General features: G+C 37.1%; 2 protein-coding genes across 5 annotated transcripts in view; both read left to right on the top strand.

Moving 5' to 3' along the window:
* Positions 1 to 33,197, top strand: part of GRK4 (G protein-coupled receptor kinase 4) — a 39,071-nt gene extending 5,874 nt beyond the window's left edge. The window contains exons 2-16 of one of the 4 annotated variants that reach the window (XR_003539134.2): positions 5,488 to 5,574; positions 6,248 to 6,360; positions 10,470 to 10,547; positions 11,593 to 11,693; positions 12,866 to 12,958; positions 14,346 to 14,409; positions 15,179 to 15,319; positions 17,666 to 17,856; positions 22,713 to 22,750; positions 25,241 to 25,330; positions 25,868 to 26,076; positions 26,756 to 26,901; positions 27,492 to 27,629; positions 29,557 to 29,679; positions 31,145 to 33,197. Coding sequence is in view for 3 of the 4 variants with exons in the window: in XM_027712777.2 (XP_027568578.1) it covers positions 5,488 to 5,574; positions 6,248 to 6,360; positions 10,470 to 10,547; positions 11,593 to 11,693; positions 12,866 to 12,958; positions 14,346 to 14,409; positions 15,179 to 15,319; positions 17,666 to 17,856; positions 22,713 to 22,750; positions 25,241 to 25,330; positions 25,868 to 26,076; positions 26,756 to 26,893; positions 27,492 to 27,629; positions 29,557 to 29,679; positions 31,145 to 31,198 (1,658 nt within the window). In the remaining variant the exon portion in view is untranslated. The other 3 variants (XM_027712777.2, XM_039382995.1, XM_039382994.1) reach the window with 3 other exon arrangements.
* A 4,627-nt stretch (positions 33,198 to 37,824) lies between these two features.
* Positions 37,825 to 72,086, top strand: LOC113983557 (huntingtin-like; the record flags this gene model as incomplete). Its single annotated transcript, XM_027712762.2, has 26 exons — positions 37,825 to 38,135; positions 43,966 to 44,049; positions 44,491 to 44,611; positions 48,199 to 48,258; positions 50,300 to 50,379; positions 50,795 to 50,933; positions 51,184 to 51,325; positions 52,744 to 52,922; positions 53,403 to 53,607; positions 54,464 to 54,511; positions 57,753 to 57,833; positions 58,222 to 58,586; positions 60,383 to 60,506; positions 60,785 to 60,903; positions 61,828 to 61,939; positions 62,478 to 62,618; positions 63,263 to 63,421; positions 63,515 to 63,612; positions 64,554 to 64,693; positions 65,522 to 65,585; positions 65,989 to 66,089; positions 67,615 to 67,761; positions 68,792 to 68,912; positions 69,162 to 69,238; positions 71,393 to 71,544; positions 71,937 to 72,086. Coding segments are annotated over exons 1-26 (3,310 nt in total), but the record flags the coding sequence as incomplete, so codon positions are not given.
* Positions 72,087 to 72,089: the final 3 nt, after the last annotated feature.

The raw sequence follows: 72,089 nt of genomic DNA, 5'->3' as shown, positions 1-72,089 counted from the left end.
TGGTTCATATGAGTTACATTTACTTAAGTTGCTACAAGACTTCCATTCCGTACCTAATTGCTGGAAGTGCAGGAGCTGTGCAATGTGTATGCACCAGCATTCCTCCATATGCACATGATCCCTGGAGTTGTGTGGAGAGCCGATGTGAAGAACCAGTTGTTCGAGTGGTTATAGCTGTGGGAACAATAAGGGATTGTGCACATAAACAAGCTGCACAAATATCACGTCGAGAGCTGGGCTTGAGCTGCTCCCAGTGTCACTGCGCTGAGAGGCAGATAAGCGGAAGGACTCCAGCATTACCTTGCTGAAGTCCAACTCTGTGCACTTGAATCCAGGAGTGTGAGCGATATTATCTTATAAAGGCCATAACAGTCTGTAACCTGTAGGTGTCTTTGATGTGTTTATTTATTGTACTGCTTGCATTTTTGCTTCTGTTTGCGTTCAAAAGTGCCTTGGCCTTTGAAATGCTGACGAGTTCGGTGCCTACCTTGTGCTGAAACCTGGATTTTCAGCCAGGTGGTCTTGTGAATTTACTGAGAACCAGCCAGATTGTGTCTCGTATGTCTGGGGGAAAAAAAAAATCTTTCTCCATAGAAAAGAGTTGCCACTCTATTTAACCTAGTTCTTAAGTTTGTGACCAGGCTTGTTTTTGAAGGAACAGAGATGTTGGAAAACACACGTGACCTGCAAAATGGAGAAGGTTGAGAAGGTTGCAGTGATCCCTCAAAGCAGTACCATATGAATTGTCTCTAGAACTGGAAGCACAACAACCTTTCAAGTGGTGGTGTGTGTGAACTTGTCTTCCAGCCTGAGCTCAGTGCTGCTCCAGTGTTATGGTCTGATCTGAGGACCTGAGGTAATAGTTCCCCGGTATTTTGTGTCTTGGAGGTGGATCTTTCCCAGTACGGTTTTACCATCAAAATTTATTACTTAATGGACAGTGTTTATAAATGTCTGTATAGCATAAGGCCACAGTTTAACAGGAATGTTTTGAATTTTTTTTTTTAGTGAAAGGTTTTAATCCTTATTGTGAGTCGTTCAAAGGAAAATGTGTAAGTAGGAGAAGATTTGAATTCATGTGAGTTTTAAACTTGTTAGGAAACGTGTCTAAAACTGTGTCTGCTGTGGGAAAGACGTATTTTAAGGCACTGTATGTGCCTGTGTTATTTTCATGCCTCTCAGTGTAGGTGATGTAGAGCTTCTGTATCAATTGTTTTGCGTTTTTTCATTGAAGCCATTGATTTGATTTATACAGCTGAAGGCATGCTGTAGGGTTTCATCTTGTTGCAGCTTTATGCTTTCAGAGCTTATCTGGGTGTGGTCTAGTATGAATTTCTCAGCTGGTATCTGACAGTCTGGTTTGCGGATTCAGTTTTGCAAGAATGAAGTTGTAGCAATCGTGCGCCCCAGTGCTGTGGAGCTCTGTGCTTCTCAGCCACACACACGGGGCTTGCCCTGCACAGGCAGGAGAGCTGAGGCAGGGAGGTCCCCAAAGAGCCACTGAATGTGACCACATATGGTCTGTGTACATTTATTAGCCAAAGACAGTACTATGCTTCTCACCATTTTCATTCTGTTTGACAGAATCCAAATTTTCTGTCTCAAGGAAGAATGACTTAGTAATGTTCAGTGAACAATGTGCTCAGTGAAATGAGAGTCAGTCTGCAAATCCTGTCTGTAAGAAAGATCACTGTGGCTGTCGGAAGTCCATCTGATGACTTGAAATATATTCTTATTTCTCTACATAGATTGCTTTGTTTTACCACAGCAGTTTCTTTTTTTTTTTTGCAACTAGTTGTGGTTTTACTGATGAATAAGCCAATCACTTTGCCTTACATACATTTTTCAAGTATTTCTCTGAAGTTTAAAAAAAAAGTTGAGAAATTAAAACATCTAAACATCTTTCCCATACCATATTATAGTGCAATGACCTAACTGAATTTAGTATGTATCATTTTAAGAAGAGAAAACCTGTAAAGAGGCAGATGTTGAAATTGTAACTCTAAGAATTTGGAGAGGAGAAGAAGGTAAGGTTCTCATGTTCCTGCAAATGTAATTGTGGTCTCTCCTCACTCTAATGGTGTGTTGCTGCATCCACCCTTCTCTTTGTACAAGATGAGTCGCTTCAAGTTGGACATTGTTCTTAGCCAGCAATTACATCTGAAAGAGGCAAAGTGGTAATTCATCTAAGCCACAGAGGTCAACCATAAAGCAGATTAACCTAATGGCTTTGCTGCTCTGTTGGAAAGTAAGCTGTTGGTCTTTCTGGAAGAATTTTATCTTAAGTATTTTAGAATGAGATCCAGAATAGAAGCTCTGAAATCAATATTAAGACACTTTCAAACCACAACTGTTATAATTTGATTTGATTCTTCTTTTAAACTGCTTCAGAAATGGAAAAGGATTTTGCAATTAGGGAGCAATATGACAAACAAATTGGCCTCCTGCCATAACTTTTACCAGAAATGGCTCTTTACATTACTGAGACTTACAGACTTTTACAGTGCATTTGCTGTAAATACAAGAACATTCAGTTCAGAGAAAAGAGAGCATGTTGATGTGGTTGATATTCCTAAGCACTCATTTCTTTTGTGTCATTAATAAATTATATGTAGTCTTTATCAACTTCTATAGGATGATGAATTCAGTTGCATTCTAGCATGTAGTCTCTTTTTGTAAAATAAAGTTCATAATGGTCACATCATAAGTAACTGGCCAAATATTTGGGGCAAAAAGAAAACAAGTCCAGCACTTTCTTGTGTTGTACTTGAAGTATAATGCACCAGTGATCCTCTCTTTTTTGGGGGGTTGGGGTAGTTTTGGTGTTTTTCTTTGACTGTGCTTCAGAAGATGGTGTCTTGGTGTATATAACAGTTCAGTTTTACTTCTTCCAAACAGCACTGTGGTATGAATTTGGGTCAATTTGTCATTCTTGGTCAGTACTGATTGTACAGTGTCATGCACAAATTAGTCTTTCTGGGCACTTTCTAACAGAAAAAATATAACTTCTGTGGACCTTCTGTGTATTTTTTGGTTACATGGCTAAAATTAACACTTCTGACCATTGCTTTTCATAATCACATAATAATCTACACTCAGACCTTGTTATTCAGTGTCTGTGTACAGGCTGTCTATGTTAATATTCCTTGATTTTGTTTGTATTCAGTTCTCTTGGAAAGGCTCTTTGCTTTGTGTGATTTGATTTTCTTCACGCGTACATTGAACTTCTTAAAATCAAAAGTATTTTGTTCAGGTAGTTGGAGTTTGTTTTAATGATGCTGGTAATTACAACTTCATTATTCATTCTGGTACTGCATGAAGCATGGGATGGGAAGTAGATTCCATATGTTTGTATTCTAAAGCATTTTGGAAGGTGAATGACCTGCAAAGTGATATCAGGAAATGAAGTGCAGAAGTTTTTTTTTTTAGAGAGTAAGTTTTAGTTATCTGACACTTACTGCAGTAAGTCTGCAATAATGTCTGCAAGGCAATGTTTACAGGTGTTTTATTCCCTGTTTGTTTACTCTTCTAGGGATACTACAGTTGAGAATGTTTTGTTGCAGCAGCACAGTGAGATGTCAGTGTTTCTGTTAGCTAGGATCATGTAAATTTGGTATGAGCTGAGGTCCACTAAGCTGTGACTGCTCTAACTGAAATGGTGAAACTGTTCAAGAAGCTGGATGTTTGAGTGAAGGGGGGCTTTTTTAAAATACTTATTTTATTATTCTGAAAGAGTTAGTTCCTTTCTCCCTAATGATTTAATTCTGAAAGAGTTGAGTCCTCTTTGCAGTTTGGTTTCTATTCGGGTTACATGGGGTAACTCCCTTCCTTTCTCTCCCATTGTGGTTAACAGTATGTACTGCTTTGGTGCTCTTAGAAAGTTTCTGTGCAGATTTGCTACTGTTCTGTCACGTGGAACTGCATCTGGCCATATCACTTAGCAAAATCTTCTTTCAAAATATTTTGCAGCAAAAAATTACTCTTCTGCTGAAATGTATATATATATATATATGTATATATATAAATGTATATATATATGTTCCTGTGTCTAGCTCTGCTTTTTTGATAAGTATCTTCTGTAAATGAGATTACCTTGACTTGAAGAAGCCAATGTGCTAAAAGTCCAATGTAACAGAGAAGTAGCACAGCTATATTTTTTGAGAAACAACAGGAAAAATATTGTAATAGTTTTTTAAAATCCATTCAATACTAATGCTGTGGAATCTGAAGCATTGAAAATATCTGAATTCCACAGCAGCTAAATTCTTCCTGATATCCTGTATTCTACTATTGTCTAGAATAAATGGTGTGTATTTGAGCTGTGCCCTCTCATTTATTAGAGGGGTCTTCTCTTACTGCCCTTAGAAAAAGAAAGAGAATATTTATGTACAACTTGATTATCCAAGAACTTTGTTCTTGGTATTTTGTTACGCAACTTCAACATCTTCCGTTCTTTACCATGGTTGGCAGATAATTCTCAAAATATTTTTTTGTTTCATAGAATCATAGAATCGATTGGGTTGGAAAAGACCTCCGAGATCATCGAGTCCAACCCTTGGTCCAAATCCAGTCCATTTACTAGATCATGGCACTCAGTGCCACGTCCAATCTGCGTTTAAAAATCTCCCGGGATGGTGAATCCACCACCTCTCTGGGCAGCCCATTCCAATGCCTGATTACTCTCTCTGTAAAGAATTTTCTCCTGATATCCAACTTAAATTTCCCCTGGCGGAGCTTAAGCCCGTGCCCCCTTGTCCTATTGCTGAGTGCCTGAGATAAGAGACCAACCCCCACCTGGCTAGAACTTCCCTTCAGGTAGTTATAGACGGTGATGAGGTCACCTCTGAGCCTCCTCTTCTCCAGGCTAAACAACCCCAGCTCCCTCAGCCTCTCCCCATAGGACTTATGCTCCAGTCCCTTCACCAGCCTTGTTGCTCTTCTCTGGACCCGCTCCAGCACCTCAATGTCCTTTCTGAACTGAGGGGCCCAGAACTGAACACAATACTCAAGGTGTGGCCTCACCAATGCAGAGTACAGGGGAAGGATCACTTCCCTGCTCCTGCTGGCCACGCTATTTTTGATACAGGACAAGATCCCATTGGCCTTCTTGGCCACCTGGGCACACTGTTGGCTCATGTTGAGCTTCCTGTCAATTAGTACCCCCAGGTCCCTTTCTGTCTTTGATGTTTCAGTTTTGTTTGTAACTTTCAGAATACCTAGGTATCTGCCTTGTCTCTGCAGAGATATTCCGTATACACAGCCAAAATGGGAAATATTTGTCCTGCATTTTTTAGTGTTTCATGTAGAAGTTCTTCCATATTAAGTTTGTTGTTGGTTTGGATATCCTTGCAGATGGATTTTTTTCTAGGCATGAAAGGTAGTCTGACACATCTGTGCAAAATGGAACTAATTTTATGCTGTTAATGTTACGTTTAATTTTATTCTGACATAGTATCATTTTTTACATTACTCATCTTTTTCTTCTAGGCAAACGGAGTGGGCGTAGTAAAAAATGGAAAGAGATGCTGAAGTTGCCACCTGTTAGTCACTGTGAAGGTATTAGATCCTCAATTGGTAAGTGTCCTGTAGAATTAAATGGTCTGGCTGATTGTTTTTGAGAGGGAAGGGTAACAGTTTGGTGGTGTCAATGGAAAGGATTCTGTCTTGCTTCCCAGTGCTAATTGGCAAAAACAGCTATTGAACTTTTAATATGATGGAGAATTTATGAGACAATAAATTTACGAGAAGATAAAAGCTGTATCACAGCTCCTTGTTTGTTAAAGGAAACTGTTCCTAAAGGATAGATTTACAAAACCATGAATTAGAAAAAGGCTTCATGTTATAAATTGAATGATGTGGTTATATATTTCACTCTTTCCCTAATGTCTTGTAATAATTTTTTAACCTTTTCTGTTATTATCTTGTATTCCCTCTTTCCAAAAATCTCATTTGCTTTGGTATTGCTATTTCACGGTATTGTTGCTTTCTGCACCCTAACCTAAATGAAACTCAAACATATAATTCAGTGTGTTTTTAGTAAATGTGATAGTCTGTAAGAGACAGATGTGACTGAAGAGTGTTTCCCTATTCTTTGGGATCATTGCATATTTATGGTATCTTTGCTAAATATGTTAATGTAAAATCTTCACGTTTCAGTGATGTTGTTCTGACCTCAAATAGGAATAAGGACGGTGATATTACAAAAATAAAAATAAATAAAGATATTTACTTATTGTTTCTTTCCCAGAAAGAGACTATAGCCAGCTTTGTGACAAACAGCCTATAGGAAGACTTCTCTTCAGACAGTTCTGTGATTCCAGACCAGATTTGAAAAGATGCATCGAATTTCTGGATGCAGTGGTAAGCACTGAGAAACTGAAGATGGTTACCAATAGGCAATTGCTTATACATTGTATATAAACATTTGATTCTTGTGCTGTCTGTGGCTGGAATAGATTAATTGTCTTCAATGTAGCTCATGCTGTGCTGTGTTTTGGATTTTTGACCGAAACAGTGTTGATAACTATAATGTTTTAGTTCTTGCTGAACAATAATTACACAACATCAAAGCCTTCAGTGTTTCTCATGCTGCCCTAGAAGTGAGTGGGCTGGGGTGCACAAGAAGTTGGGAGTGGACACAGCCAGGACAGCTGACCCCAAGGGATATCCCATACCATATGGTGCTGTGCTCAGCAATAAAAGCTGGGGAAAGAAAGAGAAAGGGGGGAAGTTAAAATTTGGTGTTTGTCATGCCAGCTAGCTGTTAGCATGATGATGAAGCCCTGCTTTCCTGGAAATGGCTAAATGTCTCCCTGCCAGTGGGAAGAAATTAGTTTATGTCTTACTTTGCTTTGCTTGTACACGTGGCTTTGCTCTATCAAATTGTCTTTGATTTAAGCCACAGGATTTCTCACTTCTGCCTTTCTGATTATCAGTGGGGGGAAGTGAGTGAGAGGCTGTGTGGGGCTTAACTGCCTCCTAGGGTTAGCTCACAACAATTTATTAGTTTTCTCTACACGTGTCTGTTCCCGAATGCCGCGTCCATGAGAATATAGTGTGATCTACCCTGTGCCAACTGTAAAGCTGTAACTTCTGATGTATGTCAAAAAACTCTCTATCACTTTAAGGAGAATGTTGAATATTTACTATAAAATCTCTGCCATCTTGGTATGGTCAGAGCTACAAACATGGGCATGATGGGAAAGAGAGAAGGAATTTCAGGAAGACATGCTGTCTAACTTCTTAAGCCTGAAAGAGTGTCTGTAGGATGATTATGACTATACTCAGACTTGAAAATCTTATAAACAGAGGCTTGGAAATGTTGCAACTTGCATGGAAGCCCTAGGCTACACAGCATGTGCTAATTAAAAACAATACAATGGAGATGGAAATTCAGGGAACCATCTATGGAAGGAGAAAAACTAGATTTTCAGAGACCAAGGGAAAAAGTCTTGATACATTTGCATCTTGGTATCTAATGCTGAAGAAGCAGGGGAGGAAGGAAGTGTACCCACAGCCATTTTTGTAAAAATCCTCAGAAAAAACCCTCTTTGGGAGGGGAAAAGTAATGAGAACATTAGGCAGGCGCACAACAGCCCTTAAGAGGAGAGAATAATAGCTCAGGGCTTTTTATTCTTTGTCCCTTATAGTTAATCCAAGAGCAATGAGATATAGGCTTAAACTGAGATTGCTGCCAAAAGAAAAGCTTTTTTTCTATTCCACCCATTTTTGTTCTTAATTCAGGGTAACAAATGGCTAAAGGATATAGAAATGGGGTAGTGCTGCTGCTTACATGCATCCCCAAAACACAGTATCCGAATGCACAATGCTCTGAAAGAGGCAAGGTGTAAGGAAGTCCACGGGATTATTGCTGTGCTTCCCACTTCACTGTATCTTCCCCTCGTGGGAGTATAAACTGAGTCACTAGATCAGCTAAAAAGGAATTTGAGTGTCAAATCAGTACGATTGCTTTATATTTGTCAATGAATCTTTATGGAATTAAGCTTCCTCCCCAGATGCGTTTCACCATATTTTTGTGACTCCTGGGAACTGTTCTTGCACCAAATTCCAGAGATCAGTTTGGCAGCTGGAGACATAGAATGGGTCGAATGGAAATCCAGAACAGTGGAGCTCATATCCTAAAGTGAATGTAAGCCAGAGCACAGTGGGGAGACCACAGACAACTGTGGATGTACTCAAATGGTTACGACTTCCGTGCGCATTTTTAGTCCTTAAAAGCTTAGCTAAGGAGTAGCAGAATCTTTGGCAGCACAAAAGAGAAAAAACCTTAGGCATGACTGTAAGGCAGGTGTGTCTTTGCTCTGCAGATGTCAGTTTTCAGGTGGAATTGTCTCTAAGAAATAACTGTTTTACACTGACTGAAAAAACTGAATTATTTTGAAATATACAACCTGTAATGTTATGTAGATTACAGCACTTCTTCTGTGAATTAATGAAGACTGTCATAACTAAAATAATTTGATGTAAGGGATGGTTTCACAATTTACTTTTCTTTTTTTAAAATATATTGTTTAACTTCCATTTGAAAAATCACAGTGAAGAACTATGCTTGGCAATCACTGGATACACGTGCATCCCAAAATACAATATCTGCCTCGCATCTTAATTAATAGGACTTTCTGACTCTTACATGAAGCAACGTGATTTCAGCAGTGTGATTATTTCAGGAGTCCAAAATCAAGGTAGTAAAATACTATGTTGTCTACCTGTACTGATTACTAAGACTGGTAAGCTCCAACTCTGGAGAAGGTGTGACTTTAAAATCTGGAGTCAGCTTGGTTTTACAGAAAGAAGAGTTGTGAAATAATTGAATATAAGTGAAAGAAATTAAAGTGAGGAATTACAGTTATCCAGTCTAGTGACTCATTTCACTAGCTGGGGATAGGGTTACTTAAGTATGAAAAGGAATGGGTGACAGCTCAAACTTCCCTCTTAAGCTCTGTGAGTAACAGGATTAATTGGAAAGGCCATCTCTCAAACTTCCTTTTAAATTACAGTATCCTCTTAAAACATTATGCCTGACTATTTGTATTGAATTAGTGACCTCTTTCGCATAATTGAAAGTGTTAAAGGTGCTAAGTGCACTGCTGAACTTCTGGTTGATGAACTTTTCTGGCCTGCTCAGGTTGTTTGGTAGTTCTGGAATTCCTTACCATTAGACTTTTTGTAGTGGAATGGAAGTAGCAAAAACAATGGCTTGCAACTGTTAGTGGATTTGAGTACTGGGCTGAAGTGGGTGATACCATAATGTCTCAGCAGAAAAAGAAGTTGATGACTTAGTAGTGAGTCAGTGTGGGTTAGCTGTGATTAATTGCAGAACTGGAGATCAGGGATTCTGTTATTCCCAGTATTGTGTGTGTGTGTGTGTATGTTTGGTTCTTGAAGTGTCATTTTTCAGTGTTCTAGTTTTCTTAATAAAGGTAAATAACTTCTGATTAGATCAATCACTTGGAACTTCCTGTGAGGTTCCTGATGGTTGTTGTCCTAATATGCCCAACTGTTTTGTATAATACAGTCCTCCATTCTGGAAGTCTACCATATATTCTTTGTTCCTAGGTATGTGCATTTACATTCTGAAATGTGAAATAAGCTTTGATTGAGTTGGCGCAGGTTATGAACCTAATACAGGTTGCTGTTTGAGATTGCTCTGTTCTAACTCATCTTTCCCCAGATTTTGTGTTGTCTTTGAAAGTTTTAACTTCTGATGTTTGCTTCTAGATTATTCCTTAAAATTATGAGTAGTAAGTGGTCCTTGGAGTTTTTCAGTTTTAGTAACTGTGTGATGGTTTGTTGGTTGCTTTTTTTTTCCCATAAGTAGCTACCTCTGTTCAGCTGCCAGTTGTTTATCTGCAAAATGCACTGTATTGCACAAGGCTGTTTTTCTGCATCTCAGTATCGGATATTACTGAGTCAAAAACTGACAAATTTTGTATCTACTCAGTTTTTCAAAGAATGAAGTAGGGTTTGGTTTAGATCTCACTTATTTCCAGTTAACATAACCTTGTAGAAAGGTGTTTTTTACCAAGGCTATAGCTAAGAATACGCAAAGGAAAACAAGCACAGTGAAAAAAAAGCTGATAATTGTACTCTTATTGTTTTCCGTCTGGATCATTGTGTCCTACAATACTACATAAATACTGTTTCATTATAATTGATCTAATTTAACCTCTAGGATGCAGTTTCTATAATTGCATTTAGACTAATTGTTAGGTCTTGTATGTTTTCCAAAGGTTAAATTCCATGTGCTTTTCTTTTTCCTTAAGACTGTTCTTCATACGTTTCACTATATAGCCTAAAAATCTAAATAGATTTTAAACAATGAGAGCCTTCAGTTCCTTTTATATTAAGAGTATTGTGTTATTGATGATAAAATTTACCTAGCATCATGTAAAAGATTTAAGTGCCAAATAGCTCTGAACATAATTTAATTTTCAATTCCATTCCCCTAGGCAGAATATGAGGTATCTTCAGATGAAAAGCGTATAGACTGTGGCCTCAAAGTTTTAGAGACGTACTTCACTAATGGGGTAAATATGTTATATTACAAAATATTTTCTCAAGCGTTTTGAAAAATGTCAGATAAATAGATTGAAATGTTTGCCTTGTTTTTTAGTCAATTGACTTTCAAACTTCATTAGTCCTATTTTTATCTTTCTGAGAGGTGTGCTCTAAAATTCTGCTCAATCAACTTGAGCAGAAAACTTGACTGATCTCTGCTTTTAAGACTACTATGACTGCCATTTATTCTCCATTTAACACCTAAAGAAAAATTAATAACAAATTAACTCAGAATTTTGTGATCTGAAGATGAGAAATTCTTGAGTTTTTTTCAGACTTTGGTTGCTTTGCTGTATATTTGCAGAATTGCTGCAGGTTTTTGTAAAGTGAAATGCTCTGGAGCATTCTGTTTTTTTATTTTCCATGGTGATCATTAATAGCTTATTTTTTGAGTTTATTAAGAGTCTCTTTTTTGGTATCCAGCTGAAGCTTTTCTGTGGGTATATAATTAGACATTTGCTTTCTATGAATAGGTGCTCCTTCTGCTTCTCTGGTCATCTTATACAAAAGAAGATCTTGAAGATGCCTCAAAAGCAGATAAAATCTAAATTTGCTACATCTCTGCCGAGAATTTCTTTGGTAGTACCATAAGTCACGTGCAGTTTTTTGCAAATCACCCCTCCCCCCCACATTTGTTTGGTCTGGTTTGAAATAGTTTCCCAACTTGTGTTTATGTTTCTTTCTCCTTTTTTTCATCTTGCCAAGGGAAATAGATAACTTGTTTTTGTGGTGGTAGACTTATGGAAAGAAAAAGAAATTTGACTTATTGCCAAGTTTGTTTCCCCAGATACTGAAGTAGTAAATAGCTGGAATAGCTTTCAATACATTTTTCTGTAATAGGGAATAAATAAAAACTTTGCTCAAATATGACTTTCTTGATTTTTCTCGTTAGCCACATCATTCCTTGTCTTTTCCTGTGTTAAAGATTTAATTTCATGTTGAATACAAAACTTTTTCTATTGATTTAGAAAATTGCTGTAATTGTTGCTTTTCTTTCTTTTTTATTATGTCAAGTCTGCAGCACACTTGCCAGAAATACCTCAGGAAACAGTAAATGAATGTAAAGCAAGACTAGAAAAGAACCCTTCTAAGGATCTTTTTATGGACTGTACTAGGTAAGTTAAAAATGCCTAGTGCTAAGTTTGAGTATCACAAGAGAAATTCGTGTGTTTCTAAGAAAAATGAAAGATGAAGTTGTTACACCCAGAAGTATTTGGTCTCTGAAATGAGCATAGGTAAGAAATTTGGAACAGATTTATTAGAGAGATGGGTTTCCTTCAGATGCGATTTAGATGTTTGACTTTTGCTGAGCTTTTTCTTTAATGCTATTTTTGCATAAAATCACACTGGTGTCTGCTACCAGGTATTCTGTTAAGTTAAATAGTATTTTTCTTTATTATATTCTTACCTTTTGAGTGACTTCTCTCCATGATGAAGGTACTCATTGAAATGTGAAGTTGTAAACTGGAACTTGAAAAGTTTCTGAAAACAATTTTACACAGTTTAAGGTTCTTGAAAACAGGCTGAACTGAGGCCAACAGTTATGTTCCACTGAGATGGCTGACTAGAGGATCTCTTGTGATAGTTAACAGTAAAGAATACAACTTGGTTTTGTTCTGAAGTCGTGGACTGGGATTTCACACCGTAGTAGCAGGGGAGGCTTTTCTTGCAGGGATGGTACATGTTTACGAGTGTTACATGTCTTTTGAAGCCTTTATGTTTCTCATATTTCTGGTTCTTCAAGGCATGCTTGATCATGTCTGAAGGATTGCTTCATGTTTTGTCACTGCTTGGGTCATCTCCCTGACAACAAAATTAAGCATGCTTTATAACAACCTGAGATTAAAAGATTGAAAGGGATGTGTGAGAAGACCTAGTGAAACGTGTCTCAAACGGAGTATCTCATGTAGGTCATCCCCTTTCCTCTCTGTGGTAAATACCTTTATACAGTTTGAATTAATTGTTTTCCTCCCCACCTCCATCTTGGTGTGTTTCATTTAAGGGAATGATAAGGTGCCTGGTGTTCAGGTATGGATATGGCATTTAGTACTTCAATTTCCAACCCTAGAATAAAATTTCATTTACCGCTCTCCAAAGAATGTGTGAAACCTTTTAGGTACTTTCAGACATCATATTTGTGAGGTCATTCTTGCGTAAAATAGCTGCCAAAAGGCTGATATTGGGGTGGGTTTGAATATATGTTGGTAGATTGATAGCATCTCCTGCTTCATCATTTTTTTTTTTCAGAATAAGATGGGTTTTATTTTTCTCTTTATTTTCCTGCTAGAATTGTCCATGAATACCTAAGCAAAAGACCTTTTGAAGCTTACCAAGAAAGTGTGTATTTTTCCCGTTTCTTACAGTGGAAATGGCTGGAAAAGTAAGTTTATTTATAATGTTTGCATTATAATTTAGTTTTGCTTTGAGACAAATTCTGCTTGTTATGCTAGAAATGCTGTAAAGCTCTAATGAATGACTCTACCTGTCTAAGAAATTATGATCTGGAAGACAAGATGTAAAGGATGATGTTGATGGGACAGCAAGAGAACCAGTACTCCAATGGAACTATCTGTCTGGTAGTGTTTAAGTGGTAAATTTGTACTGGGTAAATGGAAATTCATTATCATATAGATATATGTTTGGCTGTCAAGTGTGCAATGGAATACCAATATTGCTTGGGAATGCTCCCATCCTTTAGTTTCAAACCTTGTCTAATTGGTGGTTAATAAGCAGATTAATCTAGTTTTATAACCCACTGGATGCTTGGGTAACTAATCAGTTTTTTGGGGCAGTTCAGAGACAGATCTAGTAATTAGAAGATGGTAAGATATATGTAATATATCTTAACAAAATATATGTAATATTTTGGAATCTAGTTTGGGCTTTTAAATCAATACTAAGTAAGTGTCTAGACTCTTTCAGAAGGCTGAGATTGCTACAAATTGATTCCAGTTCAGCCCTGTTGGGTAATGTGATCACATATTCAAACATTAAGGTGCTTGAGCATTATTTTTGTTGTAAATTCCAATTACCCAATGTCTTTATTTTACTGAATTGGTAGCAGAAGCCAGTAAGAGAACTAGGGAAGTTCTTCAAATTCTCTACTAAATGAACCTCCATGCGTTGTCCTGAGAAAAAACCTGCATTAACAATGAATACTCATTTAAAACAGAACACAGAAAAACCCACTACCATGGAATAGCCCTGCTCTGACACATTTGGGAGAGTTTTAGCATAGAATGGTTAACAGCTCTACTGCCTCCAGTTACATGTTCCTCTTCCACTACATCAACACCTTAACAGTTCAGCTCTTGAACTGCTCTTGCATACCACAACTCTTTCTTTTTTGAAAAAGCAAGGTAAAATGAGAAATGGCTTACCTTTTAAATGCTGCACTGTAAGCATGATGTGATTGCAATGCATGTCGGCCTACTGCAGCTAAGGGAGCAGCAGGACATGAGAAATTGTCTGTGATGAGAACACATAAGGCTCTAACTGTAAACAAAAAGGGCCAAGCTGACCAGCTCTTCTTCCTGCTGTTGGGAATATCTGGTGACCACATGAGGGAGCCCACGTTTCTAAACAGAGCACCCCTTTCGTTTGAAATTCAGCTTATTACAGTGCTGTCTTCATGAGGCAAAGGCAACATTTGTTCAGAAATATGTCAGAGAACAGAAAGGAGAAAATCAAGACAGACCTCGGGATGGGGAGGGGATTACTGACGTTTGTAATTTCTGTTGCAGTAATTGTTTCTTTCTGTTCATCAGGCAACCAGTAACCAAACACACATTTAGGCATTACCGAGTCCTAGGCAAAGGTGGATTTGGAGAGGTGAGTATAGAAGTATCTTTCTGTGAGGCAATTCTTAAGAAAAAAAGAAAGGTTGATACAGAGGAGAGGCTAAGTCTTGTCTCCATCAACCTACATTTGACACATCACCTGGCAAACTGTTGTCAATCCAAACTGTTTTCTTTTAATGTGTTAGTTCCAGAATTGTGGGTTGTGCACAAAGTTGGAGAAAACTTCCACTGACTGACAACAGTTGCTTCTATTTAGAAATTTCATTTGGCAGTGAAAATTTAGTTTGTATTTAATAATTATATAGAATATATAATTTTATATTTTATATAAAATAAAATCTATAGATTTTATTAATTTTATTTATAATTAATGGAAGTTTTTCCTCCCCTATGTATTTTAACCGGAACCCTATACTGAAGGGGAAGTAGGGTTACTAAATTACCATAATCTTTCACCTGTTTGATTATGATGTGGATATTTGTCCTCTGTCCTGCTTGTCTATACACACACTGTTATCACAGTCAGTTGTTCCACTTACACAAGATCCACAGTTTTACTGAATTATTCAACCCCAACAGAAATGGGTTTCCCTCTGTATGATCACTTTTTCTATTCTGTTACAATGTTTGTGACCCTTTAAAGTTGTTTCATGAGTGAAAGCTCTCTATTGATGCTTACAGACCATCATTTTCTGAGAGCATGAAAGAGTTTGAAAAGAAAATGAAATTATTTAAAAATTCTTTAAAATAAAAACTCTAAATAAATCCCTAGCATCTGACACACTATCCTTCTTTTTCAGGTGTGTGCCTGTCAAGTACGGGCAACAGGAAAAATGTATGCTTGTAAAAAGCTAGAAAAAAAGAGAATAAAGAAGAGGAAAGGAGAATCAATGGCTCTAAATGAAAAAAGAATTCTAGAAAAAGTGAATAGTAGGTTTGTAGTAAGTATCTACTTCTGATCTTATTTTCAGAAATGTGTCTCTCTTTATTTACTTCGTTCAGTTTCTTCCAGGAGCTTATGGGCACAAGACTCATTTTTTAATTGATTTAGAGATTGTGTGACTGTTGAGAAAAATCTCGATACAATAATAAGTATGTTTTATGTGTTATTTTGGGTAGTTCTGTTCAGAGGACTTTTTTTATCCAATACTGAATTGGTTTTAGTCTGCCTGCTTTTTTTCTCACTCACAGCCAGAACATTAAGTGTATTTCAGCATGCTGATGCCACTGAAACTTTGTCCTCTGTTTAATAGTTGAGTTTTTATATCCCTGGGTATTTTTGTAGCATTTGTTACTCTATTGCTTATATAGTCCGAGATAAACATGACATTTTAATTGTATATTGATTCAGGTTATATTGCTTTGCTGTGTGCTAAGACTTAAAGAGGTGTCTTGGATTTGAAGCAATTAACTTTTTAATAGAACTTCCATGGAATGAAAATCTTAGTTTTAATACTTTAACCTGATGCTATTATGTGTATTATGGTCTCTTAGTAGCTCTAGTTACTAAGCAGTGAAATAACTTATAATGAGCAAAGATATACCAAGTAAAATTTACCCCAGGTAATGTTTACTTTTTAATCAAAATGTTGTCATCTAAATGTTAATTTAAAATGCATTCTGCTTTGGTTTTAAATCCATTTACTGATAAATTTTGTATTGCTGATCAGAGAGGATTTTGAAGTACCTGTTTCAGAGGATAGTGAAAGTTATTTATAAAGATATATGTATAAAATATGTATGTATGTATTTTCCGATAAACTTTATGTATTAAAAAAAAATCCCATACAATACTGCCAGCTAAAAGAAAAATTAAGAACTTGCTGGCCAGATACATTAATATTTTAAACTATTGCAAATTATGCTTTTGTGTAAATATGCTAATGTTATTTTTGCACAAAGCTTCTGGCCTTGAATTGATTGAAACTGAATCCAGAAAGTACCTGAATTGATCCATGAATTACTATAACAGTGAAACTTCTATTTTTGAATGACATTTTTTTCAGCATATGTAAATACTCTAAATCAATAATTGATCAAAGTCAAAATTGAGATAACTTTATAGAATTGAGCACGAGTTATTTTCCACTTGCTATTCAATGGGTTTTTTTGGTGCAACAGGAAAGATCTGGATCTCGGATCTGCAGTAATACTGGGTTGGGAGCAGGTAGATAATTTGTCATGCCTGTGTCACAACTAAAGTCATTAATAGCTGGACATATCAATGAAAACCTCCTAATAGGAATCCTTGCCCCAAGTAGCTGATTTCTGTATTTATTTTGTTTTCTTAATTAGTATTTGATTTATGCTTCCAAAGGAAGAGTTTGGACCTATTGCTGAATTAGGGCCATTATTTACTTGTATTGCATTTAAAAATATATTTATTGAGTAAAAAAAAATCCTACTGATTTTAACCCAGCTAGCTTACCTAATGAAAGCTAAGTATATGTTTGAATTCCATTGCTCTTAGTACGAGTTAGGTTATCTTTGTAGGTAATTTTGAAGATCCTGCCAGATAATCATCAGAGAGCTGAGCCTTTTCTGTTGAAAATGAATTTGTAACTTCAACACCATATGTTAAATTTTGTAACATATTACATTGTGTTAAAGTGGGGTGGGTTTTTTGAATTCACAAGTTTACTTTAAAAGTTTAAATCCACTTTAAAAACTTTTACCTAAAACCTGAAAAAAATCCTGGTGTTCTTCCTTGCCTATCAGCACCACATTCCAAATACAAGGAGAAGAAAGACTATGAAGAGCTGTACTGAGTCTTTACTATTGACAAGTTTTCAATCAGGGAAATATGCAGTCACTTGGAAGGTTAGAGATAGAAACTACACATTTGATCTTAAATAATTTCTTGAGTTTCTTTAATGTAGGGCAATTTTGAGTTCGTAGAAGTTCAGGAAGATGGTTTGGCAATGCAAAATTCCTGAGGTGCTGATAAAATAAGTAAATGGGCATGTTATCTGGACAAAGAGTAATACAGGTAATGTGCAGCTGAGAGGCATCATCAATAACTATTTTCTGGATGGAGCTCTATGGTGTCTAAACAGATTTTCATAAGTTTTTGTCTGGTGGTGTAGGGTTTGTCTATACAGGCAAATTAGTCTGTATTCCTTTGTGTCTTCAAGTTCTCTGCAGGAGTGATTTTCTGCTTGCCTGTTTTGTTATTTTTCTTTTAAAAAAGGGATTCACATACTGATTGTATTGAAAAAAAGAGCTGTGAGTTGTTTTGAGGTCTGTGAATGACTAATGGTCCTCTTCTCGCCCTGCCCCATTTTTAGGTTAGTTTGTCCTATACGTACGAAACGAAAGATGCCCTGTGTTTAGTATTAACCATAATGAATGGAGGGGATCTGAAGTTTCACATATATAACATGGGAAATCCTGGCTTTGATGAAGAAAGGGCTATTTTCTATGCTGCAGAACTGTGCTGTGGCCTGGAGGATTTGCAGAGGGAGAGAATTGTTTACAGGTGAGTATTATCTGAAGTCACTGGTACCTTTCCATGTCTGTTCAGCACTGAATGTATTAATTGTTTTCCACTAGAACAAGTTCACAGTAAAAGAAACAAAAAAAAATTCTTGTCCTTTTCATGGCATGTCCTTCAGAATTACTGATCTTATTTGTCTTCTTACTGTTAATTTAGGTCTGGATGCTTGATACATTTTAAAATATTATAAAATTGATTCAAAGTTTGTTTGAAAAATGAAAATACGTTATGATTTATGAAGCAAATTAATTTTTAATTAAGTAAGTTTTAGGAATATGGGATTGTACTCCTGCCCAATCCAAAGTAGTTCACAGAAGGCTATAGAAATCCCTGACTGCATTGCATGTTATGATCATGAGGGTAAAATGATAGTCATAGTCCATATGAAAAACTTCTTCTTCTGTTTTTATTTCAGGTTCCTCCAATAAACACATTATTGCTTTTGAATTAATTAAACTATCAGAAGCTTTCTGCATTGTAATTGAGATTGTATGATCTTACTGCTGTTTTCTGTACATACATCATTTAACCCTGGTATGCATCAATATTACAGAACAAGCAAAACAAACTTCATGGTGGACCAAGAATGCTTTCTTTATATTCCTACTTTGTAATACCTAGTACCAATTCTTTCAAAGATCTAAAGTCTAACTTAATATAGTGAGTCTTAGTCTTTTCCCTCCCCAGTACAGAAGACCAACACACACACACAGAGCAGAAAGCAGCAGAGCCACAGAGTAAATCAGGCTTCTGTTGGTGGTTGGATGTGGTTCCCTAGAGAATTTGGCCAATCATGCGGTGTCACACGCTGTGTTTTGGCATAGATGTAGGAGGGAAGCACATATGAAAGATCTGATCAGCTACAAGTAGGTCATTTCACATTGCCCAAGTGAAAACAAAACTGTTTAAAATACGGAACAACAACAAAAAAACCCAAACAAAACAAAACCCCCCAAACCACAGCCCTCCTGTTTAAACCCAACTTTTTAGCTGTTTGCCTACAAGAAGACCTTCAAACACATATGTCAAATCCTAGTGTTTTCTGTCTTTGATTCCAGATCTTGGAGTGGTCATGCTTTCTTCTGGAGCAGTCTTGATGGCTAGATCTCTGCCCTGTTTGGTGCTATTATATAATCAGTTTCCAATTATTAAGAAATCACATTAGCTTAAATTTATGAGCATGGAAAAAAGTGGTTTCACAACCAGTTCTGAGTAAAATTGTCTCTTAATTAGAAGCATTATTTTTAATCTTCTGCTCATACTGAAGATTAATGAAGAACTGAGAGGCAGTTACCTGTACTGTGTTGGAAACTGAAGAATTTATAAACTCAGAGGAAAAAGAAGGTCTTAAATTTAATCATAATACCTGGGAGTCTTCAGAATGTCACCAATTACAGTGATGTGTTACACAATCAAAATTCTCTATCTTGCATCTTAATGGAAATACATTTAAGCAGCAATACAGTGATTAGATATGTTTAGTAAAACAAAAAGGCTGGGAAAATTTGTCATAATTATTTTATTCTCACTAAAGAAGTTATGATGGCAACCTCCAGTCTTAATGCTGTTGTGGAAAGGGAGAACATAATGAAGCACATATTCATTGATTACATGATTTAATTTTCAAAATTATGGTAACTAGTATTTTACATTCTCCAGGACAAGAAAATACAGAAGGAAAGTTTTTCTTATTTTGCTGTTCCTCTGAAATTAAAAATAGTTCTTTTTCTTGTTGCCATATCTCAAGATTTCTTACTGTGTTTATTTTCTAGCTTTAAAAGATTTTTAACTCTTTTTAGACAAATAGCTTAACCTGTTAAGGTGGACTTTAATTCTGTAACATACCGTGGTAAAATATTTTCTTGAGAATGGGTTTTTGTGTCTGTCCATCTGAAATGGCAGTTTTAGTGTAGGTCAGTCATGTTGAAATGTATTATAAATGTATTATATTTGGGATTGGCTGCCATCAGTGGCAAAATACCTCATACAGTGGAAAAACATACCCTAATTTTCCATTGACACCAGTTTTCTTCTGTGTACTTCTTGTGTCTTTTTCCCAGTTGTTATTGTATTTCCAACAGTGGTGTTAGGACTGTTTGTAGGACCCTTGATTCAGTTGAGCCATTTTATTAGTGGGGTTCCCACTGGATTAAAAGAACAGATGTAGAGCTGGAAGGAGGGCCCTGCCCTGCCCTGTGACAGCAATTGAGCCGGTTTGCTTGTTCAATGGGAGCTTGTGAAACTATCTGTGAGTGCCCATATGGTGCTGACGTTAGAAAAATAAGCAAACAGACTGACAGAGGCAGCAGTGGAGCTGCTCATCTGTCTGCTACATTTAAAGTCTGGTAATACTTAGAGCTAAGTCAGTTTTACATAAGTCAGAGTGAGGAACAAGTGCCTGCTTTCCAAAAGGGACTTAATTGCTGGAGTTTTCCTGCAGGAGTTATCCATCTCCTAAAGGATAGTAGTGGTTTTATCAGATAAGTTGCTTGAATACCTAGATTTTCCTCACAAACCCATGTACATACCCACAGTGCCACGGAATTTGCCTGGAAGGTAAAGATCAGGCTCAAAGGCCTGTTGAAGCTGTAGTGGATAAACCCAAGCAGCTCCTTGCCTGCCTCGTGCCTCTGCTCAGAGCAGATGTCTGTGCAGTGAAATCCAGGAAGGCTTTCTCTCTAGAAATTTTCTCTGTAGGAAGGCTGGTGTTAGCTATGGCATAAATAGACTAGTGCTTGTCTAGTCCAAATTAAAATACAAAATTTTATTCAACTTTTTTAATAAACCTCTTAATTTTGTGAGCTTTGCAGTCATCCAGCCTTTCCCTGATTCATAAGGGAAAGCTGCTGCCTCTGTTGATAGAATTACATTGCCACCTCTCACTCTGAGCTTGGTCATCCAGTGCAGAGTGTCTGTGTATTCCAACAGAAAGTGAGATTTCAGCCTCTGTTGTGGTGTAGGAGGGGAAGAGGGAGAAGGCTGATACCCCAAATCTGGCATCCCAGGACTAGGACTTGTAGCTGAATGCTTCCAAAAGCTGACTTCTTTGTGCTGCTAGGTCAAGAAACTAATAGCATTAAAGAGATGGAATTTTGGCTGGAAATGAGTTTTACTATGGACTAACCAAAATCATGTCAGACCAGAATAAGCTTCTATTAAGCAGAAGATGTTGCTATTAAGTATTAGGTTTTAGGTTGGGCTTTAATCGGCCGTTTTGGAGATGGAAGTCTTTAAACTTGTTTACTTGAGTTAAATTGAGCATATATTTTGTGCTTTAAAGTCGATGTGTTTCTACCTAAAGTTTGAGCTGAATTTTGTTCTGCTTTTTTGATACTGATGTGGAGTTTTTAATTGTTTGGGTTTTTTAAACTCTGATCTATCCTGATTTCTCTGATATTGTAATATCGTATCTAACGTCAAATTATTAACATTATGAGGTTTGTCCAGACTTAAAAGCATTAGAAACAGAGTATCTTTCTGACTTCCGTGTACAGTTAATCTAATAAGATAATGAAACTTTAACATGAATACACATATTTCAGAACAAAAGGGAAAAAATTATATAGATTTCTTGGTGAACAAGTCGTATGTGTGTGCATTTTGCTCTCATTTAGAATGTCAGTTCTAGAGTCATTCTTGCTAAAATTGCTGCTTTTACATTATTCAGTCTTTTCTGCTTGTATAGATTAACTGTTCTTGTCACAGTCATATGCATACCCATATATGTACATATTGTTTTTAATAATCTATTTCAATAATAACTGACTTTTTAGCCAAGTACTGGTTTTTACTTGTCTATTTCTGGCTTTATGATATTTATGATGGAATAAATCTAAGAGACTATATTGCAGTCATATACTTTCTGATGGACAAGTATGTATATATAGTATACATTAACAGTATACATTATAACTGATTATCTACATTATTATAATTGATAATGTGCATTATATATTTTATGCATATATTTCATGCCTATATATGTATGTATGTATATAAATTCTCAATAGAATCTGCTAGAAGATAAATCCTATAAGTAACCTCTGAACAGCTTCTGATTCAGCTTCAATGATTCCCCAAATTTTCCTTGTGTGTGGGGGAATCCAAACATCCCATTGAGTTTCTTCTTTTGTTCTGAAAGTACAAATGCACAAGAAGATGCAGAACTCCAATACTGAATTAATTGCTCTTTTACTATTTCCTGAGTTTTGCTAGCATTTAATAGCTAAAAAATGTTGCTTTTGAAACTTGATGTTTACAGAAAAGTGATAGAGACTCCTAGAAATTTGATTGCAAAGAATCCTAGCTAGATGCAGTGATCCAGCCTTTAGAAATTGCATATCCAAATTAAAGGAGTGGAGTTTGAATGAATGTGCTTAGTCTTGAGAATATGAGTTTTTGTTGATATTCTGACACCCTGGGGTGGAATATAGCAAGTGGTCAGCATCAAACTGCAGCAAACACCTGTGTTTTATAATTTGAGAGTTATATTGCTGATATTCTGAGGAGAAATATCTTTCACCTGTGAGCACAAATTTGGGTGTAAGTTGGTGGTTCCTTCATATCAGGATTCAGAGTTGTGTGGAGAAAGTTTCTTATCCGTGGAGTACAAATTGCTTTTGTTAATGTAAATGGATTAGAGAGTTGGGGGAAAGTGGATCTGGAGTTCTCTGATTAAACTATTTGTATTACAGGCCATCAACTTCACAACTCTTTTTTGTATGTGGGTGGAAAAGTTGCTTCAATCAGAACCAAGAAATCTTATGTTGCCTCTGTGGTACTTGATGACAAATAATTTTGCCTTTGTTTAATTCACATTTCTGTTGTTTGATTTGTAGAGACTTGAAGCCTGAGAATATACTTCTTGATGACTGTGGTACGTAAAAATTAAAATTAATTTTGAAATAAAGATTTACACCTCTAATTAATACTGTGCCAGAAATCAAAGGGATTTCCTCATGACGAAAGGAACCTAATTGTTAAATCTTAACTTTAATTAGCAATGAAAAAACTTCCCTTGCTTTTTAGAAGACAGGGGAAAAAACTGGGACTTTGGAGATCAACGATGATGATGTTTGAAGGGTTAAAAAATGGCTACTTTTTCCCTTTTGCTCCTCTTTCTCCTTCCTTCACTTGATTTAAGATGGCTAAAACTTTTACATGGATTTGTTTTGTTTGTCTTTTCTTCAACTATGGAAACACAATTTGTTAGATGTGGAGCCAGAACTTTACTTAGTAAACCAGAATGTTTAGTCAATAAGAAGAAAAGAAATCTGAAGCATTTCTGTTGTAAGATTTCAACTAAAAGAGTTCTCATGGTCACTAGTGCTTACGTGGCTGGAAAGAATCAAGAAAGTACAAACAATATGAAGAAATGTTTGTAGTCTTTTGTTTTTCAGAAGCCAAATTAATCTTCTTTAATGACTTTGTATGCAAGTCATTACCAGAATCTTTTGAATTGACTGTAGAACATGTGCAGCAATTCTCTCCTAAGCTGTGAGTGAATATTACAAGTTTGTTCTTGTAACTGCTGAGCATTTTAGTTAAGGAAAAACCGTTTTTGAAGTCATTAACACAGTATATTTTTTTTAAAGTCAGCATGTTCTGACTGATAAATTTCAAGAAAGATGATGCTTGGGAGAAGTCACTTTCCAAGACCTAAAGCTTTGCTAGACATCAAATACATTCTTTAATTTTTCTCTCCAGTATTGTCTTGCAAAAGCTGACGGCTTCTTTGAGGAAAAATGTAGCCTTGCAGGACTGCATTAGAATGCTCTCTCTCTGCCAGGGATATTTTGATCCAGTTCCAGGGAGCAGAGGAGACTAATTAGAAAATCGCTTCAGGAGCTCAGATCATGCACTTGAGAAGGGGTTCATCAGATGTCAGAGAACAGAAGAGCATCTGAATGTATTTAAAATAGCATTTGGTGCTCCGGAGCGTTGAGTTATTTCCAACCAGTGTACAGAGTGACACTTGACTTTCTCTACTCTCTCTCTCTCCATCTCTTGATTATCTGTCATGTGTAAATCAGAAATTAATATGCTAACTAATATTGATGCTATAGAGATTTTTGAATTCCAGAGCATGTATGCACAAAGACACTTGGGCATTGGAATAGGCTGCCCAGAGAGGTGACGCACTGTCCACTCTAAACAAGAATTTAAAAAGCCTTGCATGCTTTGGGCTGGCTGCTTGCTCAGAATGTTGTACTAGAGACCTTCTGAAGTCCTTTCCAGCCTGAATCATTCCATAAATTTGGGTATTTCTGTAAATGACAGTGTCCCTGTCTGTTATAACCAGTAGTATAAATGTGTGGGGTTTTTTTCTTTTTCCCCAATGGAACTTTTTTTCTTCTATAGATGATTGGCAATATTTTCCTTTAAAATTGAAAATATAATTGTCCTTTCTTCTGTCTAAACTTGTATATTTTTATTAAGGAAGTACCTTATGCATTTTTACAGTAAAATGTCTTACCTTGAAGTGTCTTAAATGTGGTTGAAACAGTTCCTGAGTCTGTCCAAGAAAGAATGGTATCTGTCCATGGGAATTTGAGGGCGGGTGGGGTGAATTTATTCCCATTGCCCTTTTTGGCCTGGTTCCCCATCTGAACAGTGCTGGTCATGAGAAATCAGTCTTCCACCACGTGATTTCTACATCGTAGGTGCTGGTGTAAATGTATGACTGATAGAGACAGTAATCAGCTTGAGAAGTTTGGCTGATAAAGTGAGGTAGAAGCTGTTATCTACTTAGGAGTGATTCATGAGAAGGGGAAATCCTACTATTGAACTGACATGTACATATAAATAATTCTAAGTAGGTTATTGACTCAGTTGCTTTTGTTTTGGGGTGGGAGTGGGAATAGCAATTCCGAGTACTCATGCTTGGCATTATTAGAGTACTCTGTGAGAGGAAAGCTGGGTGTCAGTACAGGCTACAGTCTTCTCACATTTGGAGTAAGTTAAGTAAATTTTGAAGCTTTCATTAGGAAGTCAGCTAAGTTTTTGTGGTGGGAGTACGGAATGGAAAAATACAAGTGTCTGATGCATAGATACAGAATCTGAAACGAGCAGTCATCATTTCTGTTTGTCCTAGAGCAGCAGCCTATGCCAAAGCTAGGAATTAGAGTGCTCAACAGCAAATTTTTTGTGTGTGATCTTCAGGAAATCAGTTAGATCTATGCCTCTTTTTCTTTGCATATTTAAGGAGGAGCTGAATAATAATAAAAAATCACTCCTTTCTACATGAGTATATGAATGTTTTTGATATTTTGGGGTGGGTTTTTTTATGAAGTGTTGTACGGAATTTTTTTCAGTGATGACCCTGTATTATTTGCTGACTATTTATAATTTATTTTAACATAAATAGGGCATATCAGAATTTCAGATCTTGGATTAGCTGTGCAGATTCCAGAAGGAGAAACGGTCAGAGGTCGAGTTGGGACCGTGGGTTACATGGGTATGTAAAGTATCCTTTGCTTGTTACATTTTACCAGAAAATTTGCTCCTGTCAATATAAGAATGACTTGTCCAGAGAACTGTGTTTGGCCTGGATTACTTACTAGACATGTTATGAGAAGAAGAAAGTAGTAGATGTTAGTAGTCAATTTTAAGCCTACTGATAAACTTGAAAACTTAACTGAAAATTCTAGCTTTAGGTAGAACTTCAAGAAAGCACCTAATTTTTTTCTGAGATTCAAAGAGATTTAGCATCACGGGTAAGCAGGTGGATTACTGTGACAGTACATTTCTTTCCAAGCTTTGGAAAAACTTATTCTTAGTTTGTAAACAATACTGGACTTAAGCATTAAAGAATTTTAGTTCTCTTGGATACAGACAGAGTCCTTACTGTAGAAATTAACATTTCTTCAAAGTGCAGAGAAGCTACACAAACATCTCTGCACAGAACCAGAAGGGTAACTGAGAGTTTTTCCAATATTTTATTAGTCAATTTAAAGTGAAATGTCATGGATGTGTGTTTGGTTTTGTTTTGTAGCTCCAGAAGTGCTCAAAAATGAAAAGTATACATTCAGTCCGGATTGGTGGGGTCTTGGCTGCTTGATTTATGAAATGATTGAAGGACAGTCTCCATTCAGGAAGCATAAGGAAAGGGTCAAACGGGATGAGATTGACCGGAGAGTAAAGGAAGACCAGGAAACGTATTCAGACAAGTTCTCAGAGGAGGCAAAATCCATCTGCAGGATGGTGGGTGAAGAGATGTAGAGGTTTGAAAATTAAATTTCTAATCCTTTTAAAGAGATCGACTACAGTGTTTTAATGTCTTCATTCAGAAGGGAAAGCTGCATAAATTGATTTTTCATCACATGATTGAAATGGTCCAGTACTGTTAGGACCACATGTAATTATAGATGGAGTACAACAGCTCAGCTTGGATACAGCGTGGGAAGAAGTGGCAGAGTAGTACACTAGTTTGGTCACCTAAAAGAGTATCTACAAAACAAGAGCTTTTTTTTGTCTTGCCTGATCTTAAATTTATACAGAAAGCTTTCTGTACTAGTTTATGCAAAACATGTGCATTACTTAAGCCCATTGGAAAAAAGTTAGTCTGTATTTCCTGAAAGAAAAGTCTACTGCAGCATCTGTACTGTAAAATCTATTCAGCATAGCATCAATTAAAATATTCTCATATAACTTTGGGTATAATCTTCAAATGGTCTGCTTTCAGGGATTCTTTTTTCTACTGAAAATATATTTGTTCCCAGAATGTTGTCATTTGGATTTCCAGTTTGTTTTGATACTTGATAAATTTTATCTAATAAAAGGCCAAGTAGCAAAATAAACTTATTGAAAGACATTGTATGTAGAATTTTTTTAATTGTGGGATTATATCATGTATCAGCTTTTTTTCCCCATGTCTTTGCAGTTACTTGCTAAAAATCCAGGGGAGCGACTGGGTTGCACTGAAGATGGAGCTGCTGTTGTAAAGCAACATCCTATTTTCAGGAACATTAACTTCAAGAGGCTGGAAGCAAACATGTTAGAACCTCCATTCTTGCCAGATGTAAGTAGGTGAGACAGATTTGATTAGTATCTAAAAAGGCAAGAACTGTCATAATTCTATGTCAGCAATGATATGATCCCAGAGAAACCTTTAAAATTAGTTAAATTGGCAGGAGAATGCCATTGTAGCTATTAAGAGCTAATTTTTTTGTATCGTTTCATCTGAGATCACAAAGTTATTTACAATAGTGGCATTTCTCTAGGGAGCTTTGCAGCTGATTTCTTAGTCCTTAAAAGTCCACTTCCATAGCTCAGATGCAGAACAAATGAGAAATATGTTTGAAGAAAATACTCTGGAGTTGAAAGGAGGGTGACAGAAGATGAGTGAACTATGACAACCATTAAGAAATCCAGGGAAGGTTTTGATACTTCCTTTCTGTTACTTGCTGGATGGATGAAATTGTTCAGGTGCCTTGTCATGAGATTCTTTTAAGTTTTCATATTTCTGTTTTGTAGCATAGTGTAATTTGGTGATCAACACTGTGAAATATAAAATTGCAGGTATTTCACTCCCTTTTTGCTCATATAGAGAAACAAAAACCAACTAAAAAATACCCAACCCCAAAACTTTAATGAATCAATCTTGTCTTGTACTGCAGCCACGTGCTGTATATTGTAAAGATGTCCTGGACATAGAGCAGTTCTCAACAGTAAAAGGAGTGAACCTGGATACTACAGATGATGACTTCTATTCCAAGTTTGTTACGGGTTGTGTCTCCATCCCTTGGCAAAATGAGGTAATGTATATTTCTTAAAAGATTATTTTCCTTAGTACAGCAATATAGAGGATTTAATAAAGGATATAATTAGTATTGATTTTCTCTCTAAGATGTAAAGAAGTTTCTGCTTTAGACTTCCTTGCTTAAAGACTTCAGAAAGAAAGTTTTTCCCAAAACATAAGCAGCTTGCTAAAAACTGAGGTCTATGGTAAATTTTCATAGAGTCTGACATCATGTCATCATAGATACAGTGTTCAGAACAGTGTTTAACTTCAGCAGGACCACCTTTTCCTTGTTCTTCTATCACATGTTATTCAGTATTGCTGTTCACAGGAGAGAGATGGAATGCTATTCCAAGTGTTCAAAAGCAAATAGGCACAGTGCAAGTTTTTTGTATATAGTGCCTGTGTATCAATAGGGGATTCAAGTGACACAGTAATACAGAATTGCAGACTCACCTTTTCCAAGGTTTCAAAACAAACAACCGAATATCAGTTGAGTCAGACTTTTCTCTTAGAGCTTTTTCATGTGCCTAGTGAATGACTATTCAAGTATTCTGCATAGAATACTAGAATTTTACTACCTCTTCATGCAGTTCAAATCCTCTCTACCATTTCAGCAAGAGCACTCAGTAACAAATCTTTAAAATCACAGTTGTTACGACTGCCTTCCCCCTATTATAAGGTGTTAGTTGAAATTAGTACTGTCTTGAATTCTAGAGGCGTAGTTTCTTTCCCAGTATGATTGGTTTTATTTAAAGCTTGAACACAAAAGATGAGCAATTTCTCAAACAATTTGGAGAAAAAAGTACATTCCCTTTTGTTTTCCTTTTGCTTTTTTGTGTTACATTAAGAAGGAGATTTGAAAAGGTGTCATTTGACATAGAAAGTCTTCACTAAGAAGAAATGAACCTTGGAGGAATAGATATTTCCTATGCTATGTTGTAATTCTGAACTTCAGAATATGATCTAGTCATGAAAAAATGCACTGCAGCTTAATGACCCAGCATAGCGGGGTAAAGTTGGAAATAGTTGTGGAATTCTGGTGATGGCAATTCCTTCTCTTCAAGGAATAACTGTGCAGACTTCATAGTACATTCGTGCTTATTTTTTATTTTAATTCATGTTACTGAACCTTCCCCCAAATCTTTGCGCTTGGTCTTTTAAGAATTCCATTTGCCCTCCCATGGCTGTATTAATGTCATGGTTTGTACTAAAAGCAGAGTGCATTTCTTCCTATTCCTCTTTATACCCTCTCTCTCTTCTACAAGGTGTATTCATCTGGCTCCGTGCTGTTGTGACAGATGTGTACCAGTGGCATTCACAGACAAATGCCAACTAGATGTGGGCATTAGCCACATCTAGTACAGCATGGTACTTCTGACCCTACCTGTTGGTTACATTTTGGCATTCACCTGCTGTCCTTTCTGCACCCAGTGATTGTGGGTTTATTTCTTTTATTTTCTGTGTATACAGACAAAGATTATTTCAAAATCCCTTTCTTCTCTCCAGAGACCCATCTTCATTATACCTATTTTTTTTTCCCTGTGTCATGTTTATTAATTAAGTTCAGTTCAGGGTATAGAGATATTACATGTGTTAGGCTAGATTGCTCTGACATGAGCAGAATGCATGAAAGGAAAATCAGTTTGTGGTTCTAAAAACTTCTGCTTATTGCATCATAGACAGAAGAAAGGCAAGAATGCAACCAAAACAAGAGAGCACCTGAGTACTTCCCTGTGTGATAGTCTCTCACTGCTACTCATCAGTTTGTTGAGTGCACAGGGAGAGCCCGTGTTGGCTTCATGCCTCCTTTGTGGAGCTCTGTGAGTGCTGTAGTTTGGCTGATGAATTAAAGAGTATCCAGCCAGAGTAAATAGATAATACATGGAACTTGTTTGAGAGGCTTGTGTGGACATTTTGTTTATATTTCATATGTTTCAAAGATGATTGAAACGGGATGCTTTGAAGATATCAATGCGTATGAAACCGATGGTACTGTGTCACCAGACAGAGAGAGGTCTCCTAAACCAAAGAGAGGCTTCTTTCACAGACTTTTTAGTGGAGAGGTAAGGTTATTTCTTTTCTTTCATAAGAAAATGAATAGCAAGACCTTAACTTCCATTCCGGTTGTTTATATTATTTTATGATAAGAAAAACAAGTTGTTTGCTGAATACTGAAACTAATGAAATCTGGTTTGTTATGGTTTCCCCTCCACTGCGTTTCAGAAACTGTGGCAATCCCTCTAACTCCAGGAGGTTTTCCTCTATCAGCGTTCTGCCTTCCTTTAGTTGCCTGGGAGAAAGGTAGTGGGTGCTGTTAAAAGCTGTGCTACAGATCTTTCTTTACTAAAGAGGTTAATTTGGGGCTTGCTCCTTATGTATTTTGCCAGTTTTTAATTAAAACTTCTGGAGAGATGTCTTCAGAGGTAATTGAGACCCTCTGTAAAACCATATATAAGTAACTTAGCAAAAATAAGTATATATCCAATAAAAAAGTAAATAAGTAGAAATATCTTCAAAATGAATGAGTGCGAAGAAGCACCATGAAACAAATGTTAAAATAGCTGCAGTAGTTTAATGCCTTTAGCAAAAAAACAATGTATCTTCACAAAACAACAACGTATCTTCACATAGCTGATAATGCACAGCCTTTTCTTACACACCTGACTTCTACTCTTTAGTAAACATTCAGAGAAGTCAGTATTTATCACCTAAAAGACACAATGCATTGTGTTTGCCTATAGGATATAAGAAAAAGGCTATTTGAAAAGGTTTGCAGTTGAAGATGTTATACCCAATTCTGCTTGCTCAGTGTGCCTGCACTTAGAGTGGAATTACCTTGAGAACTATGAATATATTCCAGTAGCGAACACTTTGGTAGAAATTACTTTTGCTTTCAAGCAGAAATGGAATTTTAAAATAGCTCAGAGTGTATCGTTAAGTAGCCACAGCAGGGCCATGTATTAAAATTGTATGAAGAAATTTTTTGTCTTCAGCTGGCAATTCACCTTTCTAAAATGATACAATGCTAATGGAATGTATAATAGTACCATCATTTTTAGTTTACCTTTTCAAATTCACTTTTCTCCCACTTACAGTAGGTGGAATAGGGATGGTTGAGTGTACTAATAATCTCAGCTAAAGATAAAGCTTGTGTCTTACTGTAGTCTTTTCCAGCCAAATCAGCAGGATTCATACTGTCCCAAAATATGTTTCTATGTATTGAGAAAGAGTCCTAAAAAAATGAATATGGTTTGAGAGTTTTCAGTTGGTTTTGAAGTAATAAGACTGCAGTTAGTTGTCTTGTGAAATTAAAAGGAGGAAAGAACTTAAGGTTAAATGAAACTTTAATGACTTGAGATTTGGGGTTGGATTGTGGCTTCCTTTGATTTTTCTTAAAGCATTTAGTTAGTATGGAATAAAATGTGCTGGAGAAAGAGCCACCCTTCCAGCCTTTCTGTTGCCCATAAAACACATAAATAAACAATTGTGTCGGTTCTGCAGCTGAGTTCTGTTTGTCTTCTCTTGCAGGTCTGTTTTAAATCTGATTGCAGTGATGATGAGCAGGAGTCCTCCAGACTTTAAATCATTTTACTCTCATCAGAAAGGATGAGCAAACGTTAAATGTTTTATATCTCTGTAGCAAATTGTATTATATATATTTTTTATCTGAGTTCAAGGATTTTTGTACATTTGTACTTCATTTGTTTTAAGATGTATATTTTCACTAAAGCTTAATTGTACAAAAAGCAATGAGTGCCATTTGAGTGAGTGTGTTTCTGTATGTATTTGATTTATCTTGATTAATTTTTTCTCAGTGGAATGAATCTAGGAATACTAAAAGGATTTTAAAGCACAGAGATAATACCTATGGCATTAGTGTAACTTGACTTTGTATGTTCCTGGTAAAACTCTTTTTGTTAATTAGGATCTTTATTAGCAGTTTTCTTAACTTTAAAATTGCCGTACTGATGAATTTAATAATTCTGGTACTATCCAGCAGCATGGCAGTGCTATTACCTAATGTATCTCTCAAGCAACTGCTAAGAAAAAAAAAAAGGAATTCAGTGCACTGTGGCCAGCTATTAGGAATTGCTCTTTACTGTCTGGCTCTGTAGAATATCTTTCTGTATTTCTGTATAAAGAGAATTCTGACATTTAGCTTAATCCTGTGACAAACTGTAGTGCCCCATTCTTCTTTTTTCTACCCATCTTACACATCTTCTTCATACAGTTTCTTGGCATGAACCTATGCCAAAATTTTGTAACTATATTTTGAAAAGTGCGTTGTCTTTACTGAAAGGATTTCTTTATACCTGTGGGGACACTTTTTTATTTTTTTCTGTAAATGAAATTGTTTTTAACTCTCTTTAGGATGTTATAATTTTGTAATGGGTTAAAAAACAAAACATGGGCTCTTTTTACTAACCTCCTCTCTGCTTATTATGTTGTAATATGCAATGTTGTGGGGTTGACAGCGATCACTGCCACTGAGGAAAGGGCAAGATAATTTAAAGTAGCAAATTTAATTATGTAAATATTTTTTTCTTATAACCTTTTAAAACAGAAACATTAAAACCTGCCTTTAATGATTGCTTAACACGAATGTGGAACTGGTATTGAAGTTTGTTATGATTACTTGATGTTCATTAGTAAAACTGATAAAAGGTACCTGAAAGCTAGTCAAACGTCCATTCTTCTGGACTCACACATGCCAGACTTTTTATTTGGTTTCCAGTAAAACTATTAATCTCTGTGTGAGAGTCAATTTAAAGAGCACATTTCATTAAGAGCCTTTTCTGTTTTCAAAATTTGAGTTAGGGACTTAAAATATAATGGAATGCTCTTGGAGTTGGAGACATGACTTTAGTTACATATTTTGTTCTGTATTCTGAAGATTTGTCTCCACTGAACATTCTTTTTTTTTTTCCTTTCAAATCTCTGGGGCACCAACCAGACCACACATGTATTGTACACACAGAGCAACTGAGTAGCCCCCCACCTCAAAAAGGTCTCTGCTTGTGATCCACAGACCCACTGGAAGAAATTTAAGCTGCTTCTGAGAAACTCACAACGTACATTTGGTTGTCAAGCCCATTATCAGGTTTTAATTCACAGTATTTGGTCTCTAAAGACAAATGTTTTGATGGATTAGAATTTGAAAAAAGTTGAAAAACCAGTGTGTTACAGAACCCTACTGGGGCTCAGCTGGTGTCTATCTGAAATTGCCACAGAAATAAGGAATGAGAGACTCTTTTCCTGTGTTGTTAGTGCATTTTTCCTGCAGTCTACAGCAGCACACAGGACACCAAAATGACTTGTGGAAAGTACAAAGAGAAATTGGCAGAGGAAGAGAGAGTTTGACTGAATTACTGGAAGATGGTCTGATGTAATAGTGAAGGGATGGGAGGCTTGACAGAAAGAGAAATGTCTAAAGTGAGGGTGTTGGCTGGAACCATTATGTGTGAGACAATGAGCTGGCATGGTCTGACCTGACCCTCTTAATTTTGTACCACAGTAATACAAGGACTCTAAAGAGATGGGAATGGAAAAATGGGGAAGTAGTAAAAGTGTTTTATAAATACCTACCTGGTTGCAGAAGTCATCATTTCCCTGATTGAGGGGATTAGTTTTTTAAGCTCTTAGGTTTGCTGTTCTGAGACAAAGGAGGCTTATTAAGACTGGACAAATGGGGTGACAGAGTGGGTTTAATATTTGCATAGAACAGCTTGAAATTTGGGCAAGAATACCATGGACACAAGCTGAGTAAATTTTATGAAGAAAATACAGGAATGGGCTTTAATAGATTAAAAAAAAATATCTGCAAGTTTATTTATCAGGTATTTCAAATTTTCTTTCCTCATTGGATGGAGAGGAATCTTAACTTAAAAAAAATCAAATCAACTTCTCTATTTTGGAGTGTTGAGACAACACATTCTCCAGGGTTCTGCGAAAAAAAAAAAGACTAGATGAAGAGAGAAGGGAAATTGTTCCTAAAAAGTGGTTATTTACATGTCTGCTTCTTTGGACAAGGAACTCCTTGTAAAAAAGCGGAGAATTTGTTTGTTTTTATGAAGTTTTATTTTGTTTATTTTCACAAGTTTTTTCATCAGTTCTCAATAATACTTTTGAACTGGTTTTGAGTGGACTACGTTTGCAGGATTCAGACCTAAATTCCATTCCTTTTGAAGTTTGGGTTTTCTTGGTTGGTTGGTTTTCCCCAGTAGGCTCAAAATGGCATTTTTCTGCTAAAAATTTGTCCCCTTTAGCTAGAAATACAACCACATAATAATGACTAGATATTATCTAATGTGAATCCCCTAAAGAATTAGAAAAGACAGGAGACTGGAAGGATCAACATAACTCTCCTTATACGGTACGTGGAGATGAAGATGTTTTGGTGTTTAAGGTGACTAACATGGGTTAAATGTCTTTATTGGAGTATTGGGAGCTTGGAGATGCCTTTTGAAAGTGGGGAAGGGGTAAGGAGAAGGGAGAACACCTGAAAGCAAAATATTGTGGTGTGATAAATTTAACATCAACTTACATCTTGATTTTTTTTAGGACACAACTGAGACAAAGAAGGGGAAGGCAGGAGGTTGTGTTGACTGATTTATGTAGCCTTTTATTCCCAATAAAGTGTTGTGGGGGGAAAAGGGGGAAAGCCAAGGAAATTCTTGTTATTTGGTATGACTTCATTGAGATTCCAGATCTATGTGTTAGAAGGCTTTAATAGCAGTGAGACAATCCAATAGCCCAGCTGGTGCAAGCTTTGGAAAGATCTATGGAATTCCATGGAGTTATTTGCGTGAGATCAACCCTCCTTTTCTGTGACTTGTTTTCCAAGCATTTGTGTACATAAGTCTCAATGTCTGCTTGTGTGTACCTCATGAATCTCTAGTTAGCTCAAAATTCAGAAACTGTGAAACAATGTACCAGTATCTTATTGGTTTACTTAATGCTTTTGAATGTTGTGACCAACAGAATAGAATCTTCATGCCTCAGGGTTGGTTTTTTTCCTACTAAAAAAATTGTCAGCTTCCTCCCCTTGGCCCCCCTGAGGCATAGTGTTCATTATAGAGATAGTGTTATGTTTCTGGATTATAACAACAACAAAACAGTCTCAGCTGAAAAAACGAGAATTTAAAAATAATATTAAATAGGAAAAAACCTGGTATTTCTGTGACAACAGCATTATTGACAAATCTTAGCCTTTAATAGATGTTGTCTTTTTTTTTTCCCAAATCAGTCTTAAAACAGTAGTTTTGAAGGGTTATGAAAGAGAACTGCCTCCATCTCAGAAGGAAATTGTTTAATTTATAAATCAATGATAGAAGCTATTAAATACAGTAGCAATCCATTTTTAGAATGCACTCCAATTATTTTTCAAACAACAGTGAACAAGAAATACAAGAAATTTTTCATTGCCATTTGTTGAGAGAATACTTATTTACAAGTTACTAAAATAAGTCAACAGAAGGAATATTTTTCTGTGGTTTACAGTTTAGTGTTACGTTAATTTAACATTGGAATTACCACCTTCATTTTAGTATAGATTTTCAGAATATACTTCTCTTTAGGAAGTCCTCGAAAATTTGAATGATTGGAAAGCATCTTTAAACAGAATTCATGTTTACTTTGATTTTAATTACCTGCCTGGCTTATTTTGGTGCTTATGATGTCTCTTCTGCTGAATGTACAATTCTTTTTTATTGTACATAAATAATTGTTCTTGTGGTGTAACTTGAGTTTTGCACATGAGATGTAGGTAAGTTTTTTGTCATGTTCCAGATGTGTCCAAAACACCAGAATTCTTTCAAGGCATAGGAAGCTGACTGTTAAATGTGATGTGTTATTTCCAGCATCTCCAAACCACTGACTGTTCTTGTGTGAGCTGTTTTCCTGGATGTTCTAACATTGTAATTCCTGAAATAAAAGCAAAACACTGCCGCATATCTCAACCACATCTATTACTGTCTAATGTGATTTATTTACCATGTCTGTCATGGTATCTGAGATAGAATAAAAAGAAAAATTGTAATTTGAAAAAGAAATTTACAATTTCTTGAAGCAAAAAATATGTATTGCATACTGTAAGTTTTTTACAAATGTAAGATAGTCCAATCCAGGAAAAAGTGCCCTAGCTTTATTATATCGGCTCAGCTGATACTTTATCTCATGGTCTGAATCTGGATTTCTGCATAAATTTCTGTTTGCAGAAAAAATTACTGGGACGGGCTGTTTTTCATCAACACATTTACTGTAATTTTATGACATGAATTAAAGGACTAAGTGCTGAAATGCTCTACAAAACAGCTTCAAATTAATTACTTTAACAACAATACAACTGTGCTATGAAATGTTGCAGATTATCTGTGCGTATGTCAAACCACGTGGGCCAGCAGTCTTGTGAAGTCTGTTGGATTATTTGAGTAGTACCAATTACCTGGTGAATCGTTCACAGAAATGCAGAAATACTGGCCAAAGTGTGACTTCAGGACAGTGAAAAATATTCCTGACATGCTTGTCCAACCTGTTCTTAAAAACATTAGATTCAGAGGTAACCTTATAGACAAGGTAAGAGCACGTTCCTTTTTTTTTTCTCCAAGAGGCTGAGATTATTTCATTGTCATCCACTAAATTTCATATAATCTTTAAGGTGTGCACTGTTAATGCATTGGAATTGTGACTTTGTTTTTCTTTGAGGTTATACTAACTTTACAAAAATGCCCATTTCTAACCCCGCTTGCTTTTTCTTGCCCCTTGCCTGTTTTACATGACTTTGTTTTTGCCAGTGCGGCTGTTTGTGGGGCAGGATCAGTGACACGATACATGCAAAACCACAGGGCAGTAAATTTGGATTGGGTACTTTTGATAAAGGTACTCACTAAAGAAAAACCTGATGCCCCCGAGTTGTCTTACATTTGTCTCGACTCCTGCTTGATGAGCCAGAGGGCCCCCACCGCCGATCCGGTTGGGAAGGACAAGAAGAACAGAGGGATGTGCTTGTGGGCAGGCAGTGCCTCGGCGCTCCTGCCAGTGAGTCAGCAGCCCATAGGGGACTGGCACACATTTGATCTAAAGCTTCAGAGCAGTCTTGCAAGGACCGACTTGGTTGGTGGCTTGTTTAATCTTTTATAAGAGCTTATGCTCTTCTTAATGTGCTTAAGTTTATTTGGAAGTGTGGAGTGACACATGCGATTGACACAGTGTGTGCAGCATTCCAGCTCTGCTGTCACCTTCTATCGTGTATCATTTGCTAGATAAAAAATTCATGATCATCCACATGTTCCAGAGAAACCTTTCTGCAAGCTTGATCGGAGAAAAATATAATTTTTTTTTACCTTAGAAGCTCACATTTTGTTACACGTTTATAATGAAATAGGGGTTTGCTCTAAGTTGAGTTGCTTTCAGTACTGTGGATAGATTTACTGCAGAGGAATGTTTCAAATGGTTTGTCTTTTATTAACATGCTAATAAAGTTAACTGGTAGAGCGCTGAGTTACTGAATATTTGGCAGGAATGTGATCTGTGATGACTTCTGTTGGCCTGAATATTCAGAGACATGAGCTTTGCTTCTTTTGTTCATGTGTGCTACCAATAACCAAGTGGAATTACTAGAAATTTATTTTCTTAATAGTTCCAAGAGCTGTTCTCCATTTCCATTGCTGGCACTCAGTTTCATGTGTTTGAGATATAAGTTGAATTACGGGGTCTCATCAGCTGACATTTACAATCTGTATTCAGCGAGTGGATGTATTAAAATCAGTGGTTATAATTGGAATGTTCACAATACTGTTGATTTTATTTCTAAGTGTTTAGTAATCTAATCACTTATTTAAATGTTGTATACTGTCTCTTGTATCCTGTGTGTTTAGCGTGTGCTGTACGAGTGCGAGGAGTATCCCCTGAGGAAGGTGCGGGTGTCCGGCCCCTCACGGGCCGCGGGTCACGGCCGCCTTCCACCACCAGGGGGCGCCGCGGAGCAGCGCCGGGCGGCCTCTGGGACCCGGCGCCTCCCGCCGGCTCCGGCGCGCGGGGAGGGGCGGGGTCCGCTCTCTGATTGGGCAGAGCGGCTGTCACTCTCCCTGTTTCTCCGCCCCTTTGCCGCCTGACCGCGCGTGATGCCGGGCCGGAGTGGGCGGGGCGGCCCGGTGGGGGCGGGGCGGCGGCGACGCGGGGGCCGCCGGGACGGGTCCAAGATGGCGGCGGGGCGAACGGGAGGCGGCCGCGGCCCCGGGCAGCGCCCGCCCCATTCATCGCGGCTGTGACGGGCCCGGGCCCGCGCAGCGCCGGCACTGCGGCGGCAGCGGGGCAGGGGCGGCGGCAGCGGCGGTGAGACAGCGCTCGGGCCCGCTGGGGCGCCCTCGAGAGGGCGGGTCTGAGCGCGGGCCGGTGCCGGCGGCGCGGGCGAAGCGGACATGGCCACCATGGAGAAGCTGACGAAGGCGTTCGAGTCCCTGCGCTCCTTCCAGCAGCAGCAGGGCCCGGCTGCCCTGCCCGAGGAGCCGCTGCAGAGACCGTGAGTGCCCCATACCCGGGTCTGGGGGGTCCTCACGCGCGTCTCTCGCCCCACCCGGGCCCGGGCGGCCGCCCCGCCACCTCCGCTCGGCCCCGGCGCTGCCCCGTCCTGGGCAGGAGGCGGCTCCGCAGACCTGTCCGGCTGCTGCTGCTACTGCCGCCGACTCTGCTGAAGTTTAAGTGCGGAGTAACTTTCAAGGGGAGCACGTTTGAAAATGCAGCGGTGCGGGTGATGAACGGGGGATACAGCGGTGCTGTGTGGGTTTCACAGACTGGGTCTAGGAAGGAGAACCTTATTTTCGGCTGATACACTGCTGCAAAAAAAGGCAAAACCCCTTAAGCGTAACTTAAAGCCCTCCTTTCAACCTTTTGTTTTCTGGTAACTCTCGAAATCCTCCCTCATAAACCTTGTTTTTCAATGCTTGATTCTTTCTGCGTGAGTGTCTTTTCACTGAGCTCTCTCCAGCTGATTATACAGGTTTCTTGAAATAAGGATTCAGGGCAGAGCAAGAGAAATTTCTTCCATTCTGTAGTTCACTTTCATATCTTTAAGAGTGTCAATTGTCACTTGGTTGATTTTTTTCGGTCTTGTCAGAACAGTGCCCTGAAAGTTCATGTTGGAGTTAAAAACAAGCATTAACATTTATGAATTCAAAAGTTGAATGGAGTTAAGTCTGAGCTCTGAAAGGTTTGAAAGGAGTTGCTGTGGATATGTCTGTTTGTGATAAACTTCTTTTAAAGTCTTGTGCTGTGACTTGCTTTGCAGAGACCTGAGAGGGATTAGCTTAAATATTCCTGATACCCTTTTGCTTTCTTAAGCATAAGGGACAAATGCATTATATCTATGAGATGCTCTGGTGTCCCATCAGGAGGCATTATTGGAGGACAAGGAGCTGTTCAGTACCAAAGTGCTGCCCCTTTCATTTGCGTCCTCTAAAATAGCTTTTATTCAGCAGGTGCAAAGACCCAGGTTTTTACAGGATAAAGACATGAGTCACACTGTTACTTCTTCTCCAGCTATTGGGGAGATGGGGGAAGCAGAAGGGTTGGGGAGCAGGTAACTCCTAAATTGGTGGTTTCACACGGTGCTGGCAGAGGAAGCGAAGCAGTGGCTCCGGGCTCTGGGCCACCTGCTCCCACAGCACACTCTGGTACAGTTGCCAACTAAATTATCACTGTTGGGACTGTTTCTGTTTGGAGAGTGTTGTCTCAAACAGTCTCAATGCATCGTCACACTTGGTGCATAATAGGTGAAAAAACTCATCTTCATGAGCTGATTGTTTTTAGTTAACTTACTGTTGTGCATTTTTTATATTAGTGCTTTGGGTGACATGGGGGATGGATGACCATCTATTTCTAGTCTTTCCTATATGCAGTTCAAAAAGTCTGTCTAGGAAGTTACTGATGAGACAGGTTGTGGTATTTCAAGAGAAAATCCTGAAAATTCTTTGTGATGCTTGCTGAGGAATATCATGCTTGGTTTGGGTGGTCTAAATTTAGGCATGTTCTACTCTGAACATTAAAAAATTAGTGTTGTAGTTGTCCTTGTTGACTTTGCTTTGTGTTTAAAAATAGGCTGTGTTTTCAGGAAGCTGATGGGATTGCATGCCCCCAGGAGCAGTACAAATTTAGTGACAGCACTGAGCCTTATAAAAGCCAGTAAAAGGCCATTGTAACAGCCTTTGCTGAAGCTTCCCAAACTTGCAGTGAAATGGCAGGTGACATCTTGGATGTAATCCACAATACTGTCTGCATTTATTTTTTCTTGTTTGTAATGGACTGGAAAGGAAAATTGTCTCTGTGTTTATTTTCCTTATGGTTCTGTGTAAATAGCACTTAAATATTTTGTAGTTCTGTCTGGATCCTGTGTCCTATTGAGGGCTGTCTCCTGCTGAAATGTTTTAAGATCAGAGAGATCAGGGTAGAGAAGAATTTATTGTTTGCACAACATGTATCCCTGTTTTTCTTCACTCTGCTATAAGACAGTGACTCCAGAACTTTTGGTAATATTGATATCCTGTCTTTACTTTTTTATTAAAATATTAATCAAATCCAAGCTTTTACCAAGAAGGTCAGAGCTTTTTCTTTTTTGAGAGATTTTAATCAGCAATAATCATGTTATGCCTATGTTATGCATTACAGTCAGATGTCAGTGTTTGGTCCCTTCTCTTATCTCTTGTGGTTTTTTTTTCCCTTCTACTGAAACTTAACTTGAGCTCTCTGTCATATTGCTTCTATGCACTTCTACTGAGGCATCTGATTTTCTTCCTTATCCATTTTTATCTTTTTCAGACTCTTCGATTTTGTTTTAAATTGGGTGTTGTGTTTTGTATTACAAAGCTCCCACTAACTTAAAATTTTATTAGTATGATGTAAAAATTCAGAGTTTACTCACTGAAACTAAAAAGCAGACAGGTCATCACACATCGTATATTTTACATTTTATTAATTTTTACTTCTTATCAGCTGAGAGAATGACTTATTAGTGTTTCTTCTGGAGAGGTATTTAGCTTTTATTTGGTTAATCCAAAGGGAGATTCCTCACCTTTTCTCTTGTCAACTTGTTCTAATAGACAATTATTGTAATTTTTAAAAATTTTTTTTTTAAACACTTGATTCTAACCATTACTGATACAGCAAAAGGTGCTGCAAAAGCCCAAGTGCTCTCCATCAATATGCTTTTTTCTGTACTCACCAGTTTTTCTGTTTTTTTTATGTTTGCCTGGAGCTGTGGTCACAGATTGGCTTGATTAGTGCTATATGGATGCCTGTCATGAATTTTTGCTTCATTGAAGACCATGTGAGGAGTGTGGATAATACATATTACCCTGCCTGACAGTGGTGGTTCCTAGATGGTGGTTTTGGAATTAGCATTTCTAAAGTGTCTAGTAGACCAGTTCTGGTTAACTTGACTACCCATCATTGCCTGTGTTAATACACATTGTTTCAATTGTCTCCCATATTTGAACTTAGTTTGTTTCTTGACCCCCTCATACTTCTGTTTGTTATTAATAGAGTAGCTTTTAGTTTCCTGTTATTTTTTTTAAGATTAAGATTAATGTCAAGCCGTTTGGTTTGGCCCTTTTTCTTATTGCTGGTTCAGCTTTAGAACTTCTCTACTGGTAACATATCCTTAATTTCAAGGTCTAATAAAAATTAGCATTGTTGAGCTGCATCTCTTTGTAGTCAGCTCATCAGGACTCAGAGGGGAAAATTATCCAGGCTTGATGGTTTTCTTACGTTGTTCATTAATCTTCCTGGCTAGAGATGGTCTGTAGAAGTAGGCAGGAGATTAAACTCCTCTGCATGTGAGATGAAGCTTTCCTGTAGATAACTGCTACTTCCAGTATCTCCTGCCTTCTGTTATTCATTAGATATGTGTGATTGATTCATCAAATGTGTGGTGCTGTTGTTGCCCCCCTGGGTATGCTCATCAGCAGTTTGCCTCCGGACTTCATGATACTTCTGAATAGAGCTTTATTTTTGTTTTTTAAATAAAAAAAATCATATGTTCTCTCTAGATCCTGTTCTGTTACCCTTCTCCCTCTGTAGGCACAGAAAATGTGTGCATGCACGTGATATACATTGTGGCTTTCCTTCCACTTTTCATTTCCTTAAATAATTTCTTTAGAACTTAAATTTTCTCTAGCCAGGCCTTTTTTAATTTTTAAGTTAGTTGTTTCAGCAGAATTTTCAGTGGTAGATTAAATGTTAGTTGAGCTCTCTGTTTACAGATATCTGCCCGAGAGATTGATCTCTATTAGTCTGAGCAGTATTGAACAGCAGAGCCTGCCTTGCTCAGGGCTATATTATGTGTAGATAATAAAGAACTTTATTCTGAAAGCAGTCTCATTCAGCAGTATCTTTAATGTGTTTTGTATCTGGAATACTGAGCTTATGTGCAAGTTCAGATGTGCCTGTTCTATTTTTGGGTTGAACGTGTGCTGAAAATGGTGCTCATAAGAGATGTGGGCAATGCTGGGCAAAATTATCCTGAAAGGTGAAATGATTTATTTTCCGAGGTGGCTGTTCACATCAGTGGTGCTGACGTTGTGAAATCAGATGGGCATCTTGGGGAGTATTTGATGTGTTGTTAGAGATGATCTGAAATGCTGCTGAAGACTCTGGTGCTTTTTCAAGAGGGAGAGAAAGAATTGTGTATCTTGGTCAAATTCAGGTTGTCTGCTCATGTTCTGCCAGTGGCTTAAGAGCACAAGCCCAAGAAGGGATCCTCTTTGAGGAATGCTGTAGCTTGCCTAAATAAAGTGCTGCCAAACCATAATGGAAGAATGGCCTTGTTCAGAGCTATTCCTTAAACTTCTAAAAATGGAAGGTATTTCTGGGATGAGATGAGAGGATCTTTGTGGGAAAAACTGAAATCTTGGGAATAATGTAACACTTTTCAACTTCCAGCCTGATGGAAGAAAAAGGACAGGGATACTGGCAAAGAATGACTTTTTCCAAAACTGTACTATTATTTGAGCTAAAGCTCTTAAATATTACAGTGTAATTCTTAAAATAAAATAAATTGTCAAACACTGTATTTTGAGTTAGCTTAATTTACTGTGCTCATTGGCTACTTGCTATTGGTCCTTAATGTTGTGGTAATGATATTAATGCAACTTAAGGCTGTTCACATGTTTTTCCAGCTTCTAGTTCAGAGACACTGTTTTGCTGTTTGATGAGTTTTGCTATTTTTTGCTAAGACGGAAAATTATATACTAAAAATACAGGTGATCAGTTTTCACTTGAAAAACAAAAAGGAAGATTCTCTGTGAATGTAAGTGAAGGAGCTGGTAACTCCTTATTGTGAAACAGACTCAGGAAAAGTACCTTTGGGTGTGTGGTTTTGCTCTAGTGTTGCTACTGCTTAATTATTTAAAAGTAACATCTGCTTTCCTGGAAGTGATTCTGTGTCAGTAAAGTTAGGAGTAGGAGATACTGCAGGCTGAAATAAAATTTCACAGTCATGGTTGAGAGTCTGTCTCGCTCTCTGTTCTCAGTTCCTTTGTTGGGGGTGGAGCAGGGAAGAGCTGCTATTTCAAGAGCTTATGTCATGCTGAAGTGAATGTTAAACAGATTTTGTGAAGTAGAAGCTTTTCATATTGTGCTCTGCATTATTTGTGGATGCACATCCTTTGATTTTGTGCATTTTATTCTCTTTCTTGTACACTCTGGGCTATACCAAGTGTTACTGTAGGGACATTATTCTCGATGGGCAGAGACTGTGCCTTGAGCTTTGCTATTTTTGTAATTACCATTTGGATGAATGTAGTCTATGATTGGATTGCTTTGTCATCTTTTGCAGTTCAGATACAATATGGTCCATTTAATAGAACTCAAGTTCAAGACCTTGGCAGACAAAAAAGTCTAAGATGATATTATATATGAGGAAGGTATTTTTAAAAGTGGTATTTTTTGTTCTCATGGCTTCTTTTCCCCAACCTTTTTCATTCTATCAGTTTCTTTTATTTTCACTTTGTTCTAGGTCTGCTCCACTTTTTCTTTCCTTTCCATTTACTCTTCTTCATTTTTCTTTCCCGAATGTTTTCTCAGTGAAAATTATAGAATTAATATGATATTCCCTGTTAAATGGTTTATTGTCTTTCTAAGCTTGTGTCCTTCCCTTTGCTTGTGTCCTACCTGCTCTCAGCAGCAGTTGGCATATGAGTTCCTGGGGTTACAGGTGGTTGGTATATAGCTGTTTGTCTAATGACCAGAAAGTGCATCTTTTTCGTGTATAATCATTAGATGCTGCTCCAGCAAGACTGTTTCAATGGTCACTTTTGAACTCTTGTTTCAGACTCATTGTGATTATTTTCTTCCTTTAGAAAGAAAGAACTTTCAGCTACCAAGAAAGATCGAGTGAACCATTGTCTAACAATATGTGAAAACATCGTTGCTCAGTCTTTAAGGTAAGACAATGTCTTTAATTTATTGCATTAGGATGAATAGCAACTTAGTAGTGTTACCTGTTTGGAGGATTCCTGATAATTGCTGGTTTTAAGTGCTACACTTCTGTTTAAAATTGAAATGGCATGATTTTGTGCTTTTAACCATCCCAAGAAGTTGAAGAAGTACTTTTGTTTTAACTGTTGGTAGAGTAGGCATTATCCTTCTACTGCAGACAGAGAAACTTAGGCACAGAGGTCAAATACTTGGCCAGGTTATGTAGGAAAGAGCAGGGAAATGATCTCCCAGCTCCTGATGAAGTGTTTTAATACACTGTATGTCTTCTCCTCCTGTGTAAGTGTGTATAATATATGTGTAGTTGGATTATAAAACTCCTTCAAAAACAGCATTAGTGTTTCCTTTTCAGAGTGCACATTGTAATTTTCTAATGTTTGTTTATTTAGAAATTCTCCAGAATTTCAGAAGCTGCTGGGCATTGCTATGGAACTCTTTCTCCTGTGCAGTGAGGATGCAGAATCTGACGTCCGGATGGTTGCTGATGAATGCCTTAATAAAGTTATTAAAGTAAGAACCACATTTTGCCTTTTCTTGATGCAGTGTCCTGTATGAGTTCACACTAATGTTCTTGCAGTTGCTTTTCTTATTTCAATAATACCTCATAATGTAAGAGGCTAAGTAAGCTTCTTTACTAAATTCTGTACGTGCTCTTAGGAGAGCTTCTAATGCCCAGATCAACATATTTAACTTGTCTTCTGTCATTCATTGTTCCAATCTAGTCTTTTGTAGAGTTGCTCATTAACAACAATAGTTCTCTTCAAGTTAACCAAAACAAGAATGTTGACTTTTCTAAAATCATCTAATCATCTTGTGTGGGAGAAATACTCTGTTATTGCTCTGTAAACATAAAGATACTTAGCACGAGGAAAGGTAAAAATATTATTTAAAAGCTGCTTGAAAGCTGTAGTGCCTTTTCATTCTGGGCTAGTAGTATGCCCCAATTCAGGTAGTGTGATTTGCTGAGACTTCTAGGAGGAGATTTGAGGCAGTACTTAGGATAAATATGGTGTTCTGGAGATTGTTTATTCCCCTACTGTGATCCAGAGTGAAGGGCTTGTTGGAGAACAGCAGATGGGCATTCATAGGAGGTCAGGCAAGGTCTAAATCGTGATTCAAAATATCTTAAAATGAACCTTTTGAGTAAATCCTTGGAGCTGCTGCTTTCAGGACAGGTTTACCTTCGCTTGCGCTTTTTTTCTCCCTGGAAATAATTGAACTTTAAGTCAACCTTAGGTACCTGCATAATTAACTTAGTTGATGCAAGCGCTTTAGAAATACGCAAATAATGATTTTCTTTAGCATGAAGGGGTGCATAGAAGCAAGCAAACTAAGCATCCTGATTTCTTTATGGATTTCCTCAGTTAACTTCTGTTTATTTGATATCTGAAGGAATTAAGTTTTGGGGATTGAGCTTGTGGCTGAAAGTTGTGTGAAGAAAGCTTACTCATTATGTAGTGTATTCCATAATGATAGGGAATGAGGAAGTGCAGGTGCCTTCCTTCTTTGTTTTGCCCTGTGACACTTTGCTCTTTTCACTTTGATTTAAATGTTTTTCCATTTGTGGGAGAGCATTCTGTAAAATGCATACACTATTATTTAACTTAATTTGCTTTCAAAGATGCTCTGAAACTGCAAACATGCAAACTTACTTCCTACTTTTTGTGAAACTTTTACATATGCTTGATATAAAACTTACCTCATAAATTCCCTAATCTATTTAATATTGTTGCTTTCTGGCGTGGTTGAAGGTAACTTGAAAAACTTTTTTTTTTTTTTTCCAAATGCTTGTATGGTAGTTGGTTTTGTTTTAAAGATTAAAGCGATTTTAAATGACAGAGTCTTCTATCAGTCCTTAGACTTGCCAGTTGGTCACAGCTCTGAAATGGTAACAGTGTGATATTCCAACCACAGGGATGCATCAGACTGTTATGGAAGCTGGTTGTAGCTTGTATCCTGTTTTTATGTTTCATACTGTGTATGAGCAAGTTAGTCTTTAGGCAGACACTCTTGTGTATAAATACAGAGACAAAAAGATGTGCAGTTTTATTTTTGGTTGTGCAAGTTGCAGTGATGCTTGTGATGAGTGGAACAGAGGTGTTGGACCCCTGAGCTTGCATTTTAGACCAAGTTCAGCTTTCTTTAGTACCTCAGGCATTTTTAGAGACTAATTCTTTTGCTAGGTAGATGTTTTGTATTTTCTCTCTTGAAATTGGAGAATATAGATGTAAGCATTACTTGTGTAACTGTGTGTCTGGAGTTTATGCTCGTTAGTCGAACTGAAAAACTAACACTTCTGTGTTAGACAAGGCTGACCACGTAACTTTAGACAAGGACTCTGTAGGTCGTCTTTAAGTATCACTACACTTATCTGTCAGAACCTCAAAGACAACATACATGGCTCAAAATTTGATCAACCTTGATGATACCTTGGTGATACCTTTAAAAGAAAAAATACCAAGTTGTGAGTTTACCAGTTTTCTGTGGGTAAGGTCAAACTGTCTTGTTTCTGAAGCTGATGCACAGTGTTGTAGTATTCTCTGTGCTAATGATACTGGTGGGACTCTTCACACAGATTGGAGTACAGTTGGTCTCAGTAATTGGGTTTTATTATTGTAGTTATTTAGAGTGACTGTGCTTACAATTTTTTCTGATGACATTTTAAATTCTAACCTGCTAAAATTATAGTTTTACACCAGCAACAAGAGTTGCTCTAGTTGGGTGTGTTGTAAGGACAACTTAGCCTTGAATCCAAATAGTAATTGGTGCCCTGTTATGTTGCTTGATATCCTTATATACAGGGGCAGTGAACATCTCATAAAAAACTAAATTTTATCAAGTAAGTCCTACCTGCTGTCATTTAGGCACCTGCAGTCTACAGTGGGGTGCTTATGTTAATATAAAGATACAACCCAGGTAGGATTTTTCTGGGCCAGTTATACAATTGGTGTGAATGGAGTTTTGGGGCATAGAGTTTTAGGCTGGGGGAAGTTGTGGTCTGGAGGAGCCACAGGCACTTCACTAACCCTGCTTAAGCAATTATGACCTGCAGCTGAGTGTGTATCATAAGATTTTGTAGTCACCCTGAGTAATGCTGTGAAGATGTGAGTTTAATGATTGGTGGCCAGGAAGGCAGTTAGAAAATTAGAAATTATTAAATTATTGAGCAGGGAATAAAGAATTAAATATTAAACGTTAAGGCACTGTATGAACCCCCGATGCAGGCACTTTCACATTGCCTGGAGCTCTCGTCTCAGGAAGGGGTGGTGGAAACGTTCAGAAATAGTAGTACACACTGGAGAGAAAACTGGAAGGGAAAGGGTAACCAAATGTATACAAATTATTCTGCATGAAGAGATTATATATAGCAGAACTGTTTTCGTATTTTTTGTATTCTCTGATACTTCAAAGAAAGAGAACGGCAGAGTTGAGGTGAACAGAAAATTACTACTTCTCAGTGCTTACTTTTGTTTCACATACATGAGTTCTTAGCCAGAGTGCAGGTTCAAACTACAAGGTGTACGCTGTTGCTGTGTGCTTGATCAGATCTTGGGAAGTGACACTTGTGGTGTCCAGAACACCTTGTGGTACTAAGTGGCTGCAAAAAATAGGCTGATTGATGAAAGAGGGGATTTTCAAGGGCTGTTAAAGGTAATGGTACAAATACAGCTTCAGTTTGAGAAATAGTAGTAGGCTGCTTGGCAGTGTGGGTGTATAGCAGGGGGTGCCTCTTGCTGCTTGGTGAATACTATTCTTGTGTTTTAATGTTCTATTCCTGAGTATCTGTTCCTGGCAATTGCTGGAAAGCACGATGGGTTGGCTCTGCTTGGAGTCTGATCCCATATGGCCTTTTGTAGGTAGAGTGGATAAAGCAGTCAATATTAGCTACAAATAGAGTTTGTGGAGTTTGTTTGCATTTGCGTGAAGGATAAAGGTGTCCCTCCTCAGTGTTTATCGCTTTCCTGGTTATACATCAAATATAGGGACCATGAGACAGTTCTGTGCCTTTTTTGAAACTGTTCTATTGCAAGTGTAATGTCGTTCCTCTAAACTGCCTCCCCTCTGATACAGTGTGTTCTCAATGCATTTTGTTGCAGGCTTTGATGGATTCCAATCTTCCCAGGTTACAGTTAGAACTATATAAAGAAATTAAAAAGGTGAGTTTCTTTCATGTCCTTCTGAAATATGGTATTCATTACCTGTTTCGGTATATTGGAATGTAGCATTAATGTAAATGAATGGTTTGCCTTTTAAGATCAAGGTCAAAGCTTCATTTTGGAAGGATTTGTGACTGTTCAATGTATTTTTCTACTGAATTCTTCACTGCTGGCCCCGTTTTTCAGATTTAACCACTCCTGAAAGCTTATCTGGCAGAAAATGTGTGAGCATTTGGTGTGAACAGCAGTCTGAGTTAACCTTAGTGACTCCCAACCCAAAGGAATAAGGCATGTTCATGATGTTTGCTCCACTAACTGAGCTGGAAAGAACAACTTGAAGCTAAAGGGTGGAGAAAAGTAGATGGAGTACAGTGACATTCTTAATTGACACAACCTCTTGGAGGAATCATTTGATCAAGACTTGAAGACCTGCTACAGCTACTTTATGAATATGTGATGTGTACAGCTTCTTACACAGGCGTAGAAAAAATACTGAAACATCTCTGTTGGCACCAAAAGTCACAATTTAATTATGGTCACAGAAAGAAATTCAGTAATAGCCTTTTTGAAGTCTGTGACTACAAAAGAGAAATGCTGCGTTCAGGACAATATTACTGAAATCATATCCCTTGCAACTATAAACATAGAATCAGGCTTGTATAGAGAGAAAATATGGGTGTTATTTGTCACACACTAATAATATTACTTTTTGTTATTTTTGGAGAGGAATGCTAGAACTCTAGAAAATAAGTCACAGAAGCAATGTGCATAGCTATCCTCCAGCAGATTTGGACTACTTGTAGGCCCTGTAGGAATATCTTACTGTATTGTTGTGCCTTAATGTCATGCAATATTTTTGAGGGTATGGAAATGGACATATATCTAATTAACAGAAAACAGCCAACATATAAATTGCTCTGAAATTTTAGCACATTGTGACCAGCTGCAGGAGGAAATATTTTGTTGTTCAGGTGGCATGTGTTTCTTGAAAGGCGCTCTCAGATTCATGACAGAGGTGTGAGAGAGGTAACAGGAGCACCCAGCAGACTAAAGTTTTTTTGTGCATCAGTTGGATCACTTTAGGAGCCATGCCAGAATCTGTTGTTTGGTTGTGAACCTGAAAAATGTGCATTTTGTAATTCAGATGCAAGTATTTTTTTCTCGTCATGCTAAAAAGACCGCAAGCCTTTGATACACGAGTGAAAGAAAGAAAGAAAGAAATGACAGTTTTTAAACATCTCAGCTCTGTCTTCAGAGGGACTTGATTTGAGAAGCACTTTGGCTGGGTTTCAACTACATTAGATAGACACTTTCTCCTAGACTTCCATAGTTTTCTTTATTTCCAGCAGTGCTAAGGAGCTGTACTATATCCTTAGACACTAATGTAAGGGCATTCTGGCTCAAGTCAGGTGCACAACTGAAGGTGTCAATACAGGCAAATCATCAGCATCATCATCATGGCTGGGCTTCGCGAACGAAGATTTGGGAAGGGCTCTACCCACGTTTGTTGCAAACGCGTTGACAGGCAAATAGATACTAAACTTAAGCAGTCAAGCCATTGTGAAGTGATACAGATCAGTATGTTGATTTATTTCCTTTGGTGTGCTCAGAAGCTGAATGTTATTTATTTGCATATCTTCACTGCTGTCAATTTTCTGCTGCATTTATATCTCTACAAGTGTTCCAGTGATTTTTAGACTCTCATATCATCAGTGTTTCTTTGTTGATTGATGCCTTTCTCTGTGGTATTTTAAACAGATTTCAGCAGAGTAGAGATCTCAGACATTTCCTTCTCTTTCATGATGTTGCTTATTATTCATTTTTGGGTCACTCAGAAAATTCCTAATACCAGCTAGAAAAAAATGAAGGTAGTCATGGAGCTGACTTCTTTTTGGCTAAGGGAAATTTATGGCTTCCAGACACCTTACATTTAAGTAAAATATATTCTCTAGTATACGTACTGTATATTGTATATTATAGGCAGGTTTTTTTAGGAAATGGTTTTGCTTGATTAAATGTAACAATTACATGCTCTGTCCAGAATGGTGCTTCCAGAAGTCTGCGTGCTGCACTCTGGAGATTTGCTGAGCTTGCCCATCTAGTTCGGCCTCAAAAGTGCAGGTAATACATCCCTAGTAATGAACTTTCCAAAGAACTTTTAAAGAAATACAGATGTTAACAAAACGTTACTGTTCTGAAGTTTTAAATGGGTAATTAGGAGGTTGGAGGAGTTTCTACCACCTTATTCTCTCTGGAGTAGCTTTATTTGATTAGCTTTTAATGGAGTTTTAGTTCTGTGCTATACATAAATGTGGGGAAGAGGGGGAAAAACCTATGAAGACAATGACTTGTGGTTTTTAAGTTGTATTCTTGTATTTAGAAGACTTATTTTCCTTTTTTCCTACATTCTCTATAGCTAACAGGTATATTTTTGTATGATTTAATAATACCACAGAATTTGAGTATGAATTAAAAATAGTTAGATGGGTACCATTGTTCTGATCTCAGATTAGTTTTTCTCCTTTGCTGTTCTTAGGCCATACCTAGTGAACCTTTTGCCCTGTCTGACACGGATAAGTAAGAGACCCGAAGAATCGGTCCAGGAGACTCTGGCTGCGGCAATACCAAAAATCATGGCAGCATTTGGCAATTTTGCAAACGACAATGAGATTAAGGTACTTTTCTTTACCCTATTAGTGCTTCCTGTTATATCCCAAAGCATAGTCAGCTGTCAGCATTATCAGACAGATGTTACAGCAAGCGATGTTCCAGCTGCCTGTCTGAATTAAGGCAGAAGTTGCCCTTGGTTGTTCTGCATGAAGTAATGCTTATAAAAAATGAAAAATACTTTTGTGGACTTCTTAATTCACTTCTGTCTTCTTTTTTTTCTTCATAAAAAGTTAAGTAAGGTATCTTTGTTTTTAGGTTTTGTTGAAGGCTTTCATAGCTAATCTTAAATCCAGTTCCCCTACTATCCGTCGAACGGCAGCAGGATCAGCAGTAAGCATCTGTCAGCATTCACGGAGAACACAGTATTTTTATGCCTGGTTATTGAATGTACTTTTAGGTAAGACTTGGGGGGGGGAAAATTAATTTGCTTTATGAGTAAGTAACGTGGCATCTTTTTCCATGTAAGACACTTCCCATATGTGGAAGGTTTTCCGTTAAAGCAAGGATACTTAGACTGCCAGTGACACTGCTAATGCTTTCTCTATTTTCTTTTAAGTTAGATGAAGATATTTCTAAAGCTGCTTGTATCTCTCTGTCTGTTGCAATGCTAATCAGTAACGTTGAAAAGAAGAAGCTAAAGTTCAGGAAGCAAATAGCTTGTTGGAAAATGAGGAGTGCTTGGGATTCTGGGTGAATTTGCTTAGGGTCAGGAATCTGAAGACTTGCATGGTTCATCACCTTGGTTGTTAGTTATTAGTTCAGCAGGTCTGAGGTGAAGGATATGACTGCTGTGTTCTGGGCCATGAACACATACCCTGTAACCTTTTTTAGAAATACCACCATGTAGATTCTGGTCTAACTTAGACGAGAAATGGAATTTTTTTTTCTTTTTAAAAGCACACAACTTTCCATCAGATATTGCTTCCATATTTCTTCAGCTGGGAAATTTGCATGGTCTTTGGGTTGCTTTGCAACTCATGTTGAGAAGTTTCTCTGGATTTCAGAAGAAACATGCCTCAGTTTTGTTTACTGAGAAAGGTTTCTTTAGTATGTAGACTATACTGCAAAAGGAGAGGTAAGGAAGACCAACAGATACAAAAGGCATTATCGTGTCAGCCTTGCTGCTTTCAAAAACATGAGAAAAATTCAAATGCCACATTGTGACTTTCCTCCCTTAAAGGTGATGTGTGATAATGTCCTGGCAATGGTACAGAATTCAGACAGAAGAACTAATAGGAACTCTGTGAATTGATTCTGATTTTCCCCCCCCTCCCTGTTTTATGCTTTCTTACATAACTTATATTTGTTCTTAATATGTTTTGGAGTTGGCTGTGATTAGGAGGTAGATATATGGAACAAGCTTCCCAATACTTGATGGAAGGGGCAAAGTGTAAATGTCTCTCATTAGGATGGTAGTGCATGTATGTGACAGAATTACATTTGGCCATAAACTGCCAAGTGAATATAGGAGGCAGGTGAGAGGAGGAAGAGAGTCTGAATCACTTGGTGAAAGCCTCAGGTATAAAAAACCAGAAAATTTGTTGTGTTTTTATGGAGTAAAAAGAGGTAGGGAACAGAGAAGGTGATACGAGATCCTCTGATCATTCTTCCATGTTGCTTAACTGATTGTCAGGAATATTAATGATGTATTTTCAAATGTTTCTATGTTTAGAAAGCATTCTTAATTTGCTGCTAGCTTTTGGTTGTTTTGAGTTTTTTATTTAAAGAAGCCATTATATGGGCTGCATGAGATAACATTTGTGTCGAAACTAAACACTGTCAGTAAGTGATTGTCTGCTTCATTTCTATCCTCAGGCTTGTTGGTTCCTGTAGAAGAAGATCGTGCTACTCTTTTAATTCTGGGTGTTTTACTTACACTGAGGTATCTCATACCTTTATTGCAACAACAAGTAAAAGATACCAGCTTGAAAGGCAGTTTTGGCGTAACAAGGAAAGAAACAGAGATTTCACCTTCACCAGAACAACTTATACAGGTAAAATGTGAATAGTAACCCTTATCTGAAGAGTACTAATTGGAAGGAAAATAAATGAATCTTGATCCAGCATTAGTTTGATATTGAACATTCTAAATACTTTTCTCAAATTCCTGTTCATCTTGGTAAATGATAGTTGATCCAGTGACTGGGGTTATTGATAGGTAATGACAAGAAATCCCAGAAAAATGAATCAACAGTACTTGTTAGCTGCTCCCAAAGGAGCTAGGAGGTTATTGTGGTGCTCTTTGATGCGATTCTTCCTTCTGTAACAGTAAAAAGAAACAATGGTCTTCTACCAAAAAGCCAGCTAAATGGCTACAATTGATTGACATTCTCTCCTTGGAAGAGTATGGTGAAGATCAGATATAGCAAACGTCAGTTATTTTTAATGCACCACTGAAATGTAATGTTGTAGCTGAGAAGACATGTAGTGTGCTGTATCTTCATAATTTACTCCAGTACTTTGTTGCATTTTAGGTTTATGAATTGACTCTGCATTACACCCAACATCAGGACCATAATGTTGTGACTGGAGCTTTAGAATTACTACAGCAGCTCTTTAGAACTCCCCCACCTGAACTCCTCCATGCTCTGACCACCTCAGGGGGCATTGCTCAGGTCAGTGTATCCAAAGATGAGCCTGCCAGCAGGAGCCGCAGTGGGAGCATAGTGGAACTTATAGGTAAGCTATATTTTTGGTAATTTGAGTAAAAGGAGATGAACATGCATCATCAACTCTAGTTCTCAGTGTTAGCCAAAAGCATGAAGGATAAAATGAAATGTATGAAGTTATGCATGGCTTTCTTTTTTCCTGAGGTACAGTAAGTATTTTTTCCCTCCTTCCTTAAACTGAGTTCATTGAGTAATGACAAACTTCAGAGGTTTCTTTAATTTGTGTTGATTTTTTTTTTTGTTACACAAAACAAGTTCAATATGGTGACAGATTTTTTTCATCCACAAAATTAGTGTTGTTCTTACCAATCATCTGACAACTGCGATTCATTGAAGCTGACCTAATCAGAATTTATATTAACTGAGAGCTCCTTGTCGAATACCAAAACCAGCGTGAAATGAAAGCATAACTTAAGTTTATTAATAACTATTAAAATCAGCTATCAGCTTTCTTGTCTGTGAAGTGCATGTTCTTAAAATTCTCTTAACTGCTGCTTACTTGTTTCAAAAGAATCAGTCTCTGATTGGATTTCTGTAGGGACTTCTGTACTGAACTAACAGATCATTCAACACTGCTGCTACTGAAAGGTAAATTATTAGCTGGAAGCAATCATAGCAGGGAAATTTAGAACATGTTTTTAAAAGCAAACTTTGCTCAAGTGGCATAGAAAATTCAAAGTAATTTGATGGCAAATGGTCAAAAAACCTTGGACTTCAAAAGCAAAAAAATTGCCATTTCTTCCTGGCTTTGGGTTTTGGTTTTTGTTTGTTTTTTTTTTTTCCTTTCCATTTGTGGCTATTGGAATTCCTTCATGATTTCAGCAGCTCTGTCTTTACCCTGATGTGTTACTTTCTGTGATTTGCAGCTGGAGGGGGGTCTTCATGCAGCCCTGTTCTTGCAAGAAAGCATAAAGGTGATTATTTTCAAAAACAAATCTTTAATTGCATTTCTTCCTGATTTTTTGAGGGTTGTTTTTTTTTTTCTTCCCCCTCCTCACTTCATTGTCTTGCTGAACTTGGGTCTTCATTCACAACTGCCTTTGTTATCAGCTGAGCTTAATCACTGTAAATATGAAAAGAATACTGATGCAATTTCTGATATTGCAATCAAGATATTCTAAAATTATTTAAAGCAGTATAATTTTATTTTTGCTTTAGTTCACCATCAAAGTTATGGAGATGATTATTGGTGTAGTTTTCACTTCTAAAGAGCACATGGAAAAAATAAACTCTCTGAACAGGGCATGCTTCTTTTTGATGGTAATATTTAATCTTTAATGTAACTCTCAAAATACTTAACCTTCCTGGTTTTGTTAGGCTTGCTTTCTTTTTTCCTCTGTAATTCACTAATGCATGTGTATGTTTGCATGCTTTTTAATTTCTTGTTCTTGATGATTAATTCTATACATCTTTTGTCTTGCTGTGTATATTTTATTTTTTTTCTTCAATTGGTAATTCATTTAGCAGAATTTTAAAGAATACTATTTGCTCTGAAGTATTCTTTTCCCAGTTTGTGCATGACAGTACTTCATATTTAGTTATATGCTTACACTTTGATTAAAACCAGTCATATTACTATGACAGAACCAGTCTAGATACAACTGAGTGACACCTGCATTAGATGAGCAAAATGTTGCTACTGCATTGAAAATATGTGTGTGAGTGTAGTGCAGTCACTGCAAGCGTTGGTAAGCAGAGAGATGTGCAATGCTGAAAAGAAAAACTTCGAGCAAAAATAGTTTAAGACAAAATCAGATTATATGAACTTGAAGGACCATTATAGCTTATACTTTTTCCAAGTATGTCCTTCCATCTCTGTGGGCAAGGAATGTCGTAATGCTTGAAGTACCTTACCTGTATGCTGTAAGAATATACCTAGATGTGAAATAGTGGCCAAAGCTGAACAAAATAATGCCTATGAAGGTAATGGTAGTTTCTAGTTTAGAAACGAGAGGCTGAAAGAATGGGTGTTCTGAAAGTAGATATTGCTGCAGCATCCAAAGGTGAGACACAGTGTAACAAATCAGAATAACACCACATAACATTTGTAAATGAAAAATGGTAAATCATCATTTTGATACTTTGACTTGTTAGTAGTGTTCTGTATAACTCTGAAGTTTTAATAACAGTGTAAATTCAGTTTAAGTACTTGTTAAAACACTAATCTTTGTGGGAAAACATGTATGAGTCATCAGCTTTTATCCTTTCTGAAGATTATGGTATGAAGATTTTGTGGTCTGAAGCAGTGGCATAAACAAATTTGAAGAAATCTCTTAATGATTTTGTGCTTTGTTCAGGTTTAATTTTGAATTGTGGATCTTTCGTTTTCTGCTGCTCTCCATTGTAGAAAGGAGGGAAAATCCAAGCCTATACCCAGTTCCTCCTTGAAGTCGTTTTACAGTCTACTGTCATATAGAGTAGTAGTCAATGAGTGAGACTTCTCAAGCTGTAATACTCCTTTATGTGTAGGGGTGTAAAGTGAGGCTGATCTATAGAAATCTGTGTGTTCCACATCTTTGCAGTCTTACTGTGTCAGACCAACTTCACTTCTGAGCAGCTGCCCTCTATTGGTTTGTTTATGTTTCAGCTTCAGAAGATTATTTGCAAAAAAGGCTGAAAACTCCTTTTGAAATGAAAGCCTATGTTCTGCAACTTAGGACTGATTTCTATTTTTTTTTTAATCAAATAGTGGAAAAGTATGCTGCTGCTTGTGTTATATAGTCAGTTAAACATACAAAGCCTAATGTGCCTAATGACTTTCAGTGTCCTTCCTCTTTCATTTACTTTTAGAGGTGGTCAGCTGTGGAAAGCAGAAGAATATCCTGGTTTGTTTCAGTGAAATGGATGTAAATGTGAGAAATAATAGAGAAGAATATATTATATTTCATACTTTTTGTTGGGAACTCTTAGCATAATTTTACTCATTCTGTCATAGGAGTATGTAGTTCTCAATTACTGTTATTTTACAGACGTGTATGGAAATGCTGTGGTTACTTTTCTGCCTTACTTACAGGTTTGAGTAGCATAAACCATTCATTTTGGAGGAAGATAATTCTACAGTGGTACTGCTATGTATGAAAGCAGTTGTGAAAGAGAAATTCATTCAAAAACCTGTTAATACTTTTTTTGCCTCCTGATAATTTGAATGAGGTGCAAAAGAATTCACCTAAAGTTATCCAAACATCAGTATCTTGCATGGCGAATCTTAGACTACCAGTGCAGTATATTCAAAATGGCAAACCAGTCCTATCTCAGAGCATTTATTGAGAGTCTCCTTGTCTCAGTGAGTGACTTACAACGTCCAGAAGGATGGGCTCAGCAGCTCCCTCTGCACTCTATGTCCTGTCCTATTGACAGACTTTTCAGTGCAGTTGTGTCCTTGGTTGGCTTCCAGACAGTTGTGCATCTGCAGGTATCTTTCTCTTTCCACTGCCTGTAATTTAAATAGATAATGCTCTGTGAGCAAAAGAACTCTGTGGTGATCATGTTATAAGTGGTTCTCAAGTTTCTTATGGCAGAAGCCTCTCTGAAGATTTTTTGCCTTAGTAATCCTTGGTTCTTAATGGCTGTTGTCCATGGTTCATCACCCTGTCCCACTTATGTTGTCTTGTGCTTCTGGTCTGCACTGCTCTTCCCCCTAGGCATTTTCCATTCTGTTATAATTGGAGTTCCAAGCCCCAAACTGCAAGCAGTCTTTGATAATTTTCTTAGCCTTAAGGAGGAAGAGGTTATTTGTTCTATTACTTGTGGTGCTTTTATGTTCATCTGAGTTGAGGGCAGACATCCAGATGCCAGGTATCCAGTCCTTAATAATAGGACATACTTGATGAAATTAGTTGGATCTTAAATATAGTCCACAAAAACAAACTAGAATTAATAAGGTTGTAGATAGTTTCCTGAATGGTTACACTGTTAGATAAAACTGATTTGTTTCCTTGTCACTGCTGTTTCTTTCCTCATCAGATAGTGAGGGACTGGATGTTCACTTTCTTCATTCCGTTATTTTTTCCATCTATTACCTGTCATAGCTATGAAAAATTATTTGAACAAACTTTTTAAAAAATAGATTTCACATCTAAATGTCTGCAGCTCTTCAGCATTTCAAACTGACTATAATTTTGGAAAAGTAAATTTTTTTCCTATATCACTTCTCAGGTAAAATACTTCTTGGTGAAGAAGAAGGTTTGGATGATGACTCTGAAACCCGATCTGATGTCAGCACTGCATCATTTACAGGTACCTGCCTTTTTCTTTAGCAGTGCAGTTAACAAATACATTCTTTTACTGCTCTGTGTGAAATATATATATAAATGATGTGTTATGGTGATAAGGAAGTGGATGGGCACTCAACAGACATGCTCACAAAACTGAAACTGTAAATACTGCTGAATATAAAACATACTTACCTAATGAAGTTGACTGTACTTTTTTTGATGGAGAGACTGTCAATATTCAGTCACTGGTATAGATGGAGTGGCATCTTACAGATGCTTGTTTCCCTACCTGTAGTTTAACTGTTTAGTTACATGTTTTCCTTAGCCTAGTTTAATATGTGACTTAGTGTGTGGTGTCCATATCAAGAGTTTAAACACTTGATTGACTCATTAATGTCTGTGTTTTGCAGCCTCTGTGAAGGGTGAGATAACCAGTGAACTGGCTTCTTCTTCAGGTGTGTCGACAGCGGGGTCAGTGGGGAGTTCAGCTGCTGACCCTACAGGACATGATATCATTACTGAGCAGCCACGTTCTCAGCACACGCTGCAGTCAGACTCTGTAGACCTGGCAAGCTGTGATTTGACAAGTACAGCTACTGAAGGGGAAGAAGATGAAGTGCTGAGTCGAAGCTCCAGCCAAATCAGTGCTGTCCAGTCAGATGCCACTATGGATTTGAATGATGGTACACAGGCTTCCTCACCAATTAGTGATAGCTCTCAGACTACTACAGAAGGTCCAGACTCTGCTGTAACCCCTTCGGACAGTTCTGAAATTGTAAGTGTGCAACGGGCAGAGGGGGGATCTCCTTCTACTGAGGGGCCCGACATGTCTCAGAGCTCTTCCATGGAGGGCCAAGACTTGGATTCGTCTCCTTACTCGTCTTCTACTTTTCAATCCTCAGCTAGTAACAGTGGAAAGGTCAGCAGCTCACACCTCTATTGGAGAGCTTGACCTCCTTTTAACACTTTCACTTCAGCAATAATTAAAAACTAGAAAGCTGTAATCAGTGTGCTCACTGGGCAGGTCATGTGAAGACATTAACAGATTGTCGCTCACTGAAAGAATGGCTATATCAAAGTCTGGACATAAATATATTCTCTTAGTAGCATATCATTCATTTTGTATATATATATATTAATAATTGTTTCGGTGCAGGAGGATTAATGGAAGTGTTAAAGGGTGAACAGTCTATTCGGAATGATAAAAGAATATTTTTGGAACCTACTGCTTCACACTGCCTTCTGCCTGTGCTTTTTCAGTTGGCAACACAACTCATCTTTTTTCCTTTTTATTCCATCTTAAGGATTTCTCCTATAATGGGCCAATACTGCATGATTTACTAATATAACAGTTACATATCTAATAAACACCTGAAATGTGCATACAGTATAGCTATTTTAAGACATTTGTCTCTCTTGGGCAAGTATATTTTGAGTTTGTAATAAAAACAGCAACAATACAATTACTGGGAGCCAGAGCAGAAAATGCAAAAGGGGGAAAACTTGAATTTCGTAAGCTTTTTTCAAACACTGTCAAACTTTTGGCTTAAGTTTTCTGATAGTAACTTTGGAAGAGTAATAATCTCTTACCACTACAAAAGAATAGTAAATTTGTAATTATGATAAGCAAATACTTCTGCACATCACAACCAAAGGAGTGATGATAATTGCTTTCTGAATTAAATTAAGGCAGTGCAGAGGCCAAAGTGAGTAAGCATTTATTGACAAGGTTTGTTTATTGGCAAGATGCATTTCTTGCAAATCCTTTGTCAGCCTATGTCAGTTTGCACACTGTTTGCAAGCAGTAATTACAAGTAAAATTATTTTTTCGTAATTGACAGGAGTTGTACCCAGTCTCAAGCTTTTTAATGAACAATTTCCAGGTGCTTATGGAGTCAGGGAGTAACTGAAGTATCTTCCCTTCTGATAGACTTAGTCAAATGTTTTGTTTTTTTTTTAATTGTACTGTATTTTATCATTATTATTAATTTTATAGTTATTAATTTTTATGGTTATCATTCCATATACCTACAACCTATATAATGCCTTGGTACCAAGGGTCAAACTCTTCCAGGAGTGTCCATTTAAGTAGTCTCTAGTTTAGAATGGTTAAAATACATTTAAACTTATTTGTCCTTTTTTGTTCTAAACAATTTGACTTCACATATCCAGGACAAGTGAGGTGATGGGAGAGTTTGACAGCAAGGGACAAGTTCAGTTTGTGGCAGTAAAGGTGTTGGTTGTGATTTGTAGCTGCTGAGATAGAGATGTTTGGGGTGAGGGAGCAAGGAGAGCTGCAGGGGAGCAATGCACCAGGTGTTCCACTTTCTCACTGTTACCAGCCAAGTTCATGGTTCAGCCAGGAGACTGTCACATGAACTGTGGCTACCAACAGCCCCAAGGCTGGAGGAGGAGGGAGGTGCTTTGGGGCTTGCACACAGCTTTACACTAATACTTATCAGGCTTATATTTGCTTTCAAATTATTTCTAGATTACTAGCACTGCATGTTTGAGATTTAATACTGTGTGTTAAGCTAAGTTATTTAAAGTCCTGTCCTTGCATTTGTGTAGGTTTTAGAGGGTGCTGAAGGACAGTATTCTGGAATGCAGATTGGGCAGCTACAGGATGAGGAAGATGAAGCTGCAAATATTCTCCAGGATGATTCATCAGAGTCTTTCAGGAATTCTTCTCTTGGTATGTTGATAAATATGGGGGTGGGGCAGACTGGTGACACCATTAAGACAGGTGTACAGGTGCATCCGCACTTCCAAGGGAGTGAAGACTCATGTAATGGATATAAAACCCAAATAACTAGATTGAAATACATTCTGTATTTTACATTTCAACACTTGTTATGAATCACTTGTTTTGATCACTGCTAATTTATTTTTCATGTTTGTATAATTAAGTTTAATTAAAGTGCTTTTAGTTTGCATCTGAAATGGTATTCCATGAATTGCCTTTTTTTAAAGCTCTTCAGCAGCCTCACCTGTTGAAAACCATGAGCCATAGCAGACAGCCTTCTGATAGCAGTGTAGATAGATTTACATCAAAAGAAGATGCAGCAGAAGCTGGTGATCATGAAAACAAGGTGAGAAGTAGTCACAGTGGTCTGTTTTAAAGTTTAGAACAACTAAGTTAAAAAAAAATAATTAAAAATTACAGTTATGAAAGTAGATTAGTGGTGTATGGGGGTAGCCTGTATATGTGATGTACTTCATTATAGGTCAAAGTAACTAAGGTTATTTAGTGAATCCAAGTTATAGCCTGAATTCCATTTAACATATGGTGAATACACAAGTGTCAATATCTTTAATGCAATCACCAACAAAGCCATAGCAGAGCATACACTGCTGAGAACCCTTTTTGTCTGCCTGTGCATTAGTAGGCTACACTGATACTTCATTACTCAAATACCTTTGTGCTGGTTTCTAGCTGTGTAGATAACTTTGTTATCTCCTCAGAAGTTAGTATGTCTTAGTCTTTGAGCCTTGTGCCCTTCTAACCACAGGTTTCCTCTTCACATTTTTTTCACTTTACCTTTGGACTTGGTTCTAAGCTGGGGCAAAAGGAGTTTCATTAGTGACAGGTGGAGTTAGGTCAACTTGGACTACTGTGAAATTCTAAATGTTAAACTACAGAAGGTGGTCAGCCTTCTTTGAAACAACTTTGCAATTAATTGCTTTTCATGTGAAGTTTCCAAAGATCATTGTTTGTTGACAAAAAGTGGTTTATCAGGCTCTTCACATGCAAACAGCAAATCTAGGTAGTTTAGAAAAATCTGTAGAATAATGTTTCTGTAGTAAAATTGAACCGGTTCTGATACAGGATATAAACTTCTCCAAAGCATTATATTTTAAGGCCTTCTTTTGGAACATATATTAAACACATTTTGTATTGCAACTCATATACATTTGAGGATGTGCAGTGTTTCTAAATCTTGTTGTGCTTAATATTTTATTTAAATTGAAGATTAATTTTTCTATAGTAAAAAATTGTGCTTTGCCTTCAATAGCCCTCCAGGGTAAAGGGAGACATAGGGCACTACACGGATGGAGACTCTGCTCCTTTAGTGCACTGTGTCAGACTGCTGTCAGCTTCTTTCCTACTTACTGGGGAGAAAGGAGGTAAGTTTGTCTTCAAGGTTCCTTGGTTCATTGTGTCTCTCAGTGTACAATGTTGGAAATGTGATCAGTTTGCTCTGTCCTGTTTCTCCCTTTATTGGAAATTTTTTGGGGTGGGGTTTTTCTGTGATAGTCCCTAAGCACCACATCTACATGTTTTTTAGATACCTCCAAGGATGAGGGTGACTTTCCTGTCATTATATATGACTGATCTGAGATGTTTGTTCTTTTTCCCTTTTCTAAACTGTTACTTGCTCATGTGCTCTGATAATGTAGTGTTTTTGGAAGGAAGTGAGTTAGAGGTATGTTACAACTGTATATGAAAATTTCAAATATATTCCAAATACAGAGTATTTAAGAAAAAAAGAAAGCAGCCATATATCCCTGCTGCCTCTGAAGCAACTGGAACTGTTGACTCTGCCTTCATATTTTTGTCCAGGCTAAGCTATTTATTTTACGCAGTGTTATTAATTTAACTAAAAACAAATCAGGAAGCTTTTAAATACCCTCCTTTTATTTTTTTTAAATTTCTTCTCCACAGCTTTAGTTCCTGACAGAGATGTAAGGGTGAGTGTAAAAGCCCTGGCAGTGAGTTGTGTTGGAGCAGCTGTTGCTCTTCACCCTGAGTCTTTCTTCAGCAAACTGTATAAAACACCCCTGGAAGCAATGGGAGAAGAGTATGGTATGTTGCAGTTCACATATTTCATTTTGATAGTGTGTTTGGGTTTTCAAGTAAGTCAGGCAGCATCTCTGCTGAAAACTCCAAACCCAGTTTAGTATTTGTGAACAAACATTGCATGAATTGGAATGAACGTGCTGTCTGTGTGAGTGACGTGTGTGGTGAGGTGCTTTTTTTATAGTTAAAGTTTCAGTGGATGGGCTTCTGACAAGTTGAAGTTTAGTACAATTGCTATACAGAAGTGCTTTGTTTGATTTACAGATGGTTTCTTCTAATTTATTTCAGTCCATCTTATAGATGGTTTCTAAGCCATTAGGTAACTTTTACAAATGATCAGCAGGGACCTGGAGTGTGCAGCAGGTTTGGTATATTGACCAAAATGCTTCTCAGATTTCTGCAGAGCATTTTATGTATGATTGAAATAAATCAGTAGTGTTTTTATATAAATGATCATTGATCTGAATAATGTGAATGATTTGTAAATTGAATGCATGGGATCTCAGAAAGGTAGAACTAAGATGGGTGTATTTTGAATATGCTGACATTGGTTATCTAATACTTGAGACCTCCACTAAAACATATCTAGGGATCAGTTAAGTCCAATACTAGTATTTTTAAAATAAAGTAGTTGTAACTTACTTTCTTAGAGGAGCAATATGTGTCGGATATTCTGAACTACATTGACCATGGAGATCCCCAGATTAGAGGAGCTACTGCCATTCTGTGTGGAACAATTGTCAACTCCATTCTAATTAAATCCCGCTTTGATGTGGAAAAATGGCTAATAAATGTCAGAAGCTCAACAGGTAACAATTTATTTTAAGGGTGTCTTTTTTTCTCTTAATGCAGCATTGCAGTGTTTCATTGCTCTAAATTCTTTTTTTTTGTTCTTTTGTTAGGAAATCTCTTTTCCTTGGTAGACTGCATACCTCTGTTACAGAAAACTTTGAAAGATGAGTCCTCTGTTACGTGCAAACTGGCTTGTACAGCTGTGAGGGTAAGCAGTAGTAATTTATTTGCACCACCACGATCACAGGAGTATGATTACTAGGTCCAGGGAAATTAATTTGTCAAGGAGAGGCACAGGCTGACTTGACTGTATTGCAGCTTAAAGGCCAGTGAGGTAAAGCATAGCTTTTAGTAAAATGTAGATAGTTTGTGTATGGAAAGTATGATTTTATATGCAAAGAGGAGGGGTTTGTGATACAGCCGAGGGAAGGAAATTCAGTTAGTTGAATGCAACTTTTTAACCTTCTGTTCAACAATCTTCATGTTTGTGTGTGGTGGTTGCATGGATGATTACACTTATGATTATGGCTTTTTAGAAGACTTCACCAAAATTGTTGAGTTCAGGCAACTTACATTAGTCAACTTTGGCTCTTTATTTCAACATATAATGTATCTTGACTTTATACCTTTTGGCAGAAATGTTCTAAGTCTTTTGGGTTGTTAATTCTCAAACAAGAATGTACATTTTGTGTAGTTAAATATAACATAGAAGTGTGGCGTTCTGTGACTTTTTCCAAAGGTCACACATTGTGCCTATAGTTTAACAGTCATTAAAATGAAGAGGTATGACTTTTGCAAAAACTTTGGAAATCAGAACCAGCTGTCTAAAAATACCCTGTGGAAATTAGGAGACTGTTTTTAAACAGATGAGAATATAGTGATTGTGATGTTTAAGCCCAGTGAGTTTTAGACCTTACTCTTTGGGGGATTGTCCTCTGATTTGTGAGGCTTGCATTGCTCTCCAGGGTTTAATTTCAGGTTTTAGCAGTTCACATGGACTAGTAGTCTGGCCTTGCAAGTACCTGGCTCTGGTACTTTCTCCTAGCTCTTTTTAGTATTCTAAATGAAACTGTTTTTTTTGATCGCTTTTATACTTCTATTCAGAGAACCTCTTCTGTAATGTAACTGAAAGTTGTTTTTTCTTTTCAGCATTGCATCATGAGCTTATGTAGTAGCAGTTACAGTGAACTAGGTTTACAATTGATTGTTGACCTCCTTACCCTGAAGAACAGCTCGTATTGGTTAGTAAGGACGGAACTTCTGGAAACACTTGCAGAGGTAGATTTTCGGTAAGTGTTTATATTTTTCCATGGGTGTAGTAGCTGAAGTGTGGAGATATATGGGGAACTGGAACCATAATGGAGCAGTTTCTTCTGGTGCATTAATTGGTTTCATAAAACTAGTTCAGACCAGTCAGTTGTATATGGAATGTATGAATTCCTTTGTCAGGTTACCATTGGCTTCTCAACCAAGCCCAATCCTACTAACACTGTGTAGGTTGTTTCTGGTTCATTGGTCTATTGTATCAAGTCTTCTATAAATGTGTGATCAGAGGGGGACCATATCATCTGGAAACTAATTTGGATTTCATGGCCAGGTGTGTGTGTTTTTAAAGAGCAAGTCTCTGACTTGTTCTCCATTTTCAGCTCTCTTCAGTTCCTCAGTTTCTGTTACACTGAAATGAAGGTGACTTGATTTCCTTTTTTTGCATTCCCTCATTCTCTACGGGTTCTTCCAAGCTGAAAGAAAAAGATGTTTATATGAAAATTCTTCAAGTTATCCTTAGTTGTACAAAATTGGACTCTTTCTGAGTAGTCATGTTTTTGGGATGTGTGACCATGTTTTCAAAATAGTCTGATTATTCTATGCATGGGAAAAAAATACAATCACAATGTGTAAATAATGGTTTTTTTACAGAAGGATTACTTTTCTTTAGTTATACTAGCCAGAGAGTAGTTTAGCACATAGCTTACCTTTTAGGTAGCAAAAAGTGTTTACTACTTATATTCTCCCTGTGGGGGTATTCTTAAAAATAAACAAAAAGAACCCTCAGAGCTTTAAATGGAGAAATAATATGTAATGTTAACTAATGTACTCTAAATTCTATTTTATCATAGGCTAGTCAGCTTCTTGGAAGGAAGAACTGAGAGCTTGCACAGAGGTACTCATCATTATACTGGTGTAAGTAAATTATTCAATCACTATATTGTATTTCTGGATTAAGGTACCAGTGCAATGTCATCACTTTGTTTTTAAATTCTGTCAACACTGATAGTTGTTGTAAGTTTGTTTTGTGTAAATAGACGTGTTCCAAAACTTGTTACAATTGGGAGTATACTTTACTATGGAGATTCAAGTGTCTTAGTGTTCTTTGGGGGGGGATGTTTTGTGGTTTTTTTTTTTAACTTAAAAAATTTTGGCGTTTATGTAGTTAGGTATTGTGCTTGGCAATGTTAAGGTAGAGATCTTACAAGTCTTACAAACTTGTATGACAGATGAAATCTCACTTGTTAATTCTCTTTTAGCAATATGGTCAAATGATGAAAATGTTCAATTAACTTTAGTGTGTCAACTTATTTTTTAGCTATTAAAACTTCAGGAGAGAGTACTTGATAATGTTGTAATATGTCTGCTTGGAGATGAAGATCCAAGAGTGAGACATGTGGCTGCAGCTTCATTAATGAGGTATATATGATGGTTTTATTTATAGAAAAAAAAAAGTTGTTAGGAAAGATATTTGCTTATATATTAATATATACCTGTAATGAAAATAATCCTGTAGGTGGTTTTTATATATATATATACATACATACATGCTTACATACATATATATATATTTGTTTAAATGAGAGATGGGAGACACATCCATCTTTATGGTTCCTGAAATATGTGTCATTTTGGCTCATCAGGCAATTGTAATTTGCTTTCCATTATCATTACAATTACATTTAACTATTACATTCTGAGGGTCACTTTCTGTTTCAACTTGACTTCAAGATGTTTTTCTGCATGCTGAAGTGGTTTATTCAGTATCCTGACAGTAGCTGATGGACTTGAAATGTTTGATTTTACAGAGTTGTCCAAACTCTCAACCATTGTAGTTTACACACACTCACAGTGTATCTTAAAACTTTTGTGCTCACTGATTATAGTGCAGTAGCAAATTTTGTTTAAAAAGCAGCTGTTTGCTGCTACTATGGTTACAGTTGCTATACACATAAATGCACCAAACAGTAAGGATTAGTTGGTAATTTATTTATTAGAATTGAAAGACTTAAGTTTTATACTTAAAGAAGTTGGGAGCACGTGATACTGAATTCCTGGTGTGTTTTAGATATAGATATCTATCTGAGGAGTCTCTTTCCTAGTTTTTTCAGTCTATTAATTGCTGTCCATTCCTAATAACAAATAAAGGACAACAAAACCTTTTAAAGTTCTGACTTTAAAAGGTCAGAAAAAAATATTGTATTGCCGAAACATCTCAGCAGAGAAGTTGTGGAACTGTTGCATCATAGAGTTTGTTGCTTTTATTGAGGGACTTGATTTTGAAGCAGAGTTATTTTGTTAACTGACTGGTAACAAGTTGGAGTTTTCTTGTATCTTCATGCTGAATTAGTGACAGCAGGTATGTTAAGCGGTGGAAAAGACTTAATTGCCCAAGAAAGCTGTTACAAGCTTGCAGAAGCCCCTTGAAACATCCAGCGTGGGCAGTCATTGGAAGTACTGTCTGTGAAATTACAAAAATGAGTACAGTAGTTTTTCACTGTTGGATAAGTTGAAAAGGTCATTGTTCAAGAAGACTGGATTTTACTGTATGTTTAGGTTTTGCTGCATAGAAATCAGATGGTGGAAAATTGTCCTTTTCAGGTAGAAATTAGTGTTTGGTTGATGCAGATGTTAATGGAGAAAATAGCTGGGGAGATGGGAGCACCAAGAGAGAAGTACTCTGGCAAAGTGTTTGTTGTAGTTTGTATAGGTTTGGAACAATTCCTTTGTCCTTACTTGAGCTCCTTGATTATAATGAAGTGCAATTGTATAAAGATGAATTCAGTTTAATCAGTTTTGAAACAGCTTTTATTTACAACTTGATATTTGTAATTATTGCATGCAGCTTTCTGAACTGTGTATTAAATGTACTTTAAATGTACTTTAAACTGTATATTAAATAATATCTCCGTAATACTGTTTCTTTTTGACAATTATCATTAAGGCTTGTTCCAAAGCTGTTTTATAACTGTGATCAAGGACAGGCTGATCCAGTTGTGGCAGTAGCACGAGACCAGAGCAGCGTCTACCTGAAACTTCTAATGCATGAAACACAGCCCCCGTCTCACTTTGCAGTGAGCACTATCACCAGGTATGTTATGTCTGGTCTTGCTTTAAAAGCAACGTACCCCCAAATTTCAATTTGTAATGCCTAGAATCGTAGTTAAAGCCTACAAATCCATGGGCTTTTTCTAGCCTGTAGGAGCACCTGTGGTAGTTTTAAGCTCCACAGACACAGATTAAAGAACAAACTCATGTGTGAGTTACTAGTGATGTGCTGACACATTGATTGTAGGGAGTAATTGTTTTGAGATCGTTTCTTCTGTCCATCCTGAAGTCACCCTACTTGTCCATTAAATTGCACAATTAAGTGCAGTTTTTCAAGCTAATTGTATCTATACATTATTGTTCAGATATGTTGACCTGGATTTATAACTCTTTGCATACTGTCTAATGATTGTGGTTGCAGAAGTCTGTACTCCTTTTATAATTTAAAAATAAATTCTAATTTTGATAGTGTGATCTTGTTGCTGCATTTTTGCTGCCAGCTATACTTTTACTGTTTAGATATTTTGTCTTATAGACAGTGTGAGTTTTTTGTGTTTATAGGAGCTCTTTGCTTCTATCAGTTTGTCATACAAGTTTTTAATTATGTACCTTTTTACTATATGATCTTGATCATGTCACTTAAGATATATATACTGTAGTATGGAAGCAATAGGACTTTGTGGACACAATATTATTCCATATAGAAAATAGGGTTTTTTTTTCAACAGCAATAATCCAAAGTCTGTAAGCATGGAAAAATGTGAGATGGATTTGAGCAAAAGCAAAGACTAATGTTAAATTGGTGGTGATTTCTCAAGTGTCTAGTTGGGTATTGAAAGTTGATCTACTGCTTCTGTCTGCTAACAAAAGGATTTTATTTATAAATAAATTGTATTTATGAATACAGAAACAAAAATATTACGGTATAAGATGGCATTTAGAGTGTTCTCAGATTTTGTATTTTATAAACAGTCTGTGAAATACATAATAGTAATTTAAACTATAATATTTTTTTATTGGGACGTTTGGTTTTTTGAGTACATATTTTAGTGGTACAAATATTTTTATTTCAGAACATATAGAGGTTACAATATGATGCCAAGTCCAACAGATGTCACTATGGAAAACAACCTTTCAAGGGTTATTGCAGCAATTTCACATGCATTGACAATATCCACTACAAGAGCACTTACAGTGAGTTTTCTTATGTGTGAGTTTTCCTATAGATGAGTTCCTTTGAGTTTACTTGCTATGGCAACTGACTGTTTCTTTTCTGTTTTGCATGCTGTTTTAATTTTTATTATTTTTTGGCTATATTTGTATCTACAGCTTTTGTACTGTGATAATGGCAATAGTAATAGATTTAATTCTCACTCTTTAAATACCCTGTTGCTAACTCTTCCAGTGGTGAAACTAACTCAGTTCTTGGTGTTAACTTTTCAGTTTGGCTGCTGTGAAGCTTTGTGTCTTCTCTCCACAACATTTCCAGTCTGCACCTGGAGTGTGGGATGGCATTGTGGGTATGTTCCCTCATTTGTTAATCAAGCTTCTGAAAGTCATGTTTGCAAAAGGGAAGTATACTTATTTAGGCACTGGAAGTCCTGGTTTAGGTATATGCTGTTAGGCTTACCTTAGCAGTTATTTAAGAACTTTATACAGAATACAGAAGATTATAACCTCAGGTTGTCAAGATATTAAGTGTCAGCACTTTGTCATCCCTGGAACGACCGTGTTTGTCACAGGGATTGGCTGCAACTTCTGAAATAGAAAGATACATATGATCAGCACCTATCAAAGTAAGTAATAGGAGAAAATTTTCCATGCTTTTGAAAGCATATTTATCTTTGGGATACTGTGTCTTGTGATATCTCTTTAAAATCAGAACATCATCATTTTCATCTTGATTTCATGTTGAAAACTGGTGGGTCAAGGAAGCTGGTTCATCATTGCTTCTATAATAGTGTCAGATGCATTTAAATTGTTCTCATGTGGCACACTGGATGGGAACATCAAATCAGATGTCTATAATACTTAAGTGTTATATGTAGGTAGTATATTATAGCCCCAAAGTGCTTACATTCTGAAGAGTTTCTTCAGATTGTAACTGTACAGGTGTCAGCCTAAAGCTTTGATTTTTGCCTCTGATTATTAGTGTGCTGTGCCACATGAGCTGTAGAAGTACCTACTGGAGATGTGCACATGTGGAGCTGTTTGGTTTTAAATAGATTTAACGTAATTTGTGTTAATTGTCTTCATTGCTGTCGTTGAGTCTCTACTCTTATTCTACTCAATTGCAAAATTTTGTCTTATTTTAAAAATGAAATAAAACCCCAAAACAAAAAACCATCCCTTCCTCAGCTGATTTTCTTGCCAGCAGGCCCTTGCTTCCCTTGCTGGCCATAAGTGAGGTGTGCTCTCTTTATGCAGCGTAAAAGATGTCTTGAGCTATAGGGCCAGTTTTAACAAATGAAGTAATTCAGGATGTGAGCAGTACTTGGCTGGAATATAAAATCAATGTACAATTTGCAGCAATATGTCTTCTACTCTACTCAGCTTAAAAATGCTGTTTTTAAGATGAACCTAATGCATCTAATATTCATCAGATCAGCATTTACCCTTTCCCCTTATTCCTTCTTTACAAATTTTTGGCCCATGTTCCTGCTAATTTGGATTGTAATTTTATTTTGTGAAATGATGCGGACATTTATCATTCTGGATAATAAGAATACAATAGCATGGATAGTAACATGAGAATTTTGCCAAAATTCCTTTCTGTCTTAAGTATTGTTGTTCTTTTGATTAAGAAGCTATTGGAACTGCTGCATTCCAACTCTGTACAGCTCAACATGGATTAAGTCATGGGTTTCTAACTGTATGTAAGGTAAACCACAGCTGCCTAGGAAAATACTTTAAAAAAAAAAAAAGGAAGGAAGGCTCTGTAATTACCTCTGTAGCTATGTCAAAATAATAGCTATACTTAGTGTAAATTTTATTTTCTCAAATAGCTGTAGTTGTATTAGACCAGAGTGACTACCTTAGAAGACTTTTTTTTCTAAATTAAAGAATACCCTGAAAGATTCTTTATGTATGTTATTCACATAGTATTCTGCCAAACATCTTTTGGTGATCTCTGCCTGCTCTTTTTGAAACTTGAGTTCTGTGGGAAAATCTGATTTTATAGTTATTGTCCAGGAAAATACAGAATGCAGCAAATTACAATCCCAGGTAGAGTCCACTCATAAATCTGAAGGATTTGATGGATTACAACTGTTTAATTAAGTTCTTGTCACTTTAAAGCACTATCTTGCACATTGCAGTAGTATAGCTAATGTCTTCTAACATCCCTACCTTGCATATGTGCAAGACTTAATTGGAGATGCTTCAGGACTGTAGTGGTTAGCAAATAAATACAGAATTCTTCAGTTTATCAGTAGATGTCACTAGTAGATTTGATGTTTGCTATTCAAAAAAAAGACTATTCAAAAAAACGGAGTATTGTCAGGTCTCTGCTGCAAATTGGTGTTAAAAGTCATGCTTGAGTGTTAAGTGTGTATATCTGTAGTACTGATTTCATTTCTTTAGGTTAGCCATCTACTTGAACTGTTAGTTTTTAAGACTTTAAATTTACTAAAAGAGGGGAAAAAAGTTATGACATTCCAAAATTAAACTTCCAGTGTTTCCCAGCCAAGTTCTTCAGATGAAGCTCAGAAGGGCTGCACCATTGGTATGGCTGGCTTGGTCCTGTCTCTCCTTTCATCAGCGTGGTTCCCACTGGACCTCTCAGCACATCAGGATGCTTTGATTTTGACTGGAAACTTGCTTGCAGGTAAGGCAGGACAGGAAGAGTAGGATTGTCCTAATATTTTTACCGTTAATATTAGAAGGCCCATATCTCACTCTATTCTGATTGTATGCAACGAAATACTTGCAAGATTAAGCAGAAGAAATAAAGAAAGAACTTGTACCCAGGAGGTTTGAAAAGGTGCTGCCTCTTTGTTGCAGATTTCCTCTCCTTGCCAAAGACCATGTGCTTAGTATACCTGGTTCAGGCTGGGTACGAAGAACCAGCATTTTGTTGCTGTTTAGAACTATGCAGCAACTCCTGGGCTTGAATTTCTGTCTTGCAGGGGTGATAACCATATATGCCTTTAAAATTTTCTGATGCTTACTTCCAAGTTTTATCTTCTATTTCTTCAAATAATATAATTCTAATTACAGCAAGTGCTCCCAAGTGCTTGAAGAATCCCTGGAGTGCTGAAGAAGATTCAAACCAAGGTGCTGCAAAGCAGGAGGAACCCTGGCCGGCTCTGGCAGATCGAACTCTTGTCACTTTAGTAGAACAGCTCTTTTCTCATCTGCTGAAGGTCATTA

The sequence above is a fragment of the Pipra filicauda genome, unplaced genomic scaffold (genome assembly GCF_003945595.2).
Source record: "Pipra filicauda isolate LSUMZ 115617 unplaced genomic scaffold, ASM394559v2 scaffold293_size922472_pilon, whole genome shotgun sequence".
In the NCBI taxonomy this organism is placed as follows: Eukaryota; Metazoa; Chordata; class Aves; order Passeriformes; family Pipridae; genus Pipra; species Pipra filicauda.
Note: the sequence above shows the minus strand (reverse complement) of the source record. Positions and strands in the feature narration are given on the sequence as shown.